The 67,369-nt window shown below is 43.2% G+C and overlaps 2 protein-coding genes and 1 pseudogene across 2 annotated transcripts; 2 read left to right on the top strand and 1 right to left on the bottom strand.

Moving 5' to 3' along the window:
- The first annotated feature begins 16,989 nt into the window (after nt 1–16,989).
- On the top strand, nt 16,990–17,988 carry LOC118573705 (melanoma-associated antigen B3-like). Its single transcript, XM_036174025.1, has one exon. The coding sequence runs from the start codon at nt 16,990–16,992 to the stop codon at nt 17,986–17,988; it is 999 nt and encodes a 332-aa protein (XP_036029918.1).
- Nucleotides 17,989–25,592: 7,604 nt separating this feature from the next.
- On the bottom strand, nt 25,593–26,961 carry LOC118574681 (annotated as a pseudogene).
- A 14,905-nt stretch (nt 26,962–41,866) lies between these two features.
- LOC118574680 (melanoma-associated antigen B4-like) lies at nt 41,867–42,919 on the top strand. Its single transcript, XM_036175603.1, has one exon. The coding sequence runs from the start codon at nt 41,867–41,869 to the stop codon at nt 42,917–42,919; it is 1,053 nt and encodes a 350-aa protein (XP_036031496.1).
- Nucleotides 42,920–67,369: the final 24,450 nt, after the last annotated feature.

Below are 67,369 nucleotides of genomic sequence, written 5' to 3'. Positions count from 1 at the left end.
AGTCAAACCTCATAATCTTTAATTCCCTGATTCACAGTCTTATGCCACATACAGTCCTGCTGTAGGCTGATCCTTTTGTACACTGTGAAGATTTGTTCACTGTGATTAGTTTACTAATCAAGTTGTTCAGCCAATAACCAGGCAGGATAAGGTTAGGGAGAAAAACCCAAACTAAGGGGAAGAAGGGTGGAGTCAGAGAGTTACCAGCCAGACTACAGAGGAAGCAAGATGATAATACCATGCTGAGAAAATGTACCAAGCCATATGGCTAAACAGGTATGAATTATGGGTTAATTTAAGTGTAAGAGCCTGAGCTGCTGGCCAATATTTATCATTAATATGGCCTCTGTGTGGTAATTTAGAAAGCAGCTGCTGGGTATTTGGGAGTTGCTGGCAGCACAGACACTTCCAACTACACAGTACATACTCAATTTCCATATTTCACAGCACATTATCACATTTTTTAGGAAAATGGACTGCTATGACCAGAGACATTACATTTCTGACAGGGCAAGTACCGAGTAGTAGTTTTTTTGGAAACGTTTCTACTAGAAATGCAAGACCAGATATAACTGAAAATATTCCAGAAACAAACGCACAACTGAGACTCCAAATTGCAGTTGAATATGCTTTGTTGTAGGATAGAAAACTAGCCCCCCTCTACGAAATGTTCTGGTGATCCCCCCTCCCCCACCCCCGACAGTCAGTATCCTGCTATTTTCTGGTTATACCAAGAAATAAACAATCAGCAAATGATTTAAACGTTTTGTTTTGTTTTGTTGTTGTTGTTTGAGACAGGGTTTCTCTGTGTAGCTTTGGAGCCTGTCCTGGATCTCACTCTGTAGACCAGGCTGGCCTCAAAACTCACAGAGATCCACCTGCCTCTGCCTCCCCAATACAGAGCGCTTGGGCTCCACCTTTGCTGCTTCATCTGCAATAACCTTTCTCTTGGGCATCCTGGCAGCCCTGTGTAGCCACCACTGCACAAACTGCTGGGATAAAAGGTATATACCACCACCACCTGGCTGATTTAACCTCTTAAAAAATCATTTACACTTAAAAAAATGGAATGAAGTGTGATTTCCCACCACCTTTTACAAATGTTGTTAGAGCTATTTAAAAGAACTCACATTTACAAAATAGTTGATAAAAATATTCCCCTGGATTATATAAGGGAGGCAGGGACCACTTAGTTGGACCTGGCTAATCTCTTCTACTTCCAAGGCTAGACTCTGGTTTTCAGCCTCTCCATTTTCTGCAAGAAGATCTGTAGTTTGCTGGTCAGCCACTTCATCCTGTTTGCCCTTTATTCCTCGATTCCCTTTCGTTTGGACTTTATTTTTTCTTTTTTTTTTTTTTGGTTTTTTCAAGACAGTTTCTCTGTAGCTTTGCACCTTTCCTGGAACTCCCTCTGTAGACCAGGCTGGCCTCGAACTCACAGAGATCCACCTGCCTCTGCCTCCCGAGTGCTGGGATTACAGGCCTGGGCCATCACCTACCGGCATATCCCCCCCCCCCCCCCCCCCCCCCTACCCCCGCCGTGCGGGCTTGCTTTGTGTCAGCCTTGGGAGGGGCGGCCTTGGCCAACAGCCTCGCAGATAAGCGCTTGGGCTCCACCTTCGCTGCTGCATCTTCGATAACCTTCCTCTTGGGCATCCTGGCAGCCCTGTGTAGCTGCCACTGCAGGAACTGCTGCAGCCTGCCATGGAGGCCGATTCACACGAGGCAGGTAAATGCAAATGCTGTCCATTCTGTACTGTTTTCTCAGTCCTACAAGAAAAAACCTCTCAAACTCATTTCTCAGTGTTATGTCAAAATTTTTTTTTCCCTGTGGAGATGCAATACATGTCTCCTCACCCCGGATAGCCCACAACAGACCAAAATACAGATAACACAAACGTCCAACTTGGTAAGCCATGAGTTTTATTGGGGTTACATACAGGAGAAGAAATGACTCAAAGACCGCTGTATCACCAAAGTTCCCTCTTCCCCCTCAATGAGTGACCAACTGGTCAAAATGGTGGGAACTTAGAACACACTGTACAGCCTGCAGCAAGATCACCAGGTTGGAGACTGCCCTTTCCAGGTGCTACAGTAGATCTAAACCTCTTCCAAGCAGCTTGGCTGGTTTCTGCTTCTTCCCGGCAGCTGTTGCGGTCTCAGAGTCTTAGCAGCTTTTCACCTTTGAAAGTCGCTGCAGCAGAGCTTTTCTGAGTCTTGGCAGTTTGGCTCTTCTCAGAGTCTTCTTTGCAGCTCTGCTTTCTTTTGTCTTAAGTGAGACTCTGAGCTGCTATTGTTTTCTCTGGCGGGGAATGGCCGAGTGAATCTGGTCAGTTTCAGAAACTTCCTGAAGGTAATGAGTTGTTTACCTTTCTATTTAAAGAGCTTCCTGGAGCTATTTTCAGGCGGTTTACCTTCCTGCTTAAGGAGCTTCCTGGAGGATGGAATATTTCGTCCCCCCAGTCCTCAAAGGAAATAGTTATACAGCAAACACTCCAGAGAATGAGAAGCTTAGAGTGTGTTTTAATAGTTTAAAGTTATGATTTGAGACTAGGTCTCTTTTTCAGAGTTCACACTGCTCCATTCCTCCTAAGTTGATTTGTGTGCTGTGGCTCTTCTTACAGTTTTATTTTCAGTATTTCAAAATGTAAAGCAGGGACCTTTTCATCAAAATACTGAATTAAAATACATAGAACAAGACTCTCAAAATGTATAAATAGGCACAGGAAAAACACACTATTCAGTGACATATTTATATTTATATTCTCAGTGTTACATATTCTCAACAGATAAGGGACATGAGGTCAGGATGGAAGGAGATATTCTGGAGCAATTGCCAGCTCATGTGTTCCCTCAACTACATGAAAAACACTTGCCACTGTGGATATCTACTTTAATGTGGGGAGAAATACAGAGGTTACATCCAAATCTAATTCTAATAAAGATAGTAATTTATCAGTCTTACCTTATATATCTATCATTGGATGTTTCCAGTGCTATAGTTTCCATATCTCATACAATTTATAGAACAGCTACTATTATGGGATACCTGAAGACAGACAGCCTGAGAGGCTTGAATAAGTCCATGATAATGGAGCCCTTATTCTCCACCCACTGGGCTGTCCCATACAGAGCAGCACAGAACATCCTGACCTCCAATTTGCTTGAGGTTTTCAAGGCAAAAACTGAAATTGTGTGACATAGACAGAAAGCCAGCTGTGGATATCTGCAGCAATCAAATAGACATTGTTGAGAGAAGCAGAAAAATAGCAGGTCAGGGACATATTGTATAGAGATATGTGACCAATGGCCAGTTTTCCCAAGATAATTTTAACATTTGAAATTTTCCCTAATAGTTTCATGAGATGGTGTAACTATAGTTCAGGAGCCCACTATGTTTCTCAGTGGTTCTAGGAGATTGAGTTGCATTATCAACTCCTAGTTTGGAAGTTTTATTTTAGGGCTCCTTGTATCTTTAATGTCCTTTTCTTTTGATTGGCTGGGAGGTGGAGATGAAAGGATAAACAGTGACATATAAAAATGAGCATTAAGATCCATAGAACAATAAGACAGAGAAAAAGAAACACCTGCTTTACCCAGGTAAATTTTGGCGACAATGAAGTGGGCCATCCATTCAGATCCCAGCCCCCATCTTGAGTAACCATTTCTGCAAGTTTTTGTAACTGGTTTTTTTTTCCCAATAATTCAATTGTTGCTGTCAGATCAAAACAGCACATTGTCCTAATTTCTTGGTATCCTTGATGGCGCAGTAACATTAAGTAATCAATAGTGGCCCTCGTATCTCTTATAGCCTGTCAATGTACTTCTTGTTCTTTATTTAACAAGGCAGTCGCTCTGGACATATCGTTTAAACCTTTAGCTATTTTAAAGGCCATCCAGCTATGCTGCTCATCAGTGTAGGCAGCCAGAATGGGGAGGCCTATTACAGAGAACATGATGGCCAAAGCCTTAGTTTTTGAGAGGAGGAAGAGATCATCATCACAGTCTCCAGTTAGGGGCTCTCTGTCTCTGACTTTGGTGTCTTGTTGGACTTTTTTTTCTTCCTGGACTGTTGAGAAAATAATTGACAGTTTGCTTAAATATCAAAGGGTATTGTGAGACAAGTTGGTGGGAAGATAAAAGTGTACTGTTCAAAAGTGAAAAACCGTCCTTCAGGCAAAGGAATATAGCCTGTCCCATTTTGACCTGATTTTACCTCAGCAAAGCCCATCTCCCAGTGTTTTCCCTGTATCTTTCCTCAAGTCCTGACTCTCATGGGTACCTTGGATGGTGGCCCAGTGGTTGTTTGGGTACAATTTGTATGCCACCTGACAGTGTCCCAACCCATTTTTTCTAGATGTGACATGTAAGACTTGTGTCTTAATAGTTCCGTTGGTTTTGTACTGCCCAAGTTGGTCCCTTGATGGAGTTGGTGACTCAGGTTAATTCCCACTGTTTGGGGGAGGAAATGGCATCCATCTGGGAGGTACTTCCCTTAAGTTTCATTTTCAGTGGCCTGGAGCTGGATAGCTAGCTATTGTTCCTCTTCCTTGTATGAAGGCTGAGTTGGTATGAACACAAAAATTTGCAGAGGCCCACTCCTTCTAGAGTAGCCTCTTTGGCCACCTGATTGGCAAGCCTGTTTCCTATGGCCTCAGGAGAGTCATTTTATGTCCTTTACAGTGTATTATGGCTGCCTTTCTTGGTAGCCAGATAGCCTCTAGGAATTGTCTCTCTTTACAAACATGGGCTGTTGGGAAAGGCATAATTTCTGTCTGTAAGATGTTTACAGTCTTCCCTTGCCCATGGCAGAGGGCCTATGTGAAAGCTATTATTAATTTAACTCTATGGGCAGATGTCCCATGATCCAATGCCTGAGCACAAAGGACCTTATGTTTGTTTACCAGGGCTGCCCCACCATGCCATATTCCATCCTTTATAAAGCTACTCTCATCAGTGCACAGTACCTCATCACACTGAGCACAAGGGGTATCTGTGAGGTCAGGTCAAAACCTTTTGATGGTGTGGGCCACTTCTAGACAGTCTTGAAGGGGACTCATCAGGATCACCATCTGGGAGAAGCATAGCTAGGTTAAGAGCAGTGGTCTTTCTACATTAGCTGAACAAGTAATAAGGCCTAATACTGGATGATGAAGGCACTGGAGAGTCATCAGTCAGGGGTGGTCTGTAGGAGGGCCTCCACTGTGTGTGGACCAGCCAGGCTAATGTCCTGATGATGTCAGTTTGTCAGCATCTTTGACAAGAAGGGCAGTGGCCACTACTGCTCTGAGGCAGGTTGGCTAGCCAGCAGCTACTGAGTCAAGTCTTTTGGGTAAATAGGACACAGGGTGTCTTTGGGGTCCTAAAGTTTGGGTTAGGACTCCCTTTGCTAGTCCCAGGGCCTCACTTAGAAACAAATTATTTCTGTTTAGTCATTTCTGGAGGGGCCAGCGCCAAGGCAGGGACCAGGGCCATTTTTAAGATCTCAGAGGCCTTTTGGTCCTTTCACCCCACAAGAGGGAACTTAGTAGCCCCTCTCATAATTGAGTGTAGTGGTTTTGCAATTTCAGTAGAACTTGTTGTCCATAGTCAATAATATCCCACTGTCCTGAGGAATTCCTGGACTTGCTTCTTAGTTTTAGGCTGAGAGATTTGCAGGATTTCCTCAATACATCTCTGGGACAGGATGTATTTTCTACTTTGTAATGTATGAAACCTAGTTAGGCAGCTTTTGTATTACATACTTGGGCCTTCTTGGAGGAGACATGGTAGCCACTGTAGGGCAACAGACCAGTGGAAAAATCATCTTGCCCCTGGTCTGTCCCCAAACCTGGAACTTTGAAATTCCCACCCCTGTGACTCAGACTTGATGGCCAAATAATACTTGGACTAGCTTACTATGCGTGTTCCCAAATCCCTATAAAGCCTGCCCTTTCTGCCCAGCCCACTGCTGTCTCTTTTCCCGCTCAGAGGTGGCTGCCATTCTGTTTCTCTCCAATAAATCTCTATGTGAGGTGTGTTTTGTATTGTGACATTATGATATTCCTTGGTTCTGGATTGCTAAGATACCCTTGTGCTGAAAAACCCTTCAGCCACGGTCTTGACACTGCCTTAACAGGCCTTTTGTGTGGCCTGTCTACAATTGGCCTCAGTGTCAGCAGCCAATAGTAAATCATCTACATACTGTAAGAGGGTAACCTCTGGGTTACTCTTCCTAAAGGCAAGAAGATCTGCCCTGGGAGCCTCATCAATCAGGGTGGGTGAATTTTTAAATCCTTTTTGGCAATCTAGTCCAAGTAAGTTGTCTATTAAATAACTTTTCTGGATCCATCCATTTAAAAGTAAATATAGGCTAGCTTACTTTGACTAGCAGCAGGCTAAAGAAAGCATCCTTCAGGTCCAGAACAGTGTAGACTTGTTTAATGGGGGAGCAAGAGACTGAGAATGATATATGGGTTTGGAAATGTGGGGTAAATAATTTCTACCCATTTATTTACTTCCCCTAAATATTGGACAGTCCTGTAATTGTTAGTGCTGGGTTTTTGGATCAGAAGGAGAGGGGTGTTCCAAGGTGACTGGCAAGGAACTAAAGTGTTAGCCTCCCTGAGTCTCTGAATATGAATGGCAATTCCCTTTTTTCCCTTCCCTTCCCATGGGGTATTGTTTTACTTGGATTGGGGTTGTGGTAGTAGTCAACTGAAATACTATTGGGGATTGATCTATTGCCAGTCCAGGTGGATTTATTTCTGTCCATACCCCAGGAATCTTCACTTGTAATTCGGCCAGATGTGGGGTGGATTCCAGCTGGACTGGGGATGGCTCAGATAGTAACTGGTATTCTTCCACAACTGGACAAGTAACTTGGATCTTAGTGGGGAGTTTGTAGTCTAATTCTGTCATGTCTTCCTTAAAGGTGATGGTGGCTTGTAGTTTCTGTAACAGGCCTTGGCCCAGTAGAGGATAGGGCATTCCAGTATAACCAGGAATATGTGCGTGACTGTACCTCTTCCTACATCCTGGCCAGATTCCCCTGTTGCACCTTGGACTTTTACTTTATCTCTTTTTGCCAGAGGTCTGTCAGATTTCTTTAGGACTGAAAAAGTCACCCCAGAGTCTACCAGGAAACTGTCTTGCCCCCAACTTGTAAAGTAACCCTGGCTTGTGAGAATGTAATGTAGTTGAGCCCTGCTCCCATCAGGCAGTTTCAGTTTCTAATTGAAGGGCTTTTACCTTGGGTGTTCTAGCCCATTTGTTCCGACATTCATTTTTTCCAATGTCCTCTTTTATAATATGCACATTGATTTCAGGCTAGAGGAGATTTGAGTGGTCTCGCTGCATTTCCTAGTCACTTCTGGAGGCTTTATTCATTATCTTCTGGCAGACTATACATCCCTGTTGCTCTCAACAATTGCCTTTCCTAACTTTTTTGCCTATCTCCTGGCAAATCTCTATTATTAAAGGCTCTCTAAGCTACTTCCACTAATTCTAACAGTATCTTTCCCTCAAATCATTCTAGCCTCTGGAACGTCTTTCTAATATCCAGGGCTAACCAGGCACCAAAGGCTATGTTTATAGCCCTTCTATTTTCTAGGCCTTCTGGACCATTGGGTGTATATGTCCAGTAGGCTTCCACCAGTCTCTCTAGATATGTAACAGGAGTTTCAGCTGCTGTCTACAAAACTTCACTAACCTAAGACAATTGCAGACACCATTCATCAGAGTACAGCAGTAAGTATCAAGATTCCCAAGATTCAGCCAGGCAGTGGTGGTGCACGCCTTTAATCCCAGCACTTGGGAGGCAGAGGCAGGTGGATCTCTGTGAGTTCGAGGCCAGCCTGGGCTACCAAGTGAGTTCCAGGAAAGGCGCAAAGCTACACAGGAAACCCTGTCTCCAAAAACCAAAAACCAAACAAACAAACGAAAAAAACCATTCCCAAGATTCCCCTTACCTTGTTCAATATTAAGGCCCCACTGAGGTCTGGTAGAAGGAAAGACAGTTTCCTAAATCAGGGGTCCTCAGGCTATTGATTTCCTTTTTCCCTCCAGATCCTCTCTTTGTCTTCTGAGGTAAAGAGTGTTTGAAAGAGCTTTGGCAGTCACCCCTGATAGACTGATGAGTGAAAAACACTGTCTCAAAAAGAGAAATTAAACCTTGGGATTTGTCAGAGAAGATGGGGGTTGATTTTTCCAGCAATAAAGATTGCTGGTGGAAAAGGGAATATAGACCATAAATACAGCCATGGGAGGGGTACCATCATTACCTGTGTCTTCCCTTGGAGGGGGACCAAAGCCCCTGAAGGGCAACTGGGCTGGAGGTTGGGCTATACCTGGGTCTTGTGAGTACAACTCTGTAGTGAAGCCTTGCATAAAATTGAGAGGAGGGAGGTAGGGCATAGGAGGACCCACTGCAGGTTTGGGAAGGACTAAGAATAGAGTCAGGAGGGGTAGGTTCTGGAAGAGTCATAGGCAGGGAGAAAGTGGCAGTGGAAGCTCAGGATCAGGGTCCTCTGGCAGTATGGAAGGCTTTTTCTCCTGCATTTCTCAGATCCGGATCCCAAGTTTATGGCACTCTGGCAACCAGGAAGGTTGCGTTTCCAGGATATCCAGCCATATTTGAATGTAGAGAAACTGATCCAGGTGCTTTGTCTTCCTAGAATAGTAGACTGAACTGTAGCACTAATCTTAAAAGGTCTTATTAATAAAAACAAACCCAGGGCCAGGTATTGGGGTGAATGCTGGACGATCAGAGAAGCAGAACAAGCCACAGCTACCTCACCTTGCCAATCCTCAGCTGATCCTGTTTCCTTAGACTGGAAGTCTCTGTATCCTCATCCAAATGAATCTCAGCTGATGCTGCTCAAAAGCCTAAAAGCTTAACCAGTTCTAGTTCCTGGTTTTCATGCCTTATATACCTTTCTGCATTCTGCCATCGTTTCCTGGGATTAAAGGCATGAGTCACCATGCCTGGCTGTTTACAGTGTGGCTTTGAACTCACAGAGATCTGAATGGATCTCTGCCTCCCAAGTGATAGAATTAAAGGTGTGTGCCACCATTTTCTGGCCTCTATGTCTATTTAGTGGCTGTTCTGTCCTCTGACCCCAGATAAGTTTATTAGGATGCACAATATATTGGCGGACACAATATATCACTACACTGACCCCTGGCAGCAACTTTGATATAGAATGACTTAGTATCTGGCCAACCCACACAGGAAGCTAGCTAATCCAGTTCAAAAAGTGAACATGGAGTTCCCTTTGCGAAGTGAACTTCAAATTCTGATTCCTGTGCTTTGAAACCTAATTTAAAGTTTTGCAAAATGTGTTCCTCTAGGGCTGGGTGAGAGCATCAACATGGGTTCGTTTCCCATGTCTTCCTGTAACTGGAAAGGGTTAATGAGGTCACAGAAACACAATAGACAGAGACAACAAAAACAAACAAGCAGACATAGGACATAGATTGGTGGCCACCAAGACAAACCAGATCCTAATGGTGTGTGACTGTCCCAGCCACAACACAGACTTAGAATCTTTAGGCTACATACAGCTTTTTCCACGACTCCCCCAATTGGCACCCTAGACTGACCAGAAACAAGAAACCTAGGTTTATCTTATCTTTGAAGGTTCTGAATTCAGGGACGCAAGTAGACTCCTTTAAAAAGTTTTAGGGGAAAGTTGGTGAGGCATAGTCAAAATTCCTAAGGCCATGGAACGTCCTCTCAGTCACCTACCGTAGGACCAACAGCTCTTACCCTTGCCTAGAAGGAGCCCTACCTCAAGGGCTGAGGGTTTTCTCTTCAGGTATATTGGTGGGACCTCCAAAATGTTACAGGGTGCCTGAAGAGAGACCCCCCTGAGAGTCCCAAATAAGTAAAATAATATGGAGCCTTTCTTCTCTGCTGGCGAGGCTGTCACATACAAAATAGCAGGGAGCAGTCCTGACTTCCAGTTTGCTTGAGCTATAAACCAAAACCCACAATTAGGTGACATATACAGAAAGGCAGCTATGGACGCCTGCAGGAAGCAAGCAGATGTTGTTTACAGAAGTGGAAAGGCAACAGCTAAAGAGTCAGGCTGTTCTCATAACCTTGAGGTCAGGGGACACATTGTATAGAAATTTATGTCTGGTCAACGTGACTAGTGACTAGTTTACCCATGATAATTTATCACTTAAAGTTTTTCTAAAGAATACTTTCAGGAGATGGCAGAACTATAGTTCAGTATATATATATATATTTCACTGCACTACTTATTTTAAACAGTGTTAACAAATTAACAAACAATATACCTTTGAATCAAACTGAGAAATTTTGCTGAAAACAATGTTAACTCTCTTTTTGGCAGGATTGGGCATTTCCCAGAACTATTTATACCTCCAGACAATTTTGTAAAAGCTTGCGATACGAACACACATATGGGAGAAATTTGGACAGCAGCACCTCAGAATATGAAGTGTGTTGCAGAGAGACCCACTCCACATTCACTCCTTGACAAGCAATTTCTTGCAAACTTGCCAGTCCCAGAGATATCGCTTCTCAGACTCTGTTAAGATTCTGAGTAATCTAGGGATTGGGGATTTAGCTCAGTGGTAGAGTGGAGTGCTCGCCTAGCAAGCACAAGGCCCTGGGTTCGATCCCCAGCTCAAAAAAACAAAAGAAAAAAAAGATTAAAAAAAAAAAAGATTCTGAGTAATCTAAAGGGGCCAGGGAGCATTGTCATGTCAAGCAAGAGAGGATTTTCAACTTTGATCAGAGTAAGGCAATAAACCAAAATGTGAATGATAGAAGACCCAAGCAGAACAAAAGGGTGTGGGGAAAAGCAACAGTAGGTACTAAAGACAAACAAGGCAGAAAAGTAACTTTAGAAAGTCTCACTACTTTATTCAGCGGAGGGGACTTCCAAGACATGGATTGAACTTAGCCCCTTGTGGACTGGGAAATAGCTTCAGAGACAAGATTCCTTTGAATAGAATGGATGGGGCTCTACTTAGCAGAGGGAGAAAGCCCAAAAACTATCAAGATGGTAATAGCAAGTGTGAATGTCAGAGTTACCCAGGAAAAACAGTCAACATTGCATTTAAGTCCTTTGGTCAGACTTGAAAGGCTTTCATTGTGCTGAGATCACTGACAAGCATTTACCCAGCAGAGTTCTTGCCTCCTTCTGGGACTCATGGAGGAAGGGAGACTCCTTTTCTTCCCAGAAGGCAAATCAGGGAACTTGGGTAGTGACAGAGCTTTTCTTTTCTTTCTTTCTTTTTTTTTTTTTTTTTTTTTTTTTGGTTTTTTGAGACAGGGTTTCTCTGTGTAGCTTTGCACCTTTCCTGGATCTCACTTGGTAGCCCAGGCTGGCCTTGAACTCACAAAGATCTGCCTCCCCAGTGCTGGGATTAAAGGTGTGCACCACCACTGCTGGCTGACAATATGCTTTTCAATAGAGAGGACAGGAAAGTGTCTCATCCTGTCCTTCATTAACACACTGAGAGGGTTTTAAAGCAGGCCTATCAGATGGGGATCCCTCTATGTTTTGTATATTAAGTCTTTTTTGTTGTTTGTTTGTTTTGTTTTGTTTTTCCTGGCCGTGGCTGTCCTGGAACTCACTCTTATACCAAGCTGGTCTGGAACTCAGAAATCCACCTGCCTCTGACTCTGGAGTGCTGGGATTAAAGTCATATGCCACCACCTCCCAGCTTATGTTAAGTTTTAAGTATGTGTGTGTGTGTGTGGGGGGGGTATCTTTTGGTTGGCATCTGCAGCCATGAGACAGAATAAGGGAGAAATTCAAAATATGCTAGTCACTATATTAAATACTTTACATTCCTTGCACTTACTCTATGGCTAGTAAAAGATAGGGCTTACCAAAACCATTGTACAGACATGAAGCATGCAGCTCAGAGAATTTGTTAACTTGCACGGCTGGTAAGTGAGAGTATCTTCCACAATATAAGGTAATCAAAACTGTAGTATTTCACCCCTCCCAACCTGAGATTGCCTTTATGCTTCCAAATTCCTTCTTGTTCCTGTTATTGTGAATGTTATAGCTTATCATGGAAGCACAAAGCTTGAGTCTAGGGCCGCATCCTACACAAAACAGATACACTCTCTGTATTCAAACTACTGGATATGATAGCCAATGAAAGCAGTAAAATCAGCAAGATAAATGTGAGAGGGTTGTTTGGATGTGCTCATTTCACTTTGGAGCAAACATCTCACACTACCACAGCAGGCTGGCCTCAGGATCTATTGAATGCTCCTACCTCCACTTCCTGAGTGCAAGGGTTAAAAACAGGAAGCAGAACTCCCTGTTCACTGTGAAGTATGAAGAAAAATAAACAATATATGACGTAGTTATAGGATTATATAGATTTGTGATGTCTAAGGCTTCAAAAGTTCATGTCATTTGCAGGAAGGTAGATGGCACTGGGGATCATGGTTTTAAGTGCTGTAATGTTTTCCAAAATCAAATAACCACATTTTCTTTCACACTAAAAATATATATTTTAAAAAAAAACTTGCCGGGCGGTGGTGGCACACGCCTTTGATCCCAGCAATCTGGAGGCAGAGCCAGGTGTAAGTTCGAGGCCAGCCTGGTCTACAGAACGAGATCCAGGACAGCCACCAAAACTACACAGAGAAACCCTGTCTCAAAAAAAAAAAAAAAAACAGAAAAAAAAAAATCTTAAAGATAGGAGGAGGACTGATTGGGGAAAAGGTGATAGGAAATGGGGGTTCATAAGTATTAACATACAACATGTGTAGTTTTACAGTTAATTTTTGCTAAAATACAAATAAATGAATAAAGCAAAAATAAGGCTTGATGGGTGTGGTGAAACACACTTGTAATCCTAGCACTGGAGAGGAATAGGCAGGAGGATTAAGAATTTGGGGGGGGGTTGGGGATTTAGCTCAAATGGTAGAGCACTTGACTAGCAAGCGCAAGGCCCTGGGTTCAATCCTCAGCTCAAAAAAAAACAACAAACAAACAAAAAAAAACCTTCGGGTCAGTGAGTTTGAGGCTACTCTGGGCCTTGAATCTGTCTTTTTAAAAAAGGCAAACCAAGTGGATCTCTGTGAGTTTGAGGCTTGCCTGGGCTACAGAGTGAGTTCCAGGAAAGACGCAAAGCTACAGAGAAAAACCCTGTCTCGAAAAACCAAAAACAAACAAACAAACAAATAAATAAATAAATAAATAAATAAAAGCAAAACAGAGACTGAACCACCACCTGCCTGAGAGGCCTTCCTTGTATCTACTAATTCCCTTTTATTTCAAATACACCCAACGGTCTCAGGGAATTTCCATTGTACCTTACAGTATTATTAACAGTCTGAATAAAAGCCACCACATACTCATTAGTCTTAAGCCTAAATCCCTAAGGGATACCAAAAGTCATTGTCTAATGGAATTGAAATAGAATGCATAGATGAGGCAATTAGGACCACTTCCATCAAGGGCTAGATGGATAACTCCTCAGTTAAGAGCATTTGTTTGTTTCCCAGGGACCCATATGGAGATTCATGACTGTGTAACTCCAGTTCTAAGAGCTCCTACATCCTCGTCTGACCTTGTTGGGGACCATACATGCACATGGATGTACATACCTGCAGGCAAAACATTCATGCACATGAAATAAACTAAATAATTTTTTAAATTAAAAAATACTAACATAAGCCAGGCAGCGGCAGCACACGCCTTTAATCCCAGCACTCAAGAGGCAGAGCCAGGCAGATCTCTGTGAGTTCGAGGCCAGCCTGGTCTACAGAATGAAATCCAGGACAGGCACCAAAACAACACAGAGAAACTCTGTCTCGAAAATAACAATAAATAAATAAATAAATAAATAAATAAATAAATAAATAAAAATAAAACCTTTTTTTTGCTTCAGATGGAGAGTCTTTAGAGGGAGGGAACACAGGATTCAGAATCTATTCTGTTGAGTCAGCATGGTAAGTTTCTGGTGTGCTCCCCAGCTCTGTCTTGATGGTCACAAGTAGCCTAACAGGATGTTATGAGCCCCAGATTTGCAAGAGAGAGGTCTTGGTCAAAAACAGTAAAGTTGGGGCACCCCGAGTACTGATGAGAGAGGTTTTTCCCCAAACTAAGGAGGCGCCATTCAGCCTTTGCTGTTAGACTAAAGAACGTCCAGAAGGGAGTGCCAAGTGAGACTTTCCCAATGGACTGAGGGAGGTGTGCGCTTGCCAGATCCTATCAACTGACCGAGGGGGAGCATGCCTTTGCCTAGGCCCAGTCAACAGACATAGTGAGATGTGCGCTTGCCCAGATCCTATCAGCTGACTGAAGCGGGTGAAAACTTCACTTAGGAGGTCTGTGATTCAGGTCAGTACTACGAAGAATTTCTAGCTCTACTAGACCACTCACTAAAAGTGGAGAAGTGGGCTAGGGGGCTATCAAAAGACTCAACTCTGGGCTTGGGGATTTAGCTCAGTGGTAGAGCACATGCTTAGCAAGCTCAAGGCCCTGGGTTCGATCCTCAGCTCCAAAAAAAATAAATAAATAAATAAAAAGACTCAACTCTGTTTCCTATTGGTCTGGGTATTAGCCATTTAGTTTATGCACATCTAGACTTCTATAAGAACTAAGCAAGGTGAATGCTATATTTGAAGGTGGAGGCCGCAAGTCCTTATAGGGAGGATTCTTGCTCCTCTGAATTCACTCTGTGAAGCCCATGAACAGGAATTTGGCATGCTCCTCATTTCTGCCCAGAAGGACACAGCAAATAGCCTAATAGAATACAGTGGGTGGGAACCCTAGTTCTGATACAGGGAGTTCTTGTTGAAAACCAAAGTAAAGCCAAGAGGCCCTTGTGAGGATGAGAGTAGAGGAGTTGTTCCCTAAACAAAGATTCTCACAAATCTGCTAGGCTGAAAGGCTTCAGCCATGAGCACCATGGGAGTCTTGCCTATGCTTCCTCATGGGAAGCATATGGCTTCCTTTGGAGGCTGGGGGACTTCAATCAGTATAGTGAGGTATCCTTTGGGTTTACCAGTGCACAACTTAAAAGAGGAGATGTCAAAAGACCCAACTCCATTTTCAGTCCTGTGGGGGACCCAGAGAAAGCTGTTCTCTTTTGTAGTGTATCTGAATTTTCACTCAAAAGACCGTAGAAGGAGAGGAAGATGTTTGTGGCTGTCGAACTTGTGTTGGTAGAAGGAGGGATCCTAGGATGCAGAAAAATCATTCAGTAGACAGAATTCCATGACAGTAGACAGAATTCATTTGTTCCTGGAGAGTCACAGAAAACATAATGGAATGTAATGGGTAGGCTACTGGTTCTGCAAGGGAGGGGTCTTGTTCAAAATCAATTGAGAAACTGACTGGTGTGAAGGACACATGCACAAATTAGGGAGTCTCAGAGAGTCATATATCTCCTATCACATCTGAGAATCTTTACAGAGGTTAGCCTGTTGAGGCTTGAAGTGATTACTCCTAATGGTGACCAAAGAAAGTCAAGACTTCATTTCAAGTTTACATTACTCAGGTTAGAACACAGAATTCCTAGCACTTCTTGATATGCTGAGGACCTAAAAAGCATGGATTCTACAATATTAGGGTTCCTTAGCAACACATCCCTGTTGTCAGTATGGAGAAAACCTGGGCAAGAGTAGCACGATGTAGGTCATCCTCATTTATTTTGTGAGTCCAGGCCTTGCATTTAGGAGGTCAGTTCCATCCTCATAATCTGTAGGGTCCCAATGAATCTGTCCCCTAGGGCCACCCCATCTCTGTGTGGCCCCAGTAAACCTGTCACACTAAGTTTTTCACAGAAAGTCTCAGAAAGGAAAGTGTTATCTAACAGAGCAGCCAGTGGACTCAGTGTGCCGAATACTTCTGGGCATTAAGTAGAGACAAGTTGAAGGTCTTCCATCCTAATTGGAGGATCTATCTCCAGTCCAAACAGAAACACAGAGCGGTATCCCTACACTCATTTCTCTGAGGCTCCAGACAATGGGTATTTTTTTCTGATTCCCCTGTCCAAGACCTTGTGAACTGGTGGGTTATCAAGGTTGGAGACATGAATGATGACTGAAGAAAGAAAGTGTACAAAAACAAGCTTTCAATTATTCTACTTAGTCAAGGGCATCTCCAGAAAAAGGTCCGTAGGTGTCAGTTTCTTTACTCCAAGAGTGATTAAGTTACATTTATTTTACACCCCAGTTCTCCACAGGAGACCCCAAACATTACCAGACTCTAGGTCAAGATCCTAAAAGAAGACTTGTACTAATTAATTCTACCAGAAAGAGGCCATGACAGAATCCCTTCTCCCATACCTGGTTTACAACTCTGAGGAGCCTAGTTGTGGAGATCAATTGTGTGTATGCATCCTTTTTTTTTTTTTTTTTTTTTTGTGATCGTAGCCTACCAAGTCTCTAAGGTGAGGTGAGGAGCATCAGGTCCTTCCTAAAGACACAGTGAGGACCTTGAATGAAGACTGAGGACCTCAGCGAGCCTGTGTCAGCTCTTAGAACTGAGTGATCCATAGAAAGTGTTGAGGGCTCAGGCGTTCTTTCATTTCATCTTTGGGGCCCAAGGAAGTGTTGGGGGGCATTAAATGGAGTTATAAAAATAAGGGCAGCACAAGAAAAGGGCCAGGCACTGCTAGCAGTTTGAGGTGAGAATAGCACTGGCTTTGAAGCTGAGAGATCTTCTCCCTCCCCCCCAGAGGAAAGGGGTTCCACCAGATAAGCCTGCCACCACCACTTGAATTCTCAGTGCACAGCAAGCAGGGAGAGCAGGCTGCAGTCAAAAGCACACTTCAGTTTCCTAATGTTATCAGAGGACAGGCTGACCAGAACCGGTGCCCGCTGACTTCTTAGGACAGTACTTTCTCCGAACCCTGAAAAGGTGGGCTCCTTAAAGCCAAGAGTTATGTCTGTGTCTATGTTGGAGGTACTTATGCAATCCCATTCTCTTTCCAGATGACTGCATCACTGGCTTGCTAACCTACACTCCTGCTTTATTGTCCCTGAAAAAGATCATCATGCCTCGGGGTCAGAAGAGTAAGTTCCAAACTCGAGAAAAATGCCACGAGACTGAAGGTGAGACCCAAGATTGCCAGAGTGTTCAGGCCCCTACAATAGAGGAGAAAAGCTCTCTACCTCCATCTTCTCCTTATTTGGGGGATACTACCTGTAAAAAATCAGCTTGTAGGCTACAAAGCACTTCCAAGGTGCCTCAGAGAGCCTTTTCTACCACTGAGTCTAAGAGTGTTTATCCTACAAGATCATATAAAGGAGGTAACTACAGAATTAAGAGAAAACAAGATTCTTTCAAGGCCTCATCCTCCACTATGAAGCCCACTAGAAGCTCTCTCAATGGCACAATTCGAGTGGTAGTGAAGTACATGATGCAGATGTATAAAATGAAAAAACCCATTCTGAAAGCAGATGTGTTGAAGGTGATCACCAAAGAGCATAGAAAACGCTTCTTTGAAATCCTCAAAAAAGCTTCTTTCAACATAGAGGTGGTGTTCGGTGTGGACTTAAAGGAAGTGGATTCTACAAAGCACTCCTACATCCTTGTCAGCAAAATGAATCTCCCTAACAATGGCACTGTGACTAGAGGCAGGGGACTTCCCAAGACTGGCCTGTTAATGAATCTTCTAGGTGTGATATTCCTGAAAGGAAACTGTGCCACTGAGGAAAAGATCTGGGAATTCCTGAATAAGATGAAAATATATGATGGAAAGAAACATTTCATTTTTGGGGAACCCAGGAAGCTTATCACTCAAGATTTAGTGAAGCTTAAATACCTGGAGTACCGTCAGGTGCCTGACAGTATTCCTGCAAGCTATGAGTTTCGGTGGGGCCCAAGATCTCATGCTGAGACAAGCAAGATGAAGATCCTGGAGTTTTGGGCTAAGATCAACCGCACAGTTCCCAGTGCCTTCCAGTCCTGGTATGATGAGGCTTTGAAAGATGAGGAAGAAAGAGCTGGAGCTGCAGTTATACTCGGTGACACATTAATCCACGGCAATTAAATGTTCCACAGCCATGTCAAACAGGTCCTCCCACATCTGGGGAAGTTAGAGCGTTTTGATTTTACTTTGTAGTTCAAGAGGGCAACTACTGAAAGAGGTAGTGAAGGACTGTTTGTAGCTAGAGGGAAGGTGGTGAATAGCTTTGTGTTCCTGTTCTGTATGGGCAGTTTGGAAAATTATCTTCATTTTGTTTAATTTTAATTTTCTCAAATGTTCTTTTTAATCTATCAATATGATTCATTCAATAAAACTATATTGTTCACACGTTCATCAGTGTTAAAAGAAAGTTTCATTATAAAAGAAATTAGCGAAGCTTTTATTAGCTAATTATCTACTTCAAGATAAGATAGACTTGTGAAAACATTTCTCTAAAATTAATTTAAAATAATTCTACAGTAAAATATATGAAATGGAGAAATAGAAAAACAGTAATGTGGTTAATATTTACATTAAAACTTTTTCTCTGGGCCTGGAGAGATGGCTCAGAGGTTAAGAGCACCGACTGCTCTTCCAGAGGTCTTGAGTTCAATTCCCAGCAACCACATGGTGGCTCACAACCATCTGTAATGAGATCTGGTGCCCTCTTCTGTATACATAAAATAAACAAAATATTTTTTAAAAAGCAGTTAAACCTAAAAAAAAAAAAAACACCACTTTTTCTCTGTATTTAATAAATGAGTTAAATAAATTGTCTTTGGTTTATTTACCTGGGAGAAGGTTGAATAGGGGAAACAATATAATCAAAATTTATTGTATGAAAAAATTTTAATTAAAAAATGTGGACTTAAGTAGTATTCAGTTAGGCCCAGATGCTCATATACTTATCTGTTCCATAAACTTCATTTGACCATATTCTCTTAGAAAACTCCATGGAAGAGAATATGGTCAAATGATGTCCTGGTGCAAGTCTGGAGTTTGGTCTGTAGATGTAGTTTGGGAGATGTAGAAGATTAGAGAGGGTGTATGGGATGAAGCAGACTCACCTGGTGAAGGATGTGCAGGCTAATGACTGAGTTAACGGGTTGGATGTGGCTCAAAAGGGGCCTTTAGATTGGGAGTAGGTAGGGCATTTCCTGGACGCTGGAAAAATCTGTTCAAGATCTGATTTGGCCAAGAGGTTGTACATGGTATCAGCAGATCTTGGCAAAAGTATAGACTTTGGGGACAACTCAGGCAGGGGTGAGCAGACTAAGACAAGAAGATCCTAGGCTAGATCTTGGGCATTGGGGAGGGTGCATGCAGGAGAGAATGAGCTGGTCATACTCAGCTACACCCTGGGGTTAGGATCCTGATAATTTTTTCCAAAGAGAGATTTAGTGGCTAATCCACTAGATTGAAATACATAAGTAAAGCAAAAAAAATTTGAGATAACAGAGGAGAGAATAAAAGAGAGAAAATATTGGTAAAACCATGATTACATCTGCAAGTCAGATAATGCCATCATCCTGCACAATTTTCTTTTTAAAAATTATAACATTTTCAATGTAAATTTATGAGTCTAAGTCTGACTTGTAATGAAAAAAGAAAGCGGGGCAGTGGTGGGGCATGCCTTTAATCCCAGCACTCGGGAGGCAGCAGTAACAGATCTGTGCTTGAATCTCTCTCGTACTGAATTATCAGAAAGTGTCATTTAATAATATGAGCATTTTACTAGACAGGCGGGGCAGCAGTGGCACACGCCTTTAATCCCAGTGCTCCGGAGGCAGAGGCAGGCGGGTCTCTGTGAGTTCGAGGCCAGCCTGGTCTACAAAGCGAGTTCCAGCAAAGGTGCCAAAGCTACACAGAGAAACCCTGTTTTGAAAAACCAAAAGAAAAAAAAAAGAAAGAAAAGAACAAGCCTGTGTTTTTCTAAAGAAGCATGTGTTCAAGGTCCCTTCCTGTGTTATGATTTTCCTATAGTACAGAGGAACTGGTCAGTCTTAGGAATTTGGTGTTTCCCAGTGAATCTGTGATATAGCAACATGAATAAAAGTTATCAGATCCCTATAAGAATACAAGATAAATAACATGCTAGGCAGGGCTGTTGGCTAGAGGATCACCTACCCCAACAGTAAAGATTTTCAGGGTCTGTCGTACCCAAAGTAAAATTGCCTTACATCAGTAGAGGGAGAGTCTTAAATCAATGAGAAATTGTATACAATAATTAGGAAGTGGAGAAACACTCACCCAGACCAATGTGGTTCCTCATATCCTGACCCTGTGGTCAGCTCACAGTTTCCACACAGCCTTAACAGAGTGGGGCTGATTTCTTATTCAGAGGTGTCTGGAAGATGAAGACCTTGGCCTCAGGCTTGGGTGACTCAGACCTTGAGATGGAGGGTTTTCAAGGTATAGCAGGTAGAAAGTGAATGCTCTGAGTAGTGCTAAAACTATCAAGCTTCTATCAGTGAGACCCCCATAGAATTTTCTCTCAGACTTTAGAGATTTTGGGCATCAATATAAGTAAAAAACACCTCACACTCTGCTTAGCAAAAGTATGGTCCTACTGTGAATTAGATTTAGGCTCCTGAGTTAAGAGTCCCAATGAGAATTCCAACATAAAACATAAATCTGGAGCGAACCTCAGGATCATACAGGGATCCTGGGCTCCAGCTCCACCCCTGCCCCAGCTCCAGCCCCGACCAAAAGAAGAGCCAGAACGGCGAACGTGTACACTCTATATGCTTTTATTACAAGACTACCGAGCATAGGAGGGAAATCCATCATCTGGTAATTACATCTAAAGCACAGATATTTGAGAAAAAGAGAAAAAACTGTTTCATTAAATTATATGATTAAACCATGACCAAATAGAAAATTTATATAATAAAGCCAGGAAAAGAGTTGTTTAAAAAAAAAACATAAATCTGTCTGCTACTTCTGTATATTGGTGTGTGATAGATGTGTGAGGAGGTCAGAGGTCAACTATGGTTGTTGTTTGTTGTCAGGCACTAGCCACTTTTTTTGAGTCCTCAGGGCTTCTTACTGGCCTAGAACTTGCCAAGGAGGCTAGGCTGGCCAGCCAGCAAGGCCCTGGGATCTGCGTGTTTCTGCCAGCCCAGCGCTAGGATTACAAGGACACACCACTGCATTTAGCTTTTGGGAACTGAAATCAGGGCCACATGCTTTCACAGCAAATGCTTTGCTGACTGAGATGTCTCTTTAGCCCTTGTCTGCCACATCTTAAAAATCAAGGATGTTTGTGGACTGATAAGGCAGTCACCTTCATTTTCATGAATGAGGACTACATAAAAGGTGCAGGGATATATATATATATATATATATATATATATATATATATATGTGTGTGTGTGTGTGTGTGTGTGTGTGTGTGTGTGTGTGTGTGTGTATGTATGTTACTTTAGGTCAAGCAATAGGAAGAAGTCCCAGACCCTTCTAAACATCAAATAAAGTACAGTGAAGGAGAATTGAGATGACAACTCACAAATGAGTATATGAGAAAACAAATGGCCTGGTCCCTTGGCCTGTTGCATTCACTCCTTAAATTCAAGAGAAAAGAATGAAACTGGCTTTCATATGAGTTTTTAGAAACTGACTTTATTTTAGAGCAGTTTTAAGTTTACAAAAAAAACCTGAGTGAAATGTACAGAGTTCCTATGCAACTTCTGTTCTTAGACATGCACAACCTCCCTGATATCAACATCCCACACCATAGTGGTACATTTGTTAAATATGTCTTTACGTATCATTACATCACATCCTAAAGTCTATAGTTTAGGTTATACTTCATTCTTGGTGTTGTATATTCTGTGGTTTTTGACAAATTCCCAGTATATAATCAGAATTAATCACTATAGCACTATTTCACTGAAAAATCCTTGTGGTTCCTTATGTTCATGTCATACTTCCCTCTGAGTGCTAGTTACTGCCAATATTTTACTGTCTCCACAGTTTTGTCTTTCTCTAGAATGTCATATAAAACATTCACCATGTGTATTCTCCATATTGATTTCTTTCACTAAGTAATATATATAAGTTTCTTCTGTATATTTTCATGCTTTAATAGCTCATTCATTTTTTAAAAGAAAACTCAGCTTGTGGACCCTTTATCACACAAAATTTGTTCAAGTTATGCCCAGTTAAAGTAGTAAGGCCACAACTAAAGGGCAGGGCTTTAGTTTTAGTGACATAGTCAGAATGCACCACACTTTATCTGTCTGATCACAAACTGACAAGCATCTTGATTGCTACTAATTTGGGCAACTATGGATAAAACTGCTATAAACCATTATGTGCAGATTGTTGCATAGATGTTAAGTTTTTTACTTGTTTGGGTAAATATCGAGTAGCATAATGGTTGTATTCTATAGCAAAAGTCTGAATGGTTTTGTAGGAAACTTACAAATTGTCTTCCAAAATGATTGTGCTGTTTTGCATCCTCACCAGTGATGAATGTGGGTTCACGTTGCACAGTCTTGATGCCTGCATCATCTGCACTTCAGCCCACATTCTTGTCATCTCTCTCTGACCAGTCATCTTGTCTCATGATGAATAGGGTCACGTCCATGCTTGTGAGAAACACCACAAGGCCCAAGCTGAATTCCAGTGTCTCCAAGTGGCCCCCAACTCCCCCTCTTTCTACTTTCCTGTTTTAGGGGATATTCCCAAAGCAGAGATGTTATTGACATGTTCTAGTAGCCTCAGAAACTTTTGCCTACCACCAAGGTTTTCCATTGTCAGAGTTTTGGATTTGGGCCCTTCTAATAGACGAGTAGTGGAAATGCATTTTTGTTTTAGTTTGAGGTGTCTAGTGGCATGTGATGTCAGGACATACATACTTATGTATATTCTGTATCTTTTGCTTAGGCATCTTTTCAGATCTTTCCCCTATTTTTACATTGAATTTTTGTCATTTAGTTTCTGATATTCTTGAATATTTTGAAACAGCCTTCTATCAGCTATGTCTTTAGAAAATTATTTCTCCAAGTTTGTGAGTTGTTTTCTCATTCTTTTTATGATACTTTTTTTTTTTGCTAGGGAAGGAATATACTTTAATTCTGTGAAGGTAATGTATCACTTGCTTCATGGATGCACATCGTGTTTTGCCTTAGGTCTAGAGGAAAGGAGATCGTTAGTCTTAATGTGCAGTCATCGGTGAATAAGTGAGACCATGGCCCTGCAGGGTGTTCAGATGAGGACATTGAATAAGGCTTACTCGGGGCCTGAGGAGCCCAGGGCAGGCATGCTCTATCTACGGAGCTATCATCATTGCATGTTCCTTGGTAAGGATGGTTGAATGATTCACCTTTATTCTTCCTCGTATGAGTATAGAGAGAGACCTTCTTTGTGAGGGAGACAATGAGGATGGCACTCCTTTTATTTCCTTGTCATTATTAGTAAATATTTTTGTACATAATAACGGTACCCTTATAACATTTATATATGCATAAAATGTAGGTCAATCATGTATAAAATGTATATTACTTATATCCGTTCTCCATTCATTTGTTCTTGTCTCATTCACCATCCTCATGATCTCCTTTATCCCCAGTATTCCCCTTCCTACTTTCATGTCGTCTTTGTAGTCTAGATTTTGTATGAAAGGAAACATTTGGTGTTTGTCTTTCTGAGTCTGACATACCTTTTTTTTTTTTTTTTTTTCTCGAGACAGGGTTACTTTGTGTAGTTTTGTGCCTTTCCTGAAACTCACTTGGTAGCCCAGGCTGGCCTTGAACTCACAGAGATCTGCCTGCCTCTGCCTCCTGAGTGCTGGGATTAAAGGCGTGCGCCACCACCGCCCGGCCCATATCTTTTAAGATTTTGATGTTGGAGCACTTTATAGGGTTTTGTTGTTATTTGCAACAGTGAGGAATCACTCTAGTGTCCCATGCACTAAGAAAACAATCTACCACTGAGCTGTAGTTTCAGCATTCCCGGGAACTTTAAAGTATGAACTTCACAGCCAGGCATAGTAACATACACCTGTAATCCCAACACTTGGGAAGCTTAAGTGGGAGGTCTGTGAATTTTAGGTCAAATTGGGCTACATAATGAAATTCATCTCAATAAACAACCCACAGAAAGAAAACGTCAGTCTTGAGCTGCAATGGAAGGAGAGCCAGGTCCTGACAAGCGTTAACATGAAAATACTGAAGTCAAACTTAAAGAAACATCTGTACTATTGAACAGGGGCTATGTCCTGCTGTCTCGGCAGTGAAAAATAGGTACAGTAGTGGGTTGTAGCCTAAAAAAGACAACTTGACCTACTGCATTATCAGTGTACAAACTGAATAAGACAAACAGGTCAGTTGGATACCTAGAACAATGCTTACCCTGAAACATACAGAAGCTTCCTAAAAGATGAAATGATATCTTCTTGATGCAAGTGCTCATATTACCTCACTGTTTTCTATCAGGACGACTGCATCACCTGCTCTCTTCTTTTTTTTCACTTTAAATAATTTCATATTTTTATTTATTCTTTGATAATTTCATATTGGTATACAATTTCTTTTGATCAAATCCACTTTCCCTCTCCACTTTACCCCAGACATTTCCCAACTCGTTACCCTCTGAACTTCAAGTCTTTGTTTTTTTAAATAATCCACTGAGTATTATTATTATTATTGTTGTTATTATTTTGGTTTTTCGAGACAGGGTTTCTCTGGGTAGCTTTGCACATTTCCTGGAACTCACTTGGTAGCCCAGGCTGGCCTGGAACTATTATTGTTGTTGTTGTTGTTGTTATTATTATTATTATTATTATTATTATTATTATTTTGGTTTTTTGAGACAGAGTTTCTTTTCTCTGTATAACAGCCTTGGCTGTCCTGGAACTCACTCTGTAGACCAGGCTGGCATTGAACTCACAGAGATCTGCCTGCCTCTGTCCCCAGAGTGCTGGGATTAAAAGTGTGTGCCACCACCACCCTCCCATATCTCCACCTCCCCATTCTCTTTTTTTTTCCTTTTCTTTTTTTTTTTTTGAGACAGAATTTCTTTGTATATCCCTGGCTGTCCTAGAGCTACCTCTGTAGACCAGGCTGTCCTCAAACTCACCAAGAGCCACGTGCTCTGCCTCTTGGAGTCTAATTATTGTTACACACATAGATTATCCACTGAATAATTCTCTAGTTTGTGGTTTTCTTTCTTTAGAGACAGGGTCTCACTGTGTGCAGTTTTCTTGCCTTGATCTTCCTAGTGCTTGGCTTTCAAGACATGTGCCGTTATGCTCAGTCCAACTTCATTTCTTGATCTGTAAAATGGTGCTTTCCTGAAAGGGCTTTTCGTAATGTGCTTCGAACAGTGCCTAGGGCACAGATGATGTGTTAGTTATCTAGCTAGCTTTGGTGGCATGTTTGTCAGAAGGTAGAGAGGGGAGCATTGATAGTACATCTTTAGCTACACGGTGAGTTTGAAGCCAGCATGGGCTACATGAGACTTTGTCAAAGAAGGAAGAGGAGAAGGAGGAGGAGGAGTCGGAGGAGGAGTCGGAGGAGGAGGAGGAGGAGGAGGAGGAGGAGGAGGAGGAGGAGGAGGAGATTTCAGCTGTTGTAAAACTGAATGTGCTTTTACAAATGCCTATGGCTTCTGGTTGCAGTCAGGCGAGAGGGAAACGGTACAAGCGCAGCATGCAGATGCTATGCTCTTGCTAGTCTAGAGCCTCAGGTCCTTTTCCATGCACACATCCTTCTGAGCTTAGTCAACACCTTGGGCAGATCCTGATGGCCCTGCTCTATCAGGCAGCTTTGAATATTAAAAACCATCTGTCTCTAGACATCCTTGGGGATGGAGAATAGCTGAATGTTTTAAATGACTGAGGGCACTGAGAGATCCAGGTCTCCTTCCTTTGCTACTAGCCAAATAGGTATCCCTTGGGCACTGTCTTCTCCCTCTAATGGTTTATGGATACAGTCTAGCTTGAGTGCATTCTCCCCAAAGCCTAGCCATAGGAATCTACCTGCTTCGTCTTTCAGTAACCAGTTGTCATGAAAGATATGGAGCAGCCAGGTTCTTTTGTGTCTCTCTATGCTCTGCTAGTGTTCAAGGTAAAGTCCAAAGTTTAACCAGAAAAAGACCATGTGGCAAATTGGTCTTTTATTTGTGCTCAGTGATGTCAGTGGATTCTGAGGACAAGGAGCTATCCACAGACACCCCATGATGCCAGTTGAAGGCCTCATAGATTAGTGGTACCCCTTTGGGTCTACAGCCTCAAAAAAGGATGGCATCAATAGAAACACCCTGTGGGGATTCCCAGGCTGGGTCCACAATGGGAACCAGCACCCAGGTTCACAGGTTTCCTTGTTAGCAGGTTTCTAGAGCTTTCCTAGTCAGGAAGATTTGGTGACATCAGGTGGAAAAGACTGGTCAATGCTTCCCCAGTACACACCACCATCACTGATCTCAGCCACATGTGGTATATACATATAATCTAAGAAATAAAGCTTGCCTGAAGATCATAGCACAGAGCTAGCCACAGAGTTAAACACAGTGGTCAGACAGTGGGGGCACACACACCTTTAATCCTAGCACTCGGGAGACAAGGCCACACTGGACTACATGAGACTGATGTAGTCTAGGAGAGAAACCGAGCCAGGTAGTGGTGGCACACACCTTTAACCCCAGTATTTGGGAAGCACACACGCCATTAATCCAGCACTAGGAAGGTTGAGATAGGAAGTGAAATGGCTGGACCGAGAAAGTCATATAAAGAGTGAGGAGACAGGAACTAGAGCCTTTTCAGCTGAGGACTCAGAGGCATTCAGTCTGAGGATTTGTGGAGTTGGTGAGATGAGATGTGGCTGTAACTTTTTCTGTCTCTCTGAACTTTTAGCATTTACCCCAATATCTGGCTCCAGGTTTTTATTAATAGAGCATTTAGGATTCATGCAACAGTCACATTGGTGAAAAGAGTGTTACTCTGGATCGTGGCCAGGCTATTGGCATTGCTGGTGGCAGAGGTACCAGGGCCCTTGTGAAGAAGCCATTCTCAGGGTTGATGGTCCAGAGCTGAGCTTCACTGTTAAACCTCATTCAGGTGATGACATTACCCCAAACTCTCTGCTTTCCTGCCTGTCAGTGCAGACTGCACCCTAGACAGATTATTCCCGATGTAGTTAGTCACTGAGGAGCACAGCTGCCATATAACACTTCTTTTATTCTCTCCCTTCATGTGATGTTTCCTGATGATAACTAGTGATGGCATTTCAAGGATCTTCTTAAAACTCCATTCACGACCACTGTTGCTGCAGGTGCTTAACATACAGGATAATGAATGTGCCAAGAGCCAACATGGTGAAAGTGTGAGTTCCTCTAAGGTCCCAACCTTCACTGAGAGCTCAAACAAAGGTCTTTCTATGTAAGAAAGCAAGGACATTCATGACGTTCTGCCATACAAATGCAAAATGAAAAGGCTGATTATAAGAGAATTAATAATGGATATTTTCAACAAAAAGTACAAAGAGCACCATGTTAGTCTCTTTTCTATTATAGTAAAATACCTGAACTAAAATATCGTATTAAAAAAGATGAATGGTAAAACCAGCATTTTGCCAGCATGTTGGAAGGGTACCATGAAATTACAATATGAGGAATAAATAAAAAGGGAACCGTCAAAGTACAAAAAAAGAAGGCTAAGAGTGTGGTTGGGTAGAATCACCTCCTTATATAATCTACTTTCACAAAAGCTAAATCAAACCAGGGCCAGCATGTATCCCTTTTGAAGGCAATTTACTCATGACTGAATTATTTTGTGCTAGATCCAATCTCTTAAAGGTTCAACCACCTTAGTGATGCCATACTGGGGACAAGCTTTCAGTATATGAACCTTTTGTGGATAATTTTTCAACCACACCCAAATCATAGCGACCACTACTCTGATATTCATAGGAGAACATTCGAGAACATGGAACTAATCTTTGGCCTTGAATTGAAGTGCGTCAGCCCGTTCCTACATACTTGTCACTAAGCTAGACTTTTTCAGTTATGAGAGTCTAATCAGTGGCTTGGGTTTTCTTAAGAATGGGGTTCTTGGGTGTGGGGGTGAGTAGAGGGGTAGCAGAGTCAGTTAAGTGCTTGCCATACAAGCATGAGGACCTGTGTTTAATTTCAAGAACCCATGTTAAAAAGCAAGTATGGTGGCATGTACTTCTAATGGTCAGCCCTGAGGATGCAGAGACAAGAAGATCCTTCTCCAGGGTCTACGGTTCAGCTAGACCTGCTTGCTTGGCATCCTCTACCCCCTTTTAATAGGATACTTTATTTATATCAGACCGACAATCCCTGTATTACACAATGCATTAATTGTACTCTTGTATATTTTTAAAAATTTGGGGCAATAGCAGTATATCCAAGAGGAGTTTTTGTTTTGTTTTGTTTGTTTGTTTTTGGTTTTTTTTGTTTGTTTTTTTTTTTTTTTTGAGACAGGATTTTTCTGTGTAGTTTTGGTGTCTGTCCTGGAACTCGCTCTGTAGACCAGGCTGGCCTTGAACTCACAGAGATCCTCCTGGTTCTGCCTCCCGAGTGCTGGGACTAAAGGCATGCAACACCACCCCCTAGCCCGAGAGGAGTTTTGATGAGGGTCCAGTGATGATGGTGTGCCAGAGGCCAGAGGCCAGAGGGCTTGAACCATTCCAACAAGATACTACACAATAAACATATGTGGGTGGTACTGATTGGACAAAAGGGTATAATGTGTGACACGCTACAGCTCCCAATGCCATTAAGACAAATGAAGAGGTGTTGGAAAGACAGGAAAAACAGCAGTTCGAGGTGGGATTTTGTTGTTGTTGTTTTGTTTTAAATTAATTTGGGGGGGTTCTTTTGGTGAGACATTGCAGCGGTGATGGATGGATAATGAGGGACTGAGAGGTAAGTGGGATTGGGGTGTATGATGTGAAATTCCCAAAGAATTAATAAAGTGACATGTTATACAAAAATCAGATTTTAATAAATAATAGTAATAATAATAAATCTTTTCCCACAAAAACAAGGTGAACAGTTCCTAAGGAATGATACATGAGGTTGGTAACCAGCCTCTGCATTCACAGATGAATTCTGGCTGGTCAGATTAATCTAATGGATGAACTCCATGCCAGTGAAAGATCCTGTCTCAAAAAATCCAGGTTACCAGTGCATGAGGATTGACATTTAAAGCTGACCACTGGTATCTACATATGTGTATACATGCACCTTCATACAACTTATATCTAAAAGCACACACACACACACACACACACACACACACACACACACGAGTCAGAGACAGACAGATACAGAGACAGACACAGAGATACAGAGGGAGAATCTATGATATAAAAAAGGTGGCCAGATACTTCCTAAGAGAAACCACAGAAGAGGATAAAATGTGAAGCATTCCAAATGAGGATTCACATTGGACATCTTCATACTCCTCAGTGGCAGGTAAATATAAGTTTACTGTATGGTGACTAGATGAGGCTGTAGATGCTCATAGCTGAGATTCTAGGCCTAGAACAGAAAATTACTCTTAACAGATATCATGGGACTGTGAATAAACTGGAGGGAATCTTCACCTGGGGCATCATAGAAAATTGTCCTGTGCTCTTTGAGGTTAGAAACTCAGAGGTCACCAGGATGGTGCTTTTTCTATGAACTACGTAGCCCATTCCACTAAAAAGGATATTTAAATTTTCAGGCGTGTGTGTGTGTGTGTGTGTGTGTGTGTGTGTGTGTGTGTGTATGTGTGTCTGGACAAGCTAAGCAGATAGGGATTTTGGGTGATGGCATCCCAGGATATCTATGAATGTGTCCCCAAATGTTTACAGATTTCAACATCATATTGCAAAGTCAAAATGTTAGACACCATTGGATCCAAAGGTCAGATTTGATCTTTAAGTAGAATCCTAGAAGATTTAGCTGGGAAAGACACCTTTACTGAAAGTATGGTTTAATGAGAGAATTTGTTTGTAAATTTTTTTAGAAGTAGGATTTTGAGCTGATTTGTTGTTCCATGTCCTTAGTGTTAAACTTTTTGTCATCTTCTGGATTTAAAAGAAAAAAATCAGGATGTGGAAGGTAGCCAGGCCACCCTGTCTCCCATCTGAGTCTGTGGTCCTACAGCAGCCAGGGTCTGCACTGATGTCTGTGGCTATGTTACCACCTAAGGGCTATGCAGATGTCCGTGGTTTGTGCTGGGGCTTGAAGCCATGTTGACGTCCGTGGGCTGTGCTGTTCCTGGGAGCCATATTTATGTGAGTGATTTATGCTGCCACCTGAGGCTATGATAATGTCTGGGCCTGTGCTGCTCCACAAGGCCATGTCTGGGTCGGTGGTCCTACTGCAGCTGGGATGTCTGTGACCCATGTTACCATTGAAAAGAGCAAGGAAGCTGCTTTTATAGTGATACTGATGACATCAGATGAACAGTTGAGAAAGAAGGACATGAAGGCTTCTGTGGCAACTCCTACCCCCCACTTATCCCAAAAGTAGCAACCTAAAACAGGAAGCCATCAAAGAGAATTCTTAAAAAGTATGATAAGGATAATTAGGTATAGCTCTCCACAATTGATGGCTTCTAGAGACAGTGTGGGAGGAGAAGGACTCAGTTCTATTTAAGGGACAGTATACTGAGAGTTTGACCATGCTCCAGTGAGTATATAGATAACACAAACTGGACTCTTTTTAATTTTTCTATTTATTTTATTTTTAATTTTTGAGGTTGGGAGGTCACAAGAATGGAGGTCAGACATGGGAGGATTGGGAAGTGAGTGTGATCAGTATGCATGATCTGAAATTTCCAAAGAATCAATAAAAAATATTATGTTGAAAAAGTTCATCAGGATGGAATGCTATCCTCTGTGTTTAAAACAACTATAGTAATGGCAGTGATGGCAGGCATCTCTTACAGTCTCAGTGCACTACAGGCATGGTGCCAGGTGCTCTGCATATACTAACTACACACTACCAATCTTGTAAGACCGATCATATGAATTGATCTCACAGATGCACTGCTTAAGGGGCATGGAGTTTGGTAATGTATTCAATGATAAGTTTTAGGCCTCCTGAAGGCCTCTCTGCTGTTGCAACAAACTGAGTCAGACTGAATCAGAAAGCCCAGTTTTAATGGGTAAAGCGTTCCGGGCAATTCCCTGGCCCCCAGAGAGGAGACAGAGACATGAGACTGAAAGAACCATGAGTCTGTTTTCTGAGATGTCGCTTAGATATTCCCTGTGGGAGTCACCCTGAGCCTCTCTGTGTTTGATGGGCTCTGAAGAGGTGGGTTTAGGGATAGAGATGGGGAGGAGAGTTGAGGTGCATCTTCCACCAGACTACTTCCAAACATTCCAGATTCTTGGGGTATAGGGATGCCAGGGTGCCAGGGGTTGAGGTGGGGCTCCCACCCAAACACTCAAGCTCACCCAGCTGGTAAATGACTTAACTGAGCCTGAATTCTTGGTCTGAAGTACTCTAAGAGCCCACTTTATCTCACTTATTCAAGATTGAGCTGACCAGGAACTGCTTCATTTGTTTTCTTCTACTATTTCTAAATATACTTCAGATAACTAAAAAGATGAACTCTAACTAAAATGCTGAATTGGAATACAAAATCAATAAGAATATAAAAAGAACTTAGAAGGGTGGATAAAATAGAGAAAGAGATAATACAATATAATCAATGACATATGCAAAATTGGATAGACTCAAAAGATCCAAGGCTCAGAAAACCATCTGGCTCTATCCTTCTGTGAAGAAAGCAAGTATTTAAGAAGAACCTTTATGTTGTTGGCAAAGAAAACTAACAGATCAATATGTTCTCTGATAAGACAAGATTTATCCTGAGATCCCTGCCATTTTTAACTAGAACATAAATTTAAATTTCATTTAGAGCACAAGTACACAGACAAATATGAAGCAAAACTGAGCAATGAATACCCAGATAATATAAAACCAATAGAGTTCTTTTTGTTTGTTTTGTTTTGTTTTTGTTTTTCGAGACAGGGTTTCTCTGTGTAGCTTTGCACCTTTCCTGGAACTCACTTGGTAGCCCAGGCTGAACTCACAGAGATCCGCCTGGCTCTGCCTCCCAAGTGCTGGGATTAAAGGCATGAGCCACCACCGCCCGGCAAGTATATTCTTATGAACAAATATTTTATTATATTGTTACAAAGGTTAATTGGGAGTTGGCCAAGAGCATTAAATTAATACATTTTAACATTAGTTTCCTTCCATTTCAATTCACCTTTATCATAGTTTTTAAGATCATCATATCAGTTTTAAAAGGTGTTTTTAAAAGATTTTTACTTATTTTTATTTTATGTGTATGGGTGTTTTGCCTACGTGCATATATGCCCACTATGTGTACGACTGGTGGCTCTGGAGGACAGAAGAGGGCATCAGATTCCATGGAACTGGAGTTTCAGGTTGTCCTGAGCCACAGTGTGAGATACTCTAGCAGAACAGCAAGTGATCTTAACCACCAAGCCATCTCCCTAGCCCATAAAGGTGTTTTTAATGTCATTTAGTGATATCACTTAGAAATTACTTGAGAACAAAAGGGTGAATTTATCAGTTAAGTCTCTGTATGTCCTGTCTTGTGTTGAAACTTCTCAACATCACATTCCTCAGAAAAGGACTTCTTTTCATGGTTTACAATCAGTAAACTGGTCAAATTTTTTTTCAGTGATATCTAATTTCCCTCAAAGCCTTTAAATAAGAGTCAAGATAAATGAGGACTGGAGAGACAGTCCCACCACAATATAGGAATCATTTAGAACTTTAATGAAGGTGGCCAGTACTAAGCTATGATGGACAGAAATGTGATGAGCCTAAATGAGCATAAATCAAAAGACATATGCACAACTGTGGGGTCCTACATTGCTGTGTTCTTGCTTTACATTACTACAATGACCGAAAAAAAAAAACAAAACTGTGAGTCACCCTCACCTTCAACTTAAAACTCTTAGGGAGAAATGATGTCCATGTGAAAGGCAGAGAAGTCTCGAAGTAAGCCATTTGTCTCAGTCAGCATCTGAACTACATGTAGTGTGCACTCCAGAAAGGATCCCACGGATAGATACCACAAAATGCTCAGTTCTGTATTCCCTAGGAAGTCCCAGGCAGAATGATATACCAAGCTTATTTCTATCTAGAAAATTTCAAGAAAGTGAGGGTTTCAGTTTAATGGGAGCAACCTCAAATTTTACTGGAAGGAAAATCCTAGGACCTTCCCAGAATGTGAAGACTTTGCTTCGAGATTATGCTAAAAAAATAAGGTGTGTGTGTGTGTGTGTGTGTGTGTGTGTGGGTGGGTGGGTGGGTGGGTGGTGGTGGTGGTGGTGGTGGTGGTGGTGGTGGTGGGGGGGGGGGATCACTTAACAAATACCCATCTGAGTTTCCATATAGAACCACCAGACTCAGGTAATCCTGTCTGAAATGTCTCCAAAAGCAAAGTAGTAATTTCTAGTAGGTGGGGCCCTAGTTCAACAAAGCAAGAAATTTGTAGAAAATATCAATATGGGAGAGGATCTATATAGGCCATTCATTCTCAGTGTCTGTTTCCAAAAAAAAAAAAAAAAAAAAAAAAGTTCAGAGTCCTTCTCCTGCTGCTATGCCCAGGGGTTCCTGCAGAGGACGCTATTTGAGGTTTGACTCCATTGCCTTTGGGGGGACTGTGAAAGATCGGGGCTTGGTTTGGTGGTTGAGAGACTTCGGCCAGTACAGTGAGGATTTTCAAGCTCTTCTATCTATCAAGTGACACTCAGGGAACACTGATTCTGAAATAGTGGGATGCACCCTTAGCGATGTACCCCTGCCGTAAGCTCTAGGAGACCCCAGGCAAACATAACCGGATACAGTTCTTTCTCACTTCCGCTGTGAGGGCGGAGTTCTCGGTCTTCACACCGGAGACGCCGCTGCTGCAGCTGCCGCTTACTGCGTGGTCCGCTGAGGGTGAATTTCTCTGGAATCAAGGTAAGGTCCCCGAATATGTTTGGAAGGGACTAACCCCTCACCCATGATAGAGCAGAGACCATGAAATGTTGTTCCCTACTCCTGTTGGTTTGTTTGCCCTCCTTTATCCCTCGGCGTCGTCGGCGTCGGCGTTGGCGTTGGCGTCGGCGTCGGCGATGTCTGCCCTGTTTTTGTCGGCGTCGGCACACCAGTCATCCTGGGCCAGGAATTTTATGACTAAACTGGAGCATTATTTCCACCCAGAGGCTCTCCGAGAATAGTTTTTTTTTTCCCCTAGAAGAAAGAAACACCGGAAATGGCAAAATGGCTCAGCGGCTAAACACGCTTTTCCGTGCAGGCCCGGGGATCCGAGTTCGATCTCCTGGACACGCATGGCGGAAGGAGAAAGCCGACCTGTTGTTTTCTGACCTCATATGCGTGGGCCAGGGCACACAGGGATAATTTATAAGAATTTTTTTAAAGAAGAAAAGCCCTGTTAGCAGAGAAGGAGGGGCCTCAGAATAGACGAGGTCTTTGTTGAGTTTACTTGTTTTGTTTTGTTCCTGAGGCTGACTCTCACTTTATAGCTTCTGCTGACCCAGAATTCACAATGTAGATCGGGCTGAGTTTGAGCTCACAGAGTTCCCTCTGCCTTTGACTCCAGAGTGCTGGGATTAAAGGCACGAGCTGCCAAGGCCTAGCAGAAGCAATCTGGAGTGCCACTGGGTAGATCAATAATCAAAACGTGGATGCTCAGAAAGTTGGGCCTCTGTTGTTGTGATGCTTGGCAATTTTCTGCAACTTAGTCCACAGTGGTGCACACTTCCCTTCTAAATGACTCAGCAAGAAGTTGGCTTGGGCCGGACGGCGGTGGCGCATGCCTTTAGTCCCAGCACTCAGGATGCAGAACCAGGGAGGATCTCTGTGAGTTCAAGGCCAATCATGTTCTACAGAGCCAGATCCAGGAAAGGCACCAAAACTACACAGAGAAACCCCGTCTCGAAAAACCAAAAGATTTTATATATATATATGTATATATATATATAGAGAGAGAGAGAGAGAGAGAGAGAGAGCGCGCGCGCGCACGCGCGCGCGCTTGCATTTGAAACTTGGGGACTCAAGTAGTTCTGCATAAAACTTAAGAGAGCTGGGTTCCAACACAATGATCTAAGAGTCTAGTCCCTGCTGCTAGCAGATGTTGGCCAGCAGAGAGCAGAATCCCCACAAAAGGAATAGGCAATAGCCTGAGTGTAGAAATGGAGTCTGTTCAATATTTAATTTCAAAATATTTTTGCATTTATGTGTGCATGTGTTTGTGTGTGTGTGCATGTGTGCCACACTGCACATACAGGTTCCAGGAACGAAACGTAGGTTATCAGGCCGAGTCCTCTCACTGACCCATACTTAATATTAATCAGTTTATTTATTTTACATTGTGTGTGTGTGTGTGTGTGTGTGTGTGTGTGTGTTAAAATTGAAAGAAAGCTCCCCCACAGGGGATCTTTCCTCAAGAGAGACCCCAAACCCAAGGAACATGCCGAGACCACAGATCAGATGCAAACAGCAAGAGGGTTTATTTGAATACACAGGTACCTGGGGTGACAAGTCTCTCGGAGGACTTGCGCGCCTTCCTAGGGGAAGGGGGACTTCTTATAGAGTCCTGGGGGCAGAAGCACGGTTACAGAAGCGAGAAGCATAGTTACAGGGTCCCCATTGGTTAATTCAAATAAGGCCAGGGTGAACTTGGGGGCTATCTTTAATTTTCAGGAATGTGCAGCTGTCTGTTCTCCAAGGCCAGGTAGCCAATTATAGATATCTTGTTCTGACTCAAGGTTTGTTCCTCCCAAGACCGGGTGTTTGATATCTCCTGCCTTGACTCAAGGTTATTTTCCCAATTATCTTTCTCAAGGCCGTTTCTTAGGCTAAGTTACTGAGACGGGGGGCCTTTCATTCCCCCATTTTCTTTTGTTTTAAATGGAATCTTTCATTTTAGGATGGAGAATAAGGGATCGGCTCCATCTTTGATTCTCGGAGCCTCTGATATTGTTGGGTTAGGACCAAAGCCTGGACAACAGAAATCCTATCCTTGACAAATTGTATCAATCTATTGAAGATACATGGCCCCAAAAATAAAATGAGCAGGACTCTGATGATGCCCCTCCTAATGTTAGGAGGGCTATTAGGGGAATTAGGGGAACCTATAGGTATAAGTCTTATCTTTAGTGGGTTTGGGGAGCGTTGAACTTTTCATGTAGATGTCTTGGTGTTCTCAGCTTTATCGGGTTCTTTAACGGCCTTCATATATGACACGTGGACCCAGACAGAGTTTTCAATCTTGAATGGGTGAGACATCACCGGGCGATTCAGTTGCTCCCAGTAGGCATCTGCCAGGGGTTTCCACACCGTCTTTTGTACCAGTTGGAGGGCTTGAAGGTGTGCCTCCAGGGTAGGGCTAGTGGCAAAAGAGGAGATATCAGGGTGAAGGAAGTTTATTATCGGTGGGGGAGTCCCATATAAAATCTCAAACGGGGTTAGGCCGTGAGGCCCAGGAGTATTCCAGGCTCGGTAAAGGGCTAGTGGGAGTAGGAGCACCCAATCTCTAGTGCCAGTTGCGAGCGTTAATTTGGTCAAAGTCTCCTTAATGTTTTTATTTATGCGTTCTATCTATCCTGAGCTCTGGGGGTGGTATGCACAATGGAGTTTCCAATCGATCCCCAATAGCCTGGCCATCTTCTGACTTACCTGGGAGATGAAGGCGGGCCCATTGTCTGACCCCAATATCTGGGGCATTCCATACCTGGGAAAGATGTCATCCAGGAGTTTCTGGGTTACCATGGTAGCAGTTTCTTTCTTGGTAGGGAAGGCCTCCGTCCATCCTGAAAAAGTGTCTATAAAAACCAGAAGGTATCTGTACCCATATAGCCCAGGCTTTACCTCAGTGAAGTCAAGTTTCCAATGGACTCCGGGGCGGTGGCCTCGCAGGCAGCTTCTTCTGTTCAGATGGGTTTTTCCTGGGTTGACTTGGGCACAAGCAGGGCAGCTGGAAGTCACCTGTTGGAGGACCTGTTCCTGATTTAATAATACAGTGTTCGAGGCCTCATCAGCCAGACGGGCCTTCATCTATGATGTTAGCTTGTCGTTCGGGGCTCCATTCCATCCCCATTTTCTTTGCTAGTTCCTGGTCCTCCGGGCTGTAGAGCATGGGGTCCCTGTTTGGCTGTTGGTAGTCTTGCATGACCAGCAGCTTGTCACCCCTGGGGGTTGTAAGGCCATTGTCCAGGCCGTCAGATCGGCCAGCCGATTTTCCCGCGCTATTACAGAGTCATCCTTTTGGTGCCCGGGACAGTGTATGATGCTGAGCTGTCCAGATGTCAGCTGAACCTTTTTCTCGGTGGTCTATCGATATCTCCTGCTACCCGTGGCCCCCTGGATCAAAGCTGTACAGTCATTGAGAGAGCCTCCGGTGTGGGTCAGGACTGAATGTTGAGCTCCGGTGTCCCTTAGGAAGGTCATTGGCTGCCCCCCGATCTTGAGAGTTATCCTAGGCTCGGGGGGGGGGGGGGCTCCTGGCCTTGACCTCCCTAATCTTCCAGATTGAGGAGGTCCGTGGCTCCTGTCTTAGTTTTTCCAGGCCCTCGAGGTTTCTTTGGGCAGTCACGAGCCCAATGTCCTCTCGCTTTGCAGTAGGCGCACTGGTCTTTGTCAAGGGGTGCCCTTCTTTGATCTCCCTTTCTAACTCCCTCTCTGACCTGTCCCTGAGACATTATAGCGGCCAGGACTTTATTCATTTTTTTATGACGTTTTTTTAATTTTTTTTTTTTCTGTTTCTGTCGTATTGCTGACCTGAGCCAAATTGGTGGGGCGCCTAGCAGCCCCCCAGAGACCCGCTAAGAGCAACTGGCAAAAGAGACGTAGGTGCTCCCTACCTTCTGGGGTCCTGAAGTCCCAGTTCGGGCGGGTGAGGGGAAAGGCTGCATCAATAACATTAGGCAGTTGGGTGGGTCTTTCATCATCTCCAGGAACCTGCTTCCGGGCCTCCAAGAAGACTCGCTGCTTCTCCTCCACTGTCAGGAGGGTTTGCAGTAACTGCTGACAGTCATCCCATGTAGGCTGGTGGGTCACTAAAATGGACTCAATCAAGTTAGTCAAGGCAACAGGGTCCTTAGAGAATGGAGGATTATGCTGTTTCCAATTGTAGAGATCAGAGGCCGAAAACGGCCAGTACTGAAGCTGGTGACTGGGGCCTTCCCTGAGGGGAAAGGCCCTGGATACTTTGGCTGGTTCATCGCGCTTTCCTCGTAGGCGACTGGCAATTGGGGAGGGCTGTCCCTGTAAAGGATATTCGGGCCTGTGAACCGCCTGCACTCCCCCCTGCACTCCCGCCGCCTCCGCCGCTGGCGCGGCTGGCGTAGCGGGCCCGTGAACCGCCTGCACTCCCCCCTGCACTCCCGCCGCCTCCGCCTCCGCTGGCGCGGCTGGCGTAGCGGGCCGTGAACCGCCTGCATTCCCCCCTGCACTCCCGCCGCCTCCGCCTCCGCTGGCGCGGCTGGCGTAGCGGGCCTGTGAACCGCCTGCACTCCCCCCTGCACTCCCGCCGCCTCCGCCTCCGCTGGCGCGGCTGGCGTAGCGGGCCCGTGAACCGCCTGCACTCCCCCCTGCACTCCCGCCGCCGCCGCCGCTGGCGCGAAGAGAAACGGCTTAACCCATGGGGGGGAGTTGGTCGCTAGGAGTTTCCAGATAGCGATGTATGGAACCTGGTCCGGGTGGCCATGGGGGGCCGGAGCGAAGATTTTTCCCTCCACCTGTAAAATTAGACTGAGATTAAAAGTTCCCTCGCGAGGCCATCCTACATTCATTGTGACCCAGTCAGCCTCGCAAAGGGTGATCCATTTTTTTTTCTTAATTACAAGTCCCTCGTTGTTGGCTCGTGCTTTCACGTCTGACCAGTGGCCAAGCGTGAGGCTCAAGGGTGTGGTGACAGTCTGTCCCATAGCTGTTTCTAGGAAGAGAGCGCTCAGACAGTAAATAACAAACGGCAGACAAACGCAAACAAGACTGACATACGCTGCGCGGCTCCGGCTCCAAACCGAGAGCAGAAACTCAGACGGAGAGTGCTGTGAGGGTCCGGATCCCTCCTCTCCAACCGACACCACGTATCCCTCGGATATGTGAGTGTAAAACCGTGCCCCTAAGGGGACTTCAGACACCCATGGAACGTCTTCCAAGGGTCACGGTGGGCGAAGTCCGGGCTCGTCAGCCCCTTCTGCCCCCACCGCACAGACAGATTACCAGGCGCGCGGACTGACAGACAACAATTGGACAGGACAACATATAGTGAGGCCGGCCGGCTTACCTCCTGATGGTGGGTCGGTGGTCCTGGGGAGGGGTCTCAATCTCGGTGGGACCTCCAATGAAAGAAAGCTCCCCCACAGGGGACCTTTCCTCAAGAGAGACCCCAAACCCAAGGAACACACCGAGACCACGGATCAGATGCAAACAGCAAGAGGGTTTATTTGAATACACAGGTACCTGGGGCGACAAGTCTCTCGGAGGACTTGCGCGCCTTCCTAGGGGAAGGGGGACTTCTTATAGAGTCCTGGGGGCAGAAGCATGGTTACAGAAGCGAGAAGCATAGTTACAGGGTCCCCATTGGTTAATTCAAATAAGGCCAGGGTGAACTTGGGGGCTATCTTTAATTTTCAGGAATGTGCAGCTGTCTGTTCTCCAAGGCCAGGTAGCCAATTATAGATATCTTGTTCTGACTCAAGGTTTGTTCCTCCCAAGACAGGGTGTTTGATATCTCCTGCCTTGACTCAAGGTTATTTTCCCAATTATCTTTCTCAAGGCCGTTTCTTAGGCTAAGTTACTGAGACGGGGGGCCTTTCAAAATGTGAGTGTGAAGATGGCAGAGGACAGCTTTCAGGAGTCAGTTTTTTCCTTCCACCATGTGGGTTTCAGGGACTCAACTTCACTTATTAGGTTTGCCTGTATGCACTGAGCCATGCATGTCACAGGGCGGCCTCTCCTCTGGTCTTGAGCTTTACAATCCAGCCGTGAGAATCCAGAGTTAGAGCTCTCAGGATTAGATGCCACCTAAGTTTATTCAGATAGGGTCTCAGGGACATTAATACTTTGATTTATTTGGAGAGCACCCATTAAGCATTAGTAGGAGACCTGGTTCCTAATGGGAATTAATTTGGTATAAGTGTAAAGAGGCCTATCTGGCAATATAGTGACCCACACAAATCCTTGTACCTATCTGTGAGTCATGGAGGGTCTGGATACGGCAATCTAAGTCTCATTATCTTCTCTCTAAAGCATCTACAATAAGGTAGATGGACAATCTCAGTTTAACAGGTAGAGAATTCTCAGTTAGTTCCAGGAGCCAGGGAAAGCATTCTAACAACTTTTGGATCCACTCACCATATAACAAGACAGTGCATATTTTCCCCTCATTAATCAGTCAGCCTTGGCAGACTGCAGCAAGCTGATGAGGCCACAGGCTCGCTAAGAATTATTTTAGCCTCTCTTAGGAGTGTGAAGGCCTTAGTGTGAGTAGATAAGCACTAAGTAAAGACTAGGAGGAAACTGGGGGAGGACTAAGAGGAAGGAGTCCTTAATGAGAAAGTACAACCCACAACTCCCTTCCTCTCTAGGAAACTCCAAGCAGAACTCACTGGATATACTGCCCTTTTACATATAGCGCTGGAGACTCAGGGAAATGAAGGCCTCGCTATAAGGCTGCAGGAATCACATGGGCTCCTGTGAGCTTATAGCTCCGCAGACTGAGAACTAAAGAGACCCATGGCCTCCTAAGAGTAGGGTCCCATAGAGGGTACAGATGGCTGGTTGTAGCTCATGTTTTCTTTCATCACAGGGTTCTGAGGGAGGTAAAAATATTAATCTGCTTTGAAGGGTATCAAGTCAATAGGGGAGACTTCCAGGTGATCATGAGGAATTCAGGAAACTCACACCTCCTATTGGGGAGGTCCCACAGAGTCCCTCGTGATGTTATCCCCATGAGGCCTCAGTTACAGAAGTTCCCTTAGTTTCTTTGCAAGACAAATAGAAAAATGTGGGTCTTAGTCTGATGAATCAGCAAGGGGAAGAATTTGGGCCTTCTTGAGACTCGAAGACTGAGTGAGGACCATAAGGTAAATGACACATGAAAGGGCCTTAACTTACCTGCCACAGCCTTAGGCCTCTGGAAAATATGGTCAGTATGGCCACATAGAGGCACTCACACCTTCTGCTAAGTGTCAGTGAGGTTTAAATGTAGAGAGGAGAGCTAGCGCTAGGTACTTCAGGATTCAGTGTATGAACGAACAATAGGTGAAAACTGCAGGTACTTCTCCCTCACTCCCGGTTTATGGAAACCATACTCTGTGGCTGTCTTGGAACTCAGCCCTTGGAGCCTCAGAACACAGTTGAGACTCAATTCTTTATATCTTGTTTAAATGAGATGAGATCCTCTGGCTGAAGGTACAAGAGAAAGGAAGGTTCTTGTATGGTTCTGTATGGAGACAAAATGATAATTCTTAGTGACAGTTAAGGGACCCAGAAAGGCAAACGAAATCCTCACAGAGCTGTTGGTAATTATTCCTTATAGGAGCAGTGGGAGGGAAATGCTCCTGCATTTTCTTTTCATGACTACTCGGGGGGATTTGAGCTTTCAGCTGCTGAGCAGCACGGGAACGAGGTTCTAGGACCTGCTGAAAGTGCTGTGTGTGAACTGAGAAGACTTCAGCAGCCCTAGCTTGTAGAGGAGCCCGGCTTGTTGCAGCCTGCACAAACCATGACTTCCTTCAGTGTTTTCTCAGGCTAACTAAGAAGAATTCCTAGATTAGTATTTGTATATTTGTACATAAACCTGCATAGGCAGGTTGCTAAAAGCCAAAGTACTATGATCCTCCTGAAAGTACTCACAGGATCTCATTATCCTTCCTCTAGGCCCCCAAAATACTTGATTTCCAGCCCAGACTCCTGCCTGCGGCTTCTAACCACAGCCATCATGCCCAGGGGACATAAGAGTAAGGCCCGTGCTCGAGAGAAACGCCGCCAGCTCCAAGATGAGGCCCAGGGGCTCAAGGATGCTCAAGCAAAGGCAGACGAGAAAGAAGAGTCACCCTCCTCCTCTGCTCATGATTCTGGAGATGCTGTTGCAAGCACCTCTACTGCTAGCTTCCCTCAGAAGTCTGAATTTCCTGGTGAGGCACCTTCCATCACTGCTGGTAAACGTGTGGCCCGCAGAAGATCTGGTAAAGGTGCCAAAGGCCGAAGGGAGCAAAGTGCTAGTTGCAGCTCTAAGGCCCCACAGTCCGCTGAGAGCCTCCAGAATGAGCTTGTAACAAGGAAGGCAGGAATGCTGATGCAGTATCTGCTCTGCAAGTACAAAATGAAACAGCCAATGAATAAGGGAGAGATGCTGAAAGTCATCAACAAAAGATTCCGGGAGCAATTCCCTGAGATCCTCAATAAAGCCTCTGAGCGCATACAGCTCATATTTGGTCTTGAAGTGAAGCAGCTCAAGCCCAATGGTAGCTACTACACCCTTGTCAGCAAGTTAGATCCCAGCATTGGTGGGACTCTGGCCACTGGCTTGCCTTTTCCCCAAAATGGGCTTCTGATGCCTCTGCTGGGTGTGATCTTCTTAAATGGCAACCATGCCTCTGAGGTAGAGATCTGGGAATTCCTGAATATATTGGGAATCTATGATGGGAAGGTGCATACAATCTTTGGGGAGCCCCGAAACCTCATCACCAAAGTTTTGGTTAAGGAAAAGTACCTGGAGTACCGGCGGGTGGCAAACAGTGAGCCTCCAGGCTATGAGTTCCTCTGGGGTCCCCGAGCCTATGCTGAAACCACCAAAATGAAAATCCTGGAGTTTTTAGCCAAGGTCAATGGGACTGTTCCTCAGTCCTTCCCATCTCATTATGAAGAGGCTTTGAGAGATGAGGAAGAGAGAGCCAAGGCTAAAGCTGTAGGCAAGTGTGGCCCTACTGCCACAGACAAGGCAGAGTCTAAAGTCACACCTGGTGACTCCTCTTGCTCCTCAAGAAATTAGAGGCAGATATTTCCTTAGGTTTGGAGCAGAGTTTCCCACATTAAAAGGAATGAGAGGCTGAGAGTTCATAATGTGTATCTTCTTGTACTTTGGTTATACATTAGTACTTTTCAAGTGTTTCCCTTTACTTAGAATCCTTATTTAGATTCAGAATCAATAGTTATAAATAACATAGTTCATATTACTTGTTGCTGGAGGATTTAAGTATAAGAATTTTGATATTCTATATTACATTCTAAAAACTCTTGAATCTTTAAGTTGAAGAGCAAGCAACCATGACTTTATAATGGAGATTTTTTTTTTAAATGTGTAAGAGTGTAATTTGTTTCCTAAAAAAGGAAAACAAATCAAAATGTATAAACTACCATTTTCCTTTATTCAATTTTGTTTCTATTTCACTTTTTGGTAAAGTTTGAAGACATATACTTAGTTGTTGTTAACTTAATAAAAATGCAAAAAAGAGAAAATTTATTTGTTTAATAGGCTCATTTGTTCTGGTCACCTCCTCTTTAGAAGACTGCTAGTGTTACATGGAAACCATTATGTGCCATGTGGAAGGAAAGAGACAACACTTAAGGGTTCCAAAGACTTTATTTATTCACCAAGTAAGTGGATAACTAATCAAGCAGGGTAGAACAAAGACTCGGGAGCCTTTATGTCTCCTGACAGACTTGAGCAGGGGCAGAAATGGGGTTTATAAGAACCATTCATAAACATTTGTTGCCAGGTTACAGTTACAATTTTCACAAATCCGGATTTAGAGATTAGGGGCTTCCTTGAATGTTCTAGCATTGTCAACTGACATACAATGCAAGCCTTTCAGTCCAACCTATAAGGTTCATTTGTTCCTTCTGTTGTTGGGAACAGCCATGTTTCTAAAGAACTAAAGATACTTAACGACTATTTCTATGGTTTAGGGAGGAAGTTGGTCAGCGGTTGGAAAGTTGTCAGCTCCTCTAGGGCTTGGGAACCTGAGTTTTATTTCACCCTGCAGGTAAAATGGAGTATGAAGTCAAAATGGCAGTAATCAGGCAAAGGTGCTTTTGCCTGCTCCCTTCACTAGTAGTGACAATTTTAAGAAAAGAGGCTTTTTTGCCTAAACATAGGAATTAGAGACTAAGAGGATATATTATAAAAAAAAAAACAACGATGTGGTACACTAATAAAGACCAAGTAAAAAAGTCAGGATGGTGGCAAAGAAGGTCTGGATGAGAGCTGGTAAAGTAGAAATTCCCAAGCCAAGGTACTTTGGGGTTTGGAACATTACTACTTAATTGTTAAGAGGTCATTTTGTTTTATTTCTGATTTTTTTCTTTTTCTTTATTCTCCCATATAATACATCCTGATTGCAGTATCTCCAGCCTCTCCTTCTCCCACCCCCCTACTTCATCTATATCCCAGACCCACTCCTCCATACATATCCCTTCAAAAAAAAAAAAAAAAAAGAGCAGGTCTTCCAGGGATATCAACCAAACAGCATAACAAGATGCAATACGACTAGGCACAATCCATCATATAGCAGCTGGATGAGGTAACCCACTGGGAGGAAAAGGGTCCCAAGAGCAGGCAAAAGAGTCAGAGGCAACCCCACTCCCATTGTTAGTAGTCCCATAAACACCCCAAGCTAAACAATCACAGCATGTATGCAGAAGACCTAGCTAGCACAAACTTACACAGGCTCCATGATTGCAGCTTTCATCTCTGTGAGCCCCTACGAGCCATGCTTAGTCAATTCTGTGGGCCATGTCCTGGTGTTCTCAACCCCTCTGGCTTCTACAGTCTTTCCTTCTCCTCTTCTGTGGGGTTCCCCAAGTTCGTCTTAGAAGTTTGGCTGGGTCTCTGCTTCTTCTCCCATCAGCTGCTGGAGGAAGCGTCTGTGATGATTGGGCTAGGCATGGATCTATGAGTATAGCAGAGTATTGTTAAGAATCATTTCATTGACATTATTTTTATCATTATTATTTATTATCTTGTCAGTTGTGTTTGGTTGTACCCTAGGTCTCTGAGCCATCCAGATTCCAGTTCCTGGCCATCTGGGCAGGCTAGGGCACTCCCACAAGCTCTGAGCCACCATTATCCCAGCACGTCCTGAGGGCAGGGCAGGTTTTTGGTCAAATGTTTTGTGGATAGGGTGGTGTTGCAGTCTCATCACTGGAGCCTTGCCTGCTTACAGAAGATGACCATCTCAGGCTTTGCGTCCCTCATTACTACGAGTCCCACTAAAGTCACCCGCATAGGTTTCAGAAAGTTTCCGCTGCACTAGGTTTCCATATTGCCCCCTAAATGCCCACAGCTATTCCAGCCTTCTCTCCCCATAGTCTCTCCCTCTGTCCCTCCCTCCTCCACCTGATTTCTTGTGTTCCCATCCCCACCCACCCTCCCCATCTGATATGAATTCACAACATGCCCCCGCGGTTGGGCATGGCTGCCTGTGCCAGGCGGACCTAGTCATTTCCGCCTAGCCATTTCAGGGTCAAAACATCTGGCATGATCAGGACCCTGTGGCTTTGTGTGGTTTCGTAAAGCACAACCATGTGATCTACGTGCATGTGTGGAATAGCCACATGGGCCTGTGTGTGCAGGCAAGGCCCAGCCTTTATAAGCCAGAGCCATGATTCCCGGCTCCATCTTTACTCACATGTCTTTTCCACAGGCCTGTGCACATCTGTCTCTCCCTTTATCTTAGTAAAACTCTTGTTAGTGGATTCTGTCGTATTTCGTGATGTTTCCTCACAGGTAGGAGCGGCGCATATAACCAACACAGTCCACCCACAAAATCCCCTTCCCAGGGAGATCCATGTGTCCCCCTAGACTAGAGGTCATTTAAAATCAGCCCAGTTTTACACATAAAGCTAGGATAATCATGAGCAGATGCCAGACACTCATTTTGTGAACCCCATAGTTGAAAAACTAAACCTCAGATTGCAAGCTGTCCTTCAGAAATTGTAAAGCAGAGACAGTTTAGCCAGTCTAGAAATCAGTATTTCATACAATTTTTCTTTTTTATTTATTCTCTCATATATTTACACATTGTGGTGAGCCACAGAAATATGAAATAGAAGTCCAGCTATATATTATAAGCTCTACCTTGACCAGACCAAGGGTCAGTTGAGTGGGAAGCCATTTAGCAAGGACTATCTGGTGTTATACAGCTTGATATTAAATTGTGCCTTGCTATGAATTCTTTGTGCTCATAATTCCCCTAAAATGTGTATGTATGTGAACTTCCATTTCAAAGAACTTGGGTAAAGTCACGTAGATAGAACTTTGTGCTTCTGAGCTCTGGCTCCTCTTTAGCATTTGTTTTGGGTATCTGTCTTTTGCAAATACCCTCCCTAAGCTACTTCCTAAAATAGGGTCTACCCCAAACAAAGCCTTGAAAAACAAACAAGGAACAGATACCTACCAGACCACCTGCTAGAGACCTATAGCCCCCCCCCCCCCACTAAGGTAAAATGTCCTTTCAGAGACAACCTGTCTTCCAGACCAAGTGCCTGTCCACTAGATGCATAGCTTTGTTTCTTATGCAAATCAAGTTCAGGTCTTCCCCTCTTTCTTACTGCCCAGAACAACTTCTTAGATCAAAGGGGTTTCCTCTCACCAGGTGCTTCAAGCTGTGATGCAGACTGACCAGCTATCAGTACTCCTCCCTTGCTCTGTCAGGAAATTGGCAGCACAGGAAAACAGTGACAGTTTGAACTTTTAGTGACCTACAGATTTTCCATACCCTATCATCTGTAAGTTTATAGTTGAAGACAGCTTTGATAGACTAGTAATGCTTTCACCTAACCACAGGATGTATTTCTAGCACATAAATTCCTTTTCTTATTTATTCCAAATGCTATCTGACTCCACTCTTGTCTCTTCCCTTTCGGGTTGCAAATGAAGTTTGCAGGAATAAAGTTGCCAGGAAGCTTCCAGTGGGGACCTTGCAATCTTGTGTTGTATGCTATACATGAGGTGTTGCTGCTTGGGAAAGGATATAAACCAGTCCCTAGAGAATGAGGAGAGGATTGAATTGAGGAATTGAATGGAGAGAGTTGAATCCAGGGAGTTGAACTGAGAGAGTTGAATTGGTGACTGAATGATGGTGGCAGGCAAATAAACGAATTGGACGAAAGAGCTTCATGCATCTGGATTCATTCCTGTGCCAATGGTAGTGTCCTTACTAGGCCCCTGGGATAGTATAATATTAAGGCTGGGCATTTAGTATTATACAAAAACATCTGGACCATAGTTTCCTGTCCCTCCTCTTTTTTAAGTCCCTCCCCTCTCACCTCACCTCTCCCCAAGTCGACTCCTCCTCCTTTCCATTCAGAAAAATGCAGGCTTCCCAGGGATATCAACCAAACATGGCATATCATGTTATAATAAGACTAGGCATATCCCCACATATTAAGGCTGGATGAGACAACCCAGTAGGAGGAAAAGGGTCCCAAAAGGAGGCAAAGGAGTCAGAGACACCCCCTGCTTCCACTGTTAAGAAGACTCCCACAGAGGACCAAGCTGTACAACTGTAACATATATGCAGAGGGCCTAAGTCAGTCCTATGCAGGCTCTCTGGTTGTCAGTTCAGTTTCTGTGAGCCCTTATGAACCCTGGTTAGTTATTTCTCTGAGTTTTCTTGTGGTATCTGTTGTATTTAAAATAGCGGGTGGCAGCCTTGGTGGGTGGGAGGCAAAGGGCACAGTGGAAAGTCACTCACATCATGCAGACAGTGCTCACATGGAGGATTTTATTAAGGAAAGGGAAGAAGGGACTCAGAGTACCATTCTGGAGATAAAGGTTGAAGAGAGAGGAGGAATGAGAGAGGAAGGGAGAGGACAAGAAGAGGAGACAGAAAGGGGTAAGAGAGGAGGTGCAGAGGCAGCCTGAGAGAGAGAGAGAGAGAGAGAGAGAGAGAGAGAGAGAGAGAGAGAGAGAGAGAGAAATGTGAACAGGGTCCACCTCTTAAAGGGGGCTTAGCACATGCACAAATGGGCTACTTAGGATGATGTTGTCAGGACCCTAGTCTGGCCGTGGTACTGCTGCTTACTGGCTAGGTTCCCAAGAGGCCAGCTAGGTAATATCTAAATGCTAATAGTGTCCTTGACCCCTCTGGCACCTATAATCCTTCCTCCCCCTCTTCCACGGGATTCCCTGAGTTCTGGCTAGTGTTTAACTATGGGTCTCTGCATCTACTCCCATTAGTTGCCGATAAAAACAATTATGCTAGATTCCAGCCTGTGAATATAGCAGAGTACCATTAGGAATCATTTCTTCGACTGGTCATGTGTGGTTCTATTCAAGGTCTTGACTGTGCAGCCTCTGGTCCCTGGCCCTCCAGGCCATGTCAGGGGTGGGCTTCTTCTTGTGGCATTGGTCTCAAGCTGGATTGGTTGGCCACTTACACAGCTTCTGTGTCACCACTACCCCAGCACATCTTGCAGACAGGACAAATGATTGATCAAATGTTTTGTGGCTGGGTTGGTGTCCTGATTCCTCCAATGGAAGCCTTGCCTGATTTCAAAAGATGGACAATTCAGGCTCTACATCCTCTGTTACTAGGAGACTTTGCTAGGGTCTCCCTCCTGGATTCCTGGGAGTTTCTATTCCACTAGGTTTCTAGCCAATCCCCAAAATGGCCCCCAAGTCCAATTGTCTCTCCCATCACCCCCAATAACTCCTATTCTTGTCCCCATCTGCCCCTAGTCCAATCACAAAATCCGTTTCCTCTTCCCAGAGCGATCTATGCATCCCACCCTTGAGCACTCCTTGTTACTTAGCTTCTTTGGGTCTGTGCATTTTAGCATGATTATCCTTTATAGCTAATGTCCACTGAGTACATACCATGTTTGTCCTTCTGGGTCTGGGTTACCTCACTCAGGATGATTTTTTTCTAGTTCCATCCATTTGCCTGAAAATTTCATGATGTCATTTTTTTTTTTTAACATCTGAGCAATACTCCATTGTGTAAATGTTCATTTCTCTATCCATTCTTCAGTCGAGGGGCATCTAGATTGTTTCCAGTTTCTGGCTATTATGAATAAAGCTGCATGAACATCGTTGAACAGGTGTCCTTGTTGTAGCATGGAATGTCCCTTGGGTAGATGCCTAGGAGTGGTATAGCTGGGTCTTGAGGAAGATAGATTCCCAATTTTCTGAGGAACCACCATATTGATTTCCAAAGTGGTTGTACAAGTTTGCACTCCCACCAGCAATGAAAGAGTGTTCCCATTTCCCCACATCCTCACTAGCATGAGCTGTCTTGTGGTTTTGATTTTAGCCATTCTGACAAGTGTAAGATGGAATCTCAGATTCATTTTGATTTGCATTTCTCTGTTACCCATTTCTTTTTTCCTTTTTCCCCATTTTTATTTATTTACTTTTACTTTTATTCATTCCTCTTGGATTTCACATCATAAATCCTGATCTGACCTATTTCTCTGTCCCCTCATCTGCACCTTGTCCTTGAAACCTCCCACCAAAAACAAAACCAAACTTAAAGGAAAAACCAAAAGCCAAACTGAAAAGTTTTTGCACACCAATAAGCCTCTCTGCCGTCCAGATTAGACCAAATCAGACCAAATTAGAAAAAGCCCCGGATTAATGGGTAAAGCACACCTGGGTGATTCTCTGGCCCCCAGAGAGGAGATGGAAGAGAGATACTGAAAAACTGTGTGTCTCTTTTCTGGGGTAGCAGTTTAAATACCCCTTGGGAGTGGTCTTGAGAATCTCTGGGGGAGGAGCTGTGTTTGGCAGAACTTTCTGAGGGGCAGAGTCTGGGCAGAGAGGTGGGGCTTCCACCAGAACATTCCAGACTCTTTGGGTGTATGAATTCCAGGCTGCCAGGGGCTGAGGTGGAGCTTCCACCAGAACACAAACAAACAAACAAAACAAAAACAAAAAAAAGGAAAAGAAGCATCTTGTGGAAGATGTAGTGTGGCCCTGTGAGGAACACAGTTTACCCTTTAGTATGTTCATCTTTACTTGTGAAAGTTCATTGCCATGAGTCATTGGTCTCCTTGAGGCCTCTGGTTTCTGCTACACCACAGATAATGGGCTCTCATTGGGGCTCCTCTTGGATACCCTGTTGTCCTGTGTCATGAAGATCCTGCTGTTTTGTGAGGTCACAAGAGTAAGAGAGCTAGCCTTGACCCTCACGGGTTGCAGAGCATGATAAAGCAGCCTCTGCTTCTTGTGTGGGCAGCACACTAGAGCTGACCCTGTTGTCAGCGAAGCTGGTCAGCCAGCCCTGAGGCTGTGAGAGCGGGAGAGCTGACCCTGGCCTCCCTTGTCTGCCATGCGGTGGCATGGATGAGGAAAAGAAGCCCTACCCCCTCGACCTCTTGCTACCTGTGGCAGGTGGGAGAGATGGCCCCAGGGTCACAAGAGTGAGAGAACTAGCCCTGTCCTACACAGGCTATGGAACATCAGATTGTGGGGCCTACATCCACCTGGGCAGCAGCACACTAGAGCAGACCCTGTTGTCCTGATGCAGGTAAGCCAGCCCTGAGGGCATGAGAGCAGGAGAGCTGATTCCACCTCCACTTTGTATGCCTCCTACAACAATGGGAGAGAGAAGGCCTTGCACCTTGTCTGGGCAACGGTAGAGCTGGCCCCGGTGATATGAGTGAGGGAGACGGAGATCTGAGGGCCCAAGAGCAGGAGAACATTTCTTCAACTGCTTCTCAGCCATTTCAGATTCCTCTGTTGAGACTTCTCTGTTTAGTTCTATACCCCATTTTTTAATTGGATTATTTCGTTTGTTGGTGTCTAGTTTCTTATTTTGGATATTATAAGCCTTTTGTCAGATGTGGGGTTGGTGAAAATATTTTTTTCCCATTCTGTAGGCTGTCGTTTTGTCTTATTGACAGTGTCCTTTGCCTTACAGAAGCTTTTCAGCTTCGGAAGGTCCCATTTATTAATTGTTACTCTCAGTATCTGTGCTACTGGTTTTCTATTCAGGAAGTAGTCTCCTGTGCCAATGTATTCAAGACTATTTCCTACTTTCTCTTCTATCACATTCAGTGTAACTGGATTTATGTTGAGTTATATTGAGGTCTTTGATCCACTTGGACTTGAGTTTTGTGCAGGGTGATAGATATGGATCTATTTGCATTCTTCTATGTGATGACATCCATTTAGACCAGCACCATTTGTTGAAGATGTTTTCTTTTTTCCATTGTGTCTGTCTGGCACTTTTTTTTTTTTCTGGAGCTGAGGACTGAACCCAGGGCCTTACGCTTGCTAAATCCCCAACCCTGGCATTTTTTTTTTTAATATAAAAAAGTCAGGTGTCCATAGGTGTGAGGATTTATGTCTGGGTCTTTGATTTGATTCTATTGATCCATCTATATGTTTTTATGCCAATATCATGCTGTTTTTATTACTATAGCTCTGTAGTAGAGCTTGAAGTCAGGGATAGTGATACCTCTGGAAGTTCCTTTATTGTTCAAGATTGTTTTAGTTATCCTGGGTCTTTTGTTTTTCCATATGAAGTTGAGTATTATTATTTCAAGGTCTGTAGAGAGTTGTGTTGGAATCTTGATGGGGACTGTGTTGAATCAGGATGTTTGTTCTAGCCAAAGGTAAAATAAAGCTGAGGCTAAGCAAAAAATCGTGACATGTAGATGGTTGCTGAAGACAAGCAAGTCTATGGAAGAATGTTGATTGTACCTTTGGAAACAAAAATAACTCGGGGTTACCATGAAAATGCCATGATTCCTGTTTGGGCAGGAGGCTTAATTGTCACTATGATTTAGATTTAAATGTACATGTGGTTCCAGTTTCTAGTAATAGGGCTGTGGTATCAGACTGACTATGTATAAGCATGTATATACACAAATTACATATCAATAAATTGATAAATAATAGATATGTGGTAGATATTTGTGCGTGTGAGAGAATATATGTGTGTGTGTGTATGCTTATGTGTGTGCATATGTACTTGCAGGTACATTTGCATGTGTGTTTATAGGTTAGATATTGATGTTGAATGTTTTCCTTAATTAACTTCCATCTCAATTTTTGAGATAGAAACTAAGCTAGGCCGGCTGGCCTATGAGCTCTAGGAATCCCATTGGACTCCTCCTTTCCAGGGCTAGTATTCCAATGTACCACCATGCCTGGCTTTTTTATGGGTGCTGGGGATCCAAACTTACATCCTCATGCTTGTGCAACATGCCTTTTCCTGAAAGAGTTATCTTCCAGGTTACTCAGTATATTGATATTTTGATGCATGAAATGCATTACGATAGATTCAATTATTCATTCAAATTATTTTTCCCCTTTTTCTTTTTATTTATTCTTCTCTCATGCAATACATCCCGATCACAGCCTTCTCTCGCTCTACTCCTCCTAGTTTGTCCTCCAACCTCCTGTCTCCCCCTGGTCTACACTTCCTCCATGTCCCTTCAAAAAATAGCAGCTCTCCCAGGGATATCAGCCAAACATAGCATAGCAAGATGCAATAAGACTAGAAAAAACACTCATATCAAGGCTGGACAAAGTAACCCACTGGGAGAAAAAGGATCCCATAAGCAGGCAAAGGAGTCAGAGATAGTCCTACTTCCATTGTTAGGAGTCCTCCAAAAGCCCCAAGCTAAACAATGACAACATGTATGCAGAAGACCTGGCACAGACTCATGCAGGCTCCATGATTGCTGCTTTGGTCTCTGTGAGCCCCTATGAGCCCTACTTAGTTATTTTGTGGGCAGTGTTCTCGTGGTGTACCCCTGGCTCCTGAAATCCTTTCTCCACCTCATCTGCAAGGTTGCCTGAGCTCCTCCTAAGTTTAGCTTGGTTTCTCCATCTGTTCCCATCAGCTGCTGGAGGAAACTTCCCTGATGATGACTTGGGTAGGCATCGGTTTATTTGTATAGCAGAATATTGTTAGGAATCATTTCATTGATTTTATTTTTATTATTTTTTTTTTTTTATTATTCTTACGATCTTGCCAGTTGTGTTTGGTTTTACCCTAGGTCTCTGAGCCACCCAGCTTTCAGTTCCTGGCCATCTAGGCAGGCTAGGGCATGGGCTCCTTCTCCTGGCTTGGGCCTCAAATTAGACCAGTCATGTGTTGCCACTCCCACAAGCTCTGAGCCACCATTGCCCCAGCATGTCCTGCAGGCAGGACAGGTTTGGCTTTCAAGGTTTTATGGCTGGGTTGGTGTCCTAGTCTCAACACTGAGAGTCTAGCCTGGTTACAGAAGATGACTGGTTCAGGCTCCATATCCTCCATGACTAGGAGTCCTCAGTACGATTGCCCTCATAGGTTCCAGAAGTTTCCACTGTATTAGGTTTCCACATCACCTTCTAAGCTTTCCCCAATTCCACTTGTTTCTCCCAGTAGTCTCCCTCTGTTTTTCCCACCCCTGGCCACTCCCTCTTGTTCCCATGCCCACCTACCCCAGTCCACCTGCAAAATCTATTTTATGTCCCCTTCTCAGGGAGATCCGTGTGCCTGCCTTTGAGCCCTCCTTGTTACTTAGCCTCTCTGGGTCTGTGGACTGTAGCATGATTATCCCTTACTTAATAGCTAATATCCATTTATAAGTGAATGCATATCATGTTTCTCTTTCAGAGTCTGGGTTGCCTCAGGATGATTTTTTTCTAGTTTCATCCATTTGCCTACAAATTTCATGATGCTATTTTTTTCTAACAGCTGAGTAATACTTCATTGTGCAAATATACCACATTTTCTTTATCCATTCTTTGGTTGAGAGACATGTGGGCTGTTTCCAGTTTTTAGCTATTATGAATAAAGCCACTATGAATATAGTTGAGCAAGTGTCCTTGTGGTAGGATGGGGTATCATTAGGGTATATGTATATGACCAAGAGTGGTATAGCCGTGTCTTGATAGATCAATTCCCAACTTTCTGAGAAACCACCATATTGATTTTCATAATGGCCGTAAAAGTTTGTACTCCTACCAGCAATGGAAGAGTGTTCCCCTTACTCCACATCCTCACCAGCATGAGCGGTCCTTGTGTTTTTGATCTTAGCCATTCTGACATGTATAATCTCAACAATAGAATCTCAACATAGTTTTTATTTGTATTTTCCTGATGGCTAAGAGCATTGAGCATTTAAGTGTTTCTCAGCCACTTGAGATTCCTCTATTGAGAATTCTCTGTTTAGATCTATACTTTACTTTTTTCATTGGAATATTTGGCTTGTGAATGTCTAGTTTCTTGAGTTCTTTATATAGTTTAGATATTTAGCCCTCAATCACATGTGGAGTTGGTGAAGAACTTTTCCCATTCTGCAGTTTTGTTGATGGTGTCTTTTGTCTTACAGAAGCTTCTCAGTTTCATGAGATCCCATTTATTAGTTGTTGATCTTAGTGCATGTGCTATCTGTGTTCTGTTTAGGAAATTGTCTCCTGTGCCAATGCATTCAAGGCTATTCCTAATTTCTATTCTATCAGGTTCAGTATTTCTGGTTTTATGTTGAGGCCTTTGATCCACTTGGACTTGAATTTTGAGCAGGGTGATAGATATGGATCTATTTGCGTTCTTCTACATTCCAACATCCAATTATCCCTCTGTGAATAAAAATGTTTGAATAAAAATGGCCCCCATAGGCCAATAGGGAGTGGCACTATTATGAGGTGTGGTCTTGCTGGAGTAGGTGTGGCGTTTTGAGAGGATATGTGTCACTGGGGGAAGGCTTTGAGGTCTCAAATGCTCAAACCATGCCAGTGTCTCATGGCTCTTTCTGCTGCCTACAGATCCAGATGTAGAACTCTCAACTACCTCTCCAACATTATATCTGCCTGTATACTACCATGATTCCTGCCATGACAGTAATGGACTAAACCTCTGAAACTCTTCTGAAACTGTAAGCCAGCTCCAATTGAATGTTTTCCTTTATAAGAGTTGCTATGCTCATGGTATATCTTCACAGAAATAGAACCCTATAGACAAATTTCTAAATGGTCTTATTAAATAAAAAAACATGGAGCCAAATATAGGAGTGAAAGCCTTAGAGAGATCAGGGGAATAGGGAGAGTCACCAGCCAACCTACCTCACCAAGTCTACAGCTTCCAAAATGCCATGACTTCCTGTCTACTCAGGCTTTTATTGCCTTGCTGTTCTGCCCTCTCATAGGCTATCTTAGCCCAGCTACCTCACTTCCTTTCCCTGCACAGCTCTGTCACTTTCCTCCACAGACCTCCAGGTCTCTATGGTTGGTACTGGGATTAAAGGCGTGTGTCACCACGCTTAGCTCTGTTCCCTAGTGTAGCCTTGAACACACACATACCCTGCCTGCTAAGTGATAGGATTAAGGGCATGTGTTACCACTGTCCAACTTTTGTGTTTACTTATAATGGCTTGCAATTTCCTCTGATTTCCAGGCAAACTTTATTTATTAATGTACAAATAAAATACCACCACATTTCAGTACAAATAAAATATCACTATAGAACCCTAACTAAGACACCCTCTTTACATGTCTGTTCTTGTCATGAGCACATGGTAGGAAGACTGTACTTACCTTATTATTATCTTTGGGCTCATTGCTTTGATTTGTTTTGGCCAACTGTAACATGGAAGGAGCTTGTAATTGGTTTGATTATTAAAGTATGTTTTCTTGACCTCCTGACACTATCTTTTGAAAAAAAAATCAGTCAGCTCTTTGGTACCAGTCAATCTAGAGTATGAAGCATAGTGTATTCAACCAACCCATGGATTATGAGGACAAATGATTGTGTTTTAACATGCTAAGTTTTCATTAGACTGCTGAAGCTAACAGACAAGTCCATTAAGAGATAACAACAGTTCAAGAAATTTCTATCTTTTTTATGGTCTTGTTTTTCTTCCTTCCTTCCTTCCTTCCTTCTTTCCTTCCTTCCTTCCTTCCTCCCTCCCTCCCTCCCTCCCTCCCTCCCTCCCCCTCTCTTTCTTAAAGGAGCAGATATATTCTTAAAAGTATTTTTAAAGGCTAGGAACAATAAGAATTAAAAGATATGTGGAAGCAGGGAATAGTACCACAAACTTGTAATTCTGGCACATGGGCACATGGAAGGTAGAGGCAGGAAGATGAGTTCAAGGTCAGTCTTGACTACACAGTTAAGTTTGATGTCATTCAGGGATACATGAGACCTATCTCAAACAAACTAACAAATAAAAAGAAGTGGAGGATTCCAATTACAGGTGTTAAGGGAGTTATTAAAATGGGAAAAATAAGCAGTGATTTAAAATAATAGCTAAATTATATATGACCATTTCACTAATAAAATGTAGGAAATTAAATGTCAAGAACACTCATCCAACTATGGTATTTTAAAGATGAGGCCTCTGGAACATTATTATGATTAGATAAGGTCATCAGGGTAAAGCTTCTGTGATTGACTACTGGTGACTTTATAAGAAAAGATACATTAATGTCACACACACACATACATACACACACACACACACACACATACACACACACACACACACACACACACACACACACCATGTAGCCCCTACACTGTCAATCAAAATCATAAGCTAAAATAAAGTCTGTAGTACTATGTATTAGCAATAGAAAATAGGCCAAGATGCTAGTTAATAAGGAAAAAATGTAGAGGCTAAATCCATGATATTTCATAGTTTTAAAAGATACAGTTCAGCTAGCTGGCTGAAGACATCCACAGGCTTTCCTGGGTCCTCAAGGCCCAGGCAGGGGAAGAAACACACAGTCCTGCTAGGATCCTCATGGCCTGGGCTGGCTGAAGGCATCTACAGGCAGGCACCGTTATGGTGAACAAATATATGGGGGAGAAATGGGGGAGAAAGAGAAGATGTGCAGTTCATGTGCTGTGGAAAGAGGCAGAATGGAAGAAGTGAAGGTGGTGAGGAGTAGGCTGATGTAGGAGGCCTGCTTGTCCCTGGGGCCATGTCTGGGTCTGTGGTCCTATCTCAGCCTGGGTCCATGTTGACATCCATATCCATGTTGCCACCAAAGGCCACAGGGATGCCTGTGGTCTGGGCTCCCTCCCACCTTTGGCCATGTTGATGTCACAGAGCTGTGCTGTTGCAGGCGCCATGCTGATTTGAATGGCCTGTGCTGCCACCAGGGACCATAGTATGTATCATCTGGGCCAGAGCTGCTGCTGAGGACCTTGTCTGGGTCCATGACCCTACAGCATCCAGGATCTGACTTGATGTTAGTGGCTCCCATTACCACCGAGGGCCATGAGGATGCCAAGGGTCTGGTCAGCCACCTGAGACCATGTTGATGTACAAGGGCTGTGCTACCACCAGGGCTATACTGATTTGGGAAACTTGTGCTGCTACTCAGGGCCATGGTGATGTTCAGGCCCTAGCTGCAGCTGAGGGCCATGTCTGAGTCTGTGACCCTACCACAACCAGGGTCTGTGTTGATGTCCATGGCTTCTGTTACCACCAAAGGTAGTGCAGATGCTTGGAGTCTGGGCCACCACCTGAGTCTGAGTCACTACCTTGGGCCATTTTGGTGTCCGTGGTTCATGCTGCTGCTGGGGACTGCACTGCCACCAGGGCCATGATGACATCCTGGCTGAGGCTGCTACTGAGGACCATGTCTGGGTTTGTGAACCTATACTAGCCAGGGTCTAAATTGATATCCATAGCTTCTGTTACCATTGAAGGCTGTGCAGATACCCAGGGTCTGGTCAGCTACCTGAGACCATGGCAGTGCAGGCCACTCAGATTGGCACAGCTCTGAGACACCAACATGTCCACAGATGGAAACCAAGACCTTGGGCTTTTATGTGACCTTTGGTGGCAACATGCGGCACAGGTATCAACATAGACCCTGGCTGGAGTTGGACCATGGATCTCATGCTGCCACTGGGGGCATACAGATCTGGGTGGCCAGCATTGGAACCAGGGCCATGGTGATATCTGGGCAGTGTTTGAGTCTGTGGTCCTGCTGCAGCTGGAGTCTATATTTATCTCCATAGTTCATGTTACCACAGGGAGCCATAGTCACCATGTGTGTTAAAATATGAGGATCACACTGAGGTGGCATAGTTCCTTTGTTGGCCCTGGGAGAACCAGCCCTGTCCCTCACTGGGCACTGCAGCAGGAGAGCTGGCCCCACATTCAGGAGAAATGGTCCCACACCTCACTATGGGCATGGGAGAGCTGGCCCCTACTGTAAGCAGAAATTTCTGTCCTTCCAGCCACTCTGAAGAAACCACACAGAGGCTTAAGACTTAATATGAATTATAAATGCTCAGTCAATAGCTCAAGATAGTTATTAGCTAACTCTTACATTTAAATCAACCCATATTTCTTACCTATATTTTGCCATGTGTCTTGATACCTTTCTCAGTATGGAATGCCCATCTTGCTTCTCTCTGCATCTGCACACTAGTGCAGACTCTGGCTTCCTTCTTCTCAGCATTCTCCTAGTCTGGATCTCCCACCTAATCTCTTCCTGCCCAGCTATAGGCCAGTCAATTCTTTATTAATATGTAGCTGGAAAAAAGAAAAGGGGAAGTACTGTGGATATTGCTCTGTATGCTGTGAATGTGTTACTCTGTTTTAGTTGATAAATAAAATGTTGATTGGCCAGTAGCCAGGCAGGAAGTATAGTATAGGTGGGATAAGTAGAGAAGAGAATGCTGGGAGACAAAGGCTGAGAGAGGAGTTGCCAGCCAGACACAGAGGAAGCAAGATGTAAAAGTACTGGTAAGCCACAAGCCATGTGGCAACTTATAGATTAATAGAAATGGGTTAATTTAAGATATAAGAACTAGATCGCAAGAAGCCTGCCACGGCCATACAGTTTATAAGTAATGTAAGTCTCTGTGTGTTTACTTGGGTCCCAGCAGCTGCAGGTGCTGGGAAGACACAGGAAAACTACAACTACATTAACAAATGAGAGTAATACACACTGACAGTGTACAGAGGGATTATTCTACAGCATCCTAGAGCGTGGGCACATCTACCCCATCTGTGCCCTGTGGGAGTGCATGAAGGGACTGGCCCTGTGGAAACATAGCTGCAGGATATCCATGACTTGGGACAACAGCAGGATATCTGAGAAGAATCTTGGTGAGGGTCCAGCATTAATGGTGTACCAGAAGCCAGAGGCCTTGAACCTGACATTGAACATTTACAAGTAAAGCTAAGTGGACAAAAGAGTATACTGTTCTGCACACCATAGCTCCCACAGCTACTAAGATGAATGAAGAGGTATTGGCGAAGCAGCAAAGACAGAGGAGCAAAGTGTTTTTTTGTGTGTTTGTTTGCTTGCTTGCTTTGTTAATATGGTTTTTTAAATTTTCTTTTGAGGGGGTGATGCTTATGGATATGGAGGGACTGGGAAATGAGTGGAATTGGTGATGTTTCAGGATGTGAAATTCCCAAAGAATCATTAAAATACTTAAAAATACAGTTCATGGAGAATATTTACCTCACTATCTTAAAAAGAAATTGCTGGACTTAAAGCATATGATCAAAGAACCAGACACCTGTTGCTTGAATTCAGGCTCTACTGTTATTAGTTATGGATCTTGAATAAATTATTCAGCTTCCCAATATCTTTTTAAGGACTTCAGAACAGTTTTCATGAATACTTAAAATTATGTATGCATTAATTTTTTCTTATCAGAAACATTGTGGACTAGAGAGATGGCTCCACAGCTAAGAGTGTTTTCTGTACTTGCAGAGGGCCTAAGTTTGGTTCCCAGTACCCACATGGCTGCTCACTGTACTTCAGTGCCTTCTTCTGGCCTCTATGTGTACCAGGCACATATGTAGGCAAACACTCATACAAATAAAATAAAACAAAAAATCTTTAAAAATTGCTATTTTATTTTTGTTTGTACAGAAATTAGTTTAACTTTAGTATAGAAAGAATATTGATCCTGACAGAATTTTTTAATTAATAAAATAAGTTCTGGAAATAATAACCTATGACAATGCATAGTCCCAAAACACTATATAAAGATTTCTATTCATAATTTGGAAAATCAATAAGAAGGATCAATGTTAAAATAGTTCAGTCCTGGCTATGGAAAGTGGTAGCTTTTAACCCCCACTCCCTGTTTCGGGTAGGATAACTGAATCTTTCAGGGGCAGTGAGATGGCTCAGTAGGTAGAGACACTTGTTGCTGAACCTGGTGAGTTGAAGTTGACCTCATGGACCCACAAGGTACAAAGAGAGAACTCCTTCAAGCTATTCTCTGATTTCTACACATGCATCTCAAGATCTTGGTAATAAAGTAGTATGAAACTTACTTTGGACCTCTCCCTATATTCTAATGTCTCCCACTTCAACATTTCTAAAAGAATTTCAATATTTTCACAGAACTACATCCAGTTCTCTAAGATGCATCTTATATATTAGGGCATTTTAATTATTTTCCACATGTGACTCTTGACTCTTTTTACTTGCAAATTTTTGTTGTTGTTTTTTGAGACAGGGTTTCTCTGTGTAGCACTGGCTGTTCTGGAACTCGCTTTGTAGACCAGGCTGGCCTAGAACTCAGAGATCCACCTGCATCTGCCTCCCAAGTGCTGGTATTAAATGTGTGTGCCACCACACCTGGATTACATGCAAAATTTTTACATGAACCAGGAATATAAATATATAATGTAGGTATACAAATTAAACATTTAATGATAATTAAGCGTAGGAAATTTATTTTAAAATAATTTTGTTACAAAAATCATGTTGACGTTTATCAAATATTAAATCAAATTTTCATAATAATAAGGTATATATACTTGTTTATTTCTACATAAAGAACTAAATCATTTATCCTATAAGATGGCTTAGTGGGCATCTTTGGTGGCACTTGCCACCAAACCCGATACCTTGGAATCACATAATGAAAGGAGCAAGATCCACATGGTAGAAAGAGAGAACCAAATCCCCCAAGTTGTTCTCTGACCTCCACACACGTGCCTCAGTGTGAACCGGCACAAAATAAACACATAAAGTGTAAAAGTAAGAAATGAAGAAATCTTATTTTTTAAATTAACCCCTTTCTGAGTATTTGACACTACAGTACACAGAGGATCTTAAATGTTTTTCAACGTTCATCAATACACACACACACACACACACACACACACACACACACACACACACGCATTTGGTTTTTCAAGACAAGGTTTCACTGTTTAGGCCTGGCTGTCCTGGAATTCACTCTGTAGACCAGACTGGCCTCTCACTCACAGAGATCCATCTGCTTCTGCCTTCTAAGTGCTGGGATTAAAGGCATGCGCCATCACTGCCCAGCTAATATTTTTATTTTTAATTATCAACATGGAGTTGCATAAGTACAAACTATAAAACATCAGAAACATGTTGAGGGCCATTTCAGAAATTATTAGAAATTTTGTCTTAATTGCAATCCAAAATTCATTTAATGAGTTTTGGATGTTTTGTTGTTGTTGTTTTGTTTTGTTTTGTTATTTTTAAACAGAGTCTCTCTGTGTAGCCCTGGCTGGCCTGGAACTCCTTATGTAGAGTGGTCTGGACTTGAACCTGCAACAATCACATATTCTTTGCTTCCTGAGTGCTAAGATATCAGTCCTGTATCACTGTGCCCTGTTATTTAATGATCTTGTATAAAATTAAGGCAGCAACTCAAATAGAAAATTTTCATATTGAACATATCGAACATTTTATTACATGACAATCTAAAGGTATAAAAATTAAATCTCTCTCTCTCTCTCTCTCTCTCTCTCTCTCTCTGTGTGTGTGTGTGTGTGTGTGTGTGTGTGTGAGTGTGAACTCATGTCCTCACACTTGTGTTGCTGGCACTTACCCCCAAGCCATCTCTTCAGCACTGGATGTAGTAATTTGATACTTACATACTAAAGACTGATGGTAGGAATGTATTCAAAACTTTTGTTTTTCATAATTAAGCAATTACATTTCTATAAAAGCAGAAAATTTTATATGTACAGTGAAATTATTGCAGTTTAGGACAAAGTTCAAATCTAGACTGAAGTGTTTCCTGTAGTGGTAGTTGGCATTGCATAGCATGATGTTATACACAGTTCAGAGTACACATTTTGTGTGGTCAGAACCAAGGTTACAGTAAAGTCACATAATGTGACACTGAGAAATATTGCCAGAGATACTTAAGATTTTGATTAATTAGTAGTACCATTTTTTTCTTTATTAAGAAGTTTTCTACTCACTCCACATACCACCCACAGATCCCCCCTCCTCCCTCCTCCCACCCCCCAGCCCTCTCTTCCAAGCCACCCCACATCCCCACATCCCTAAATCGAGGTCTCCCAAGGGGAGTCAGCAGAGCCCAGCACACTGAGCCTAGGCAGGTCCAAGCCCCTTCCCATTGCTCCAAGGCTGTGTAAGGTGTCACACCACAGGCAATGGATTCCCAAAAGCCTGCCTGTGCACCAGGGACAGATCCTGATCCCCCTGCCTGGGTGCCCCCCCAAACAGTTCCAGCCAAACAACTGTCTTCTGTCTCCAGAGGGCCAGTCCAGTCCCATGGGGGCTCCACAGCCACCAGTCCACAGTTCATGGGCTTCCACTAGTGTGGCCGGTCATCTCTGCATGTCTTCCCATCATGATCTTGACGTCCTCGCCTGCATAATCCCTCCTCTTTCTCAGATTGCCGGAGCTCAACCTGGTTAATAGCACCATTTTTAGTTAATTTTGCTTGTTGCATGTTGAGGAACCTTTTGCTCTTAGTAATTTTTTTTTCACAGCACCTACATTCAATTATGCCACCCCATGTGGGGTCATGGCCCACATATTAAGGAACTTGTCTATAAATGAAAATCCTTTTTCATGGAAGCTTTGGAAACTTAACTTCTTTCCTTAATTATCTCTTAGAGGATGATGAGGAACCCCAGCACATCTTACCCACAATGTCATGTCCTCTTTTAAAATTTTTTAATTTACTTTTTAAACCTACTGTATCCAATTAGTGCTACCCATATGCACATTATTGTGGGGGCACCCAATGGGGCATGAGCAACCTGCCATTGGCCACCCCTCCTAAAGAAAAATGATTCTCCCTCCACTTCCACCTGCAGCCACAAGCTGCCAATAGCTTCTCCAGTATGGGGGAGGGGGTGTGGCATCAGTAGTCCCTCACACATCCATGCTGCAGATTTTAACTGGTTTGATCTCATGCAGGTCTGCTGAAGGTGACCACCAATACTGTAAGTGGAGGTGTGTACAGGCATGCTGTGGTCAGAATGCAGTATTTCACAGTACTATTCCCACCCAGTCCTCTTGGCCCTCACATTCTTTCCGCTCCATCTTCAGTGATGTTCCCTAAGCCTTGAGGTGGGGGAAACCCGTGTGCTCAGTCACTTTTTCTCAGCACTTAGAACAGTTATGAAGCTCTGCATTAATTACCATGTGCCACAGTAAGAACGTCCTCTAACCAAGGGTGAGAGCAGCATTGATCTATAGATATAAAGGTTAATTATGTAGAAAGCAATCTGACACAACCATTTAGAAAAACATCAGTAAGTCCCTCACATGCTTTTCCCACAGTTCTTAACTGATCATGATGAAAATGTCATTAGCATCTAAAAATTTGCCTGTTACAGAGTTAAGTTAAAAATATGAGTGCTGTGGATTTCGCTCTGTGTAAATAAAATGCTGATTGGCCAGTAGCCAGGCAGGAAGTATAGGCAGGACATGCAGAGAAGAGAATTCTGGGAACAGGAAGGCTGAGGGAGAGACCTGCCAGCTGCTGCCATGACAAGCAAGATGTAAGGTACTGGTAAGCCACTAGCCATATGGCTACTTATAGGTTAATAGAAATGGATTAATTTAAGATATAAGAAGTAGATAACAAGAAGCCTGCCACGGCCATACAGTTTATAAGTTATATAAGCATCTGAGTGATTATTTTATACATGGGTTGTGGGACCACAGGGCCTTGGTGGCACCTGGAGAGAAGCTCTCCAACTACATGTGTGTTTGGTAAAAATCATAACAGCAAAATGACTTAAAATTGGCAGTATTAGTTCCTAGTTTATTATACTTCAATAGTTTAAATAATTGAAACAAGAAACTATTTAGAGAACATAGCCTCTGCACTTTGAAACTATGACAAAATATTATTTTCCATATATAACTTTTGTTGTACAGCATAGCTATTTTATGTATTTTTATGTCATTTCAAAAAATTTTGCATGGCTTAGATTCAAGCTGCTACCTTGAAAAAAACAAAACCCTCTCAGATGGCCTGTTGAATTGAAATTATCAAAGAAAAGGAAAATGAACATCTTTTGTGTAGCATAATAAAGAACACAACTACCTTTTTGAAGAAATCTGTCCAAAAGCCTTTACTGTGAGCTGAGTATGCACGAGGGCATTTTAAAGGAATGTTAACAGGCCAGTACTGTGTATACATGTGATAGATTATAATGTGGTATAGTGGAAGAACATGAGTTTTGATAGTCTGGGATTTGTATTGTACTTTACCATATTTATTTATTTAATAATTTTGAGGTCAGTTCTGCATGGCAGTCAAAATACTGGCAGATATTTGTGTTGGACAAAACACATGTAGTTTAAGTTGGTATTATAGAAATTATGTACTAAGTCACTCTTGTAGCCAGTGTTAACTGAAAGATTTAAGGAAGGGAATTCTACATAATGTGATTCAGCTTTGCCAAGTGGGCTGTGCATTAGAAAGTCACTACAGTACATTAGAAAGTCACTACAGTAGGCTTTGGTTAAATACCATAAAGGTTCTGGGATTATGTTCTTAAATATATATTGCTTTAACCACAGGATTTTTCTGTTGGGAACCATTAAAATCTCAGAGAAAAGAACCACATAAATCTGGCATAAAAATTTAGACTATGAAGAGATACTTAGGAAAATTCCCAGTAGGGAAATGTCAGGTATATTTTTTATGGGAAATGGTATTTTGGAGGTTTAAACATATCTAGACAGTAGAAAATAACAGCAATTCTGAATATGACAAATTCTAAGAGTTCAAAAATTTATCCATGCCTAGAGTATCTGTCAGACCATTTCATCTCTTCCTCAGAGTTCATGCACCATTTGACTTGTAGTCATCAGTGCCGATTTGGATTCTGCTAGCAATTCTCAGGGCACTGCAAATGAAATGAGTTGTAATATCAGATCTGCATTGATTATAGCCTTACCATGGCAATTCCATTTTGGATTTTATCTTCATGAACTCCAAGCAGTGCTCTACACAGCCCTTGAGGTCTTTTCCAATTATCTTGTTCTGATGTTGTGGCCCTAGTGTTTTGTATTCCTGGGAGTCAACAGGAATCTTTCAGAATTCGTGGCTTCTAGGTAGATAGGTAGAAATCAAGGGGTAGGTGGACCAGCAGAAGCATTTGGTTAGAAAATGAAGGCAATGGTTGTTTTCTCTGTCTCACACAGCCAGGTGGCAGTATTGCTTCTTGAAAAATAGTCATCAGAGGTTTGTAGGCCTACAGTTAGGGATAGGGCTTGACCTTTCATGTTTATTTTATGCTATTGAAGCCATCTATATGCATGGGGTTTTCTCTAGTGATGTCACTGGGATAACAAAACAACAAAGACTTTATCCCTTAATTTTAAAATTATAGTTTTGATTTCTTTTTAAAGCACACTTCTGATACTCCAGTGTGAGGGGGAAGTGCCCAAAGAAAGGCCATATGAGGAAGACTTAAGCATAGTTGCCCTTTTCCATTCCAGTAGACTCATGATCTGTGAAACAACGGCAGTGTCTTTACAAGAGAGTCCTTGGAAACCAGTTTGCAACCTATTGCAGAAGAATACAAAAAGCAATTTGAGCTAATCCTTGTGAGTGCAGAGTAATTAGTGAAATCCAGATTAATGAGAAACATGCTAAGAGCAGGGCAATTTCACTAACAGTCTGGGATGGTACAAAATAACTGGCTAATGAAGTGGAGCCAACTATAATGTACTGAGATTGTCCTGAGATCCATTATTTAGACAGATGCTGTGTCTTGTGGACAAGAGATCATTAAATGTGGAAGTGTTTTATCTTTTTGAACTAATTGTGCTTCATGCCCCCATAGATCAAAACTGAAGAACTGAATTAGAGAGAGGAACATTTTAGAAAACTCTTTCCAGTCTCAGTGTGATACCTGTCATAAAATGTGAAGGATGCATAATGTTTTGTTCTAGGGCTTTGTCACGTAGCACCCTCTCTAAGCCTCATTAAAAAAAAAATAAAAGAAATGGGCTATAGAGCTAAACAGAGAATTCTCAACAGAGGAAGCTCAAATGGCTGAAAGACATTTAAGGAATTGCTCAACATCCCTAATCATCAGGGAAATGCAAATCAAAATGACTTTGAGATACCACCTGACACCCGTCAGAATGTCTAAGATCAAAAACACTGAAGACAGCTTATGCTGGAGAGGATGTGGAGCAAGGGGAACTCTCCTCCACTGCTGGTGGGAATGCAAGCTTGTACAGCCACTTTGGAAATCAATCTGATGCTTTCTTAGAAAATTGGGAATCAATCTCCCCCAAGACCCAGCTATACCACTCTTGGGCATATAACCAAGGAATGCTCAATCATACCACAAGGACACATGCTCAACTATGTTCATAGCAGCATTATTTGTAATAGCTAGAACCTGGAAACAATCTAGATGACCTTCAACTGAAGAACGGATAAATAAAATGTGGTACACATACACAATGAAGTACTGCTCAGCAGAGAAAAACAATGTCATCATGAGGTTTGCAGGCAAATGGATCTAGAAAAAAATCATCCTGAGTGAGGTAACCCAGACTCAGAAGGACAAACATGGTATGTACTCACTCATAGGTGGATACTAGATATAAAACAAAGGATGACTAGACTCACAACTCCAGGGAGGCTACCTAGAAAAGAGGACCCTAAGAAACACAGGGATCACCCAACAACAGAGAAATGGATGAGATCTGCATGAGCTAACTGGACGTGAGGGGGTGGATAATGAAGGGCAAGTTTCCAGGGAAAGAAAGCTTAGAGGAGCGGGAGATCCCAGCTGGATCAAGAACAGAGAGGGGGAACAAGGAAAGAGAGATTGTGATAAATGAAGACCCCCGTGGGAATAGGAAAAAGCAAAGTGCTAGAGAGGTCCCCAGAAATCCACAAAGATACCTCCACAATAGACTACTGGCAATGGTCAAGAGAAAGCCCTCACTGACCTGCTCTGGTGATCAGATGGCCAAACACCCTAACTGTCATGACAGAACTCTCATCCAATGACTGATGGAAGCGGATACAGAGATCCACAGCCAGGCCCCAGGTGGAGCTCCAGGAGTCCAATCAGCGAGACAGAGGAGGGATTGTATGAGCAAGAGATGTTGAGACCATGATTGGAAAAAGCACAGGGACAAATAGCCAAACTAGTGGAAACACATGAACTGTGACCCAATAGCTGAGGATCCCCCATGGAACTGGATCAGGCCCTCTGGATAAGTGAGACAGTTGATTAGCTTGAACTGTTTGGGAGGCAGTAGGACCAGGACCTGTCCTTAGTGCATGAA

The sequence above is a fragment of the Onychomys torridus genome, chromosome X (genome assembly GCF_903995425.1).
Source record: "Onychomys torridus chromosome X, mOncTor1.1, whole genome shotgun sequence".
Lineage (NCBI taxonomy): Eukaryota > Metazoa > Chordata > Mammalia > Rodentia > Cricetidae > Onychomys > Onychomys torridus.
The sequence above is the reverse complement of the archived record's forward strand: the minus strand, read 5'-3'. Positions and strand labels throughout refer to the sequence as shown.

Coding starts and splice junctions, on each gene's coding strand:
- LOC118573705 (XM_036174025.1), top strand. CDS start 16,990: ATGCCTCGGGGTCAGAAGAGTAAGTTCCAAACTCGAGAAAAATGCCAC.
- LOC118574680 (XM_036175603.1), top strand. CDS start 41,867: ATGCCCAGGGGACATAAGAGTAAGGCCCGTGCTCGAGAGAAACGCCGC.